This window comes from Phoxinus phoxinus (genome assembly GCF_949152265.1).
Source record: "Phoxinus phoxinus genome assembly, chromosome: 4".
Taxonomy (NCBI): domain Eukaryota; kingdom Metazoa; phylum Chordata; class Actinopteri; order Cypriniformes; family Leuciscidae; genus Phoxinus; species Phoxinus phoxinus.
This window is the reverse complement of record NC_136879.1, coordinates 2,313,970-2,385,687: the sequence shown is the minus strand read 5'-3', so window position 1 is coordinate 2,385,687 and position 71,718 is coordinate 2,313,970. Positions and strand designations below refer to the sequence as shown.

The 71,718-nt window shown below is 43.6% G+C and overlaps 4 protein-coding genes across 5 annotated transcripts in view; 1 reads left to right on the top strand and 3 right to left on the bottom strand.

Moving 5' to 3' along the window:
* Positions 1-2,048, bottom strand: part of LOC306996858 (uncharacterized protein) — a gene marked incomplete at its 5' end in the record, with an annotated part of 2,148 nt that extends 100 nt beyond the window's left edge. The window contains 7 exons of the mRNA XM_079609761.1: positions 1-355; positions 492-710; positions 819-1,030; positions 1,151-1,324; positions 1,424-1,557; positions 1,639-1,746; positions 1,836-2,048. The exon at positions 1-355 is cut by the window's left edge and continues 100 nt beyond it. Of these exons, the coding sequence (XP_079465887.1) occupies positions 859-1,030; positions 1,151-1,324; positions 1,424-1,557; positions 1,639-1,746; positions 1,836-2,048 (801 nt within the window). The 3' untranslated portion in view covers positions 1-355; positions 492-710; positions 819-858. The remainder of the gene's footprint in view (positions 356-491; positions 711-818; positions 1,031-1,150; positions 1,325-1,423; positions 1,558-1,638; positions 1,747-1,835) is intronic.
* Positions 2,049-29,533: 27,485 nt separating this feature from the next.
* On the top strand, positions 29,534-34,554 carry LOC306996659 (uncharacterized protein). 2 transcript variants are annotated; one of them, XM_079609398.1, is made up of 8 exons: positions 29,534-29,698; positions 31,343-31,713; positions 31,816-32,007; positions 32,156-32,201; positions 32,630-32,721; positions 32,930-33,040; positions 33,738-34,014; positions 34,276-34,554. In XM_079609398.1, the coding sequence occupies exons 1-8, from the start codon at positions 29,681-29,683 to the stop codon at positions 34,546-34,548; spliced, it is 1,380 nt and encodes a 459-aa protein (XP_079465524.1). In that variant the 5' UTR covers positions 29,534-29,680; the 3' UTR covers positions 34,549-34,554. The 2 variants fall into 2 exon arrangements, with proteins under 2 accessions (XP_079465524.1, XP_079465523.1); XM_079609397.1 differs by having other exon boundaries at positions 31,343-32,007.
* A 25-nt stretch (positions 34,555-34,579) lies between these two features.
* Positions 34,580-43,720, bottom strand: LOC306996661 (uncharacterized protein). The gene is made up of 8 exons (XM_079609400.1): positions 43,480-43,720; positions 42,843-43,154; positions 42,660-42,757; positions 37,564-37,726; positions 37,296-37,399; positions 37,080-37,224; positions 36,857-36,983; positions 34,580-35,240 (listed from the first exon to the last, which is right to left on the bottom strand). The coding sequence occupies exons 2-8, from the start codon at positions 43,011-43,013 to the stop codon at positions 34,900-34,902; spliced, it is 1,149 nt and encodes a 382-aa protein (XP_079465526.1). The 5' UTR covers positions 43,014-43,154; positions 43,480-43,720; the 3' UTR covers positions 34,580-34,899.
* On the bottom strand, positions 43,105-47,597 carry LOC306996857 (uncharacterized protein; the record flags this gene model as incomplete). The annotated part of the gene is made up of 11 exons (XM_079609760.1): positions 47,565-47,597; positions 46,839-46,914; positions 46,626-46,689; positions 46,219-46,456; positions 44,869-44,944; positions 44,486-44,763; positions 44,247-44,378; positions 44,092-44,165; positions 43,848-43,955; positions 43,705-43,748; positions 43,105-43,154 (listed from the first exon to the last, which is right to left on the bottom strand). The coding sequence occupies exons 2-11, from the start codon at positions 46,855-46,857 to the stop codon at positions 43,105-43,107; spliced, it is 1,083 nt and encodes a 360-aa protein (XP_079465886.1). The 5' UTR covers positions 46,858-46,914; positions 47,565-47,597.
* Positions 47,598-71,718: the final 24,121 nt, after the last annotated feature.

Below are 71,718 nucleotides of genomic sequence, written 5' to 3'. Positions count from 1 at the left end.
ACTCCATAATCATATTTTAGTTGAGACCCCACACTAATGTCCCTGTTAGCCTTGAACAGGATGACATGCTGGTCCTGCCCATGCACGTTAATCTTGGAGTGGAATGGCTTGAGGTTAGGGTTCTTCCTAGAATGGTTTATCAGTCTTCCAAAGGTTTTTGTGTGAGGGTGGCACGAGCAGGTGGAGGTCTGTGCATCTATGCAAAGTTCTTTTCCATCTGCTTTAAAAAAATACACATATCCCGGCTCATTGTGCTGGCTCTCCACATTGGCCCTCCCTTCCGCAGCTGTGACTACCTTGCCATGGTAGTCACACAGGATATCATCTTTGGCAAAATGTCTGGTTGCGACGACCCCTATAATAAAGAGAACATCACATTTTTTATTTAGTGAAAAAACATTACATGTAGTTCATTGTTGTTGAAATGTACATTTTAAATTATTGTTTTGTTTTTTTTCTGCCCTGACAAGATAAATTAAATGTTTTCTTACCTAGACCTTCCGGTGCGCCAAAATCCTTTATGGCCAGCCCCGTCCAGGTCTGCTCGGACACAGACCGAATGACAAAATCGTCAATTTCCAGAACTTTATTTGGGGCTGGTTTCCATAGGCGCACGATGTCCTCTGGCCTCGGACAGTTCACCGTCCAACCCTCCTGGGCAATTAATCGTGCCACCTTTGCTGCGGACGGCTTGCGGAGTTCGTAGTATGCTGAAATACAGAATGAAATAAATTTACTCATGTGATTCACTTGTCACTGTAAATAAATGGCCTAGTTTGTGTTGAGTCAATGCTGTATTGATGGATTCAGAGACTTACACAGCAGATGTTTCTCGCGCTGGGCGTACTGGGTGGCCCTCTACTTGTCGTATAAGATCCGGTCTTCTGGGAAACCGGACTCCATCCTTTTCTTTTTGGATGCCGGCACACCCTCCAGCGTCACCGGAAATCTGTCCACGAACGCCAGAAAGTCTCTCCGCGGTCCTCCAGCTGCGCCACGCGTATCCACTGATGTCTCGTCCGCAGACCTGCTGTGTAAGTGAGGAATACAAGGTTTATAATATGCACAAAATATGAATGAAAACTTGCTAATCTGCTCTGAAAAATATGTGCTGTGATGAGTTATATCTTGTTTGGATGAAGAGACATACCTGGCCAATGATTCCAGAAGCAGAGCTGCGTCCGAGACATCCTGGAGCTGGAAAACACCAGCACTGAGACCCATGTAGTGAAGAAGGGCCCCCTTTTGTTCAGCTGGGAGTTTCTTGGCAGCTGTTTCCACAGCCCTCCTCACACACTGGCTGGTAATGGGGGCCATCTTATACCTGCAGAAAGAAAATGAAAAAGGAAATGTTAATTGTGGTGTGACTGACAAAATGTGGATCCATTAACACACATGCACATGAATCTGTGTATGTACTTACAATTCATGGAGGCGGTTCATGTCCCGTGATACACAGTGAACTGTGTTGCCATCAGAGGAAACAAAAAAACTGTTCGTTGCTTTCTGAGGATGCAGGTTCTCAGGCCTGATCTTTACAAAGTAAAGCTCCAAGAACTACAAAAAAGGACAAACAAGTTATTAATCGTAAAATGATGGTGGTGAGAAATCTACTGTTTGCATCAAATTAAAACTTACAGCTTCCTCCTCTTTGGTCAGAGCTATTCTCACACTTGAGGCTCTATCCCCCCGTACACCCACCACGACCCTGTCTCCCAGCTCTTTTCTGTTTATACACTCTTGGTCCTGAAAACATTGAAAATGTTATAGTTACTAATATGTGCAAATATTACAGTATATCACAACTATATACTCATTAAAATATATGAACTTACTGTCAATGCTTCCACAGCTTGTGGACACTGTATGTGCTTGAAGACCAAGAGGGCTTCACAAAAATACCGGTACAGGGTCTTGTCCGTCCGTGGGCTCTCCTTGTCCGTGTCCAGGTCCCTCTGGATCCTGAGGATGTCAGACTTTGCCAGCGTTAAAATCTTCTGGCAATCTTCAATCCCAGGAGCCAGCTGAACTCTGTTTTGATTAAACATAATAAATGAGACTTTTGAAGAAATAAAACCCAAGTTGTGAAAGATTCTTCAATGTAGAACAATAAATTATATCCTTTATTATAATGTAATAAACATGTAATTAGTACACATATTACTGCACTTACTCTGGAGGATCAGCAGCAGCAGCAGAGGCAGGGCGAGCTTATTCATCTTCAACTTCCTGGGGCTGGTTTTCAACAAAGAAGCCACGGCGAAGAAGCTCCTTTAGCATGGCCATGCGAGAGCGTTGGTCAGGCAAGATCACACAGAGCTGGTTGTAGTCCCAGCGTCTGTTGTGGCGGACCCACTCCCTGTGTGAAACTTTTGCTTTTTTGAGCTCGGCTTCTCTTTGTTCGGGCGTGCTATTTTTCATGCACACCCGGTTCAGGTGAGCAGAAAGGTTGTCCTGCGGCTTGTGGCACAGCAGACAGTACAGCACATGGCGATCAGCAGACCTTTAATGGAAAATGAAACGATATAAAATAAATTATACAAACAAAGATCTGAAAGAATGAGATTTTTTTTTTTTATTATTTAAAATAACCTAACTATGTCAACATGTGTTTGTTGTTTTGCTATATATATCATTTAGAGTAAGAGACTATGTAATTAAGTCTTAAAACACAATCAAAAGTGAGACAAAAACACCCATTCTTATGCAATCACCATTACCTCTGACCTTAAAACTTATTATTTTTGTATAAAATACTTCTCTAAATGAAGGAAACATCTTCTTAAGGAAACACAAAGTAACACAAAGCAACAAAGAAAACACAATCCTTACCTTTTCTGAGCTTGTTCAGCCATTTCAATGTTCAGTGTTCTCTTCCGATGTTGTCTGTGTAAGAAACTGTTGAAAGTGTCCTGAGCAGACAAATGAATAAAGCAATGAAATTAGTAATTTACCAGCACCCCCACAAGCCCCCAAGTCAACTTGACAACCAAGTTTCTGAATCAGATCCTGGCTAGGCTAGGTGTTAATGGCCCATAGTACACTGGCTTAGATTAGTCGAGTTTATGAAGACACAACCATGTTCCTGTAGAGTTCATTGTGTGTATTGAGGATATTAAGGTAGATAAGATTAAGAATCCATTAAGTGAAAACCAATTTTTGAGGTTACAGTGTTCAGTGTGGACTGTATTGTGTTTGGGGCCCCTTTGATGAAGATGAAGGCCACAATTATATATAAATTATTTATTATAAATGTTCATTTATTTAAAAAAAAGATATTCAGTCATCTTCATCCTCAGTTCTTTTTATTTATATACCCTGACATTAGACGAATTTGTCTAATAAAAATATATTATTTGGTTTAAAACAAATGAAAGAAAATAGCCTAGGCTATCTTAAGATTTGAAGAGTGAAAAACCTATCTCGACGAATACTCAACGGATTCTAATGCCACAGGGCTTGTTGGAAGCGTCTATTCCAACTGAAAATAACGATATAAGTTTCAGAATTTTTGGCAGAGAAATCAGCAGAAAACCAACTTCCGCGTTCCATAATGGCGGCCGCGAGCAGAGGCGCCGGTGACGTTACTGTCTCAGCAGATTTGCTCCCCACATATCTCAGTCAGACATCGAATAAATAAAATATGATCCTTTATAGACATAGTTTTAGTACTTATTCAAACACAAGTATATTTGCTTACCCTTGTAAAACGTAGTTCAGATGCTGTGCGGCTCTTGCAGAACTTCGCTTCCGTCAGTCACGATCAGAGGGGGTGGAGCTCTTCATCCACGAGCGCTCACTGTCAGAATACCTGGGACCAGTCAAGGTAACTATCATGTCTTCTTTGTGGCAGTAATCTGGGGGAGTTTTCTATGAAGGTAAATGAGTAGCAAAACTCGAGAGCACGTAGATGTGAATTTGAGAACTTGTACAATAAATATTTGTACTTGTATGCTCAAATTTACACTCACAGCTCTGATGTGAAAACCTGTAAAATAAAAATCTGAAGTTGAATGTTGAAATTTGTACTCGCAGAGAATCGTCACAAACCTGTATTCTGAATTTGAAGCTGCAGACAAGAAGTCACAAACGTGTAAAATGCCATTCACAAAAAAACAATGACTGACACAAACGTGTAATATATATTTGCACTTCTTCTTACATTCATATTCCCAGTACAACCTCAAATAGGCACTTGCAACTCCTCAAATCTGTCACTACAAGTTCAAATTTCGCGCCTTGACTTTTGCTACTCTTTTCGCGATATATGAGGTGCAAAACTGACTTTTGCACTTGCAACTCAGAGGCGCAAGAGAAGGGGCGCGGGCGGGAGCGGGGGTGTTTAAAGGAGCCGTTCTATTGGCTGGCGCCTAGCCAATGAAATGGGTCTTCTATTGTACGTGATGATGTCACGAAACCCGCCTCCTCGTGGAATATCTGAAACGCTAACATGGCTTAACTGTGCGTTCACACCGCCGGCGGCGAGAGCATCAAATTGGCCGGAAGCCATTCATTTTCAATGAGAGCCGGCGGCGAGCTCCGGCGAGGGCGGCGCGTCTTGGACGACGAGAGCGGCGTGAAGAGTTGAAATCAAGTCAACTTTATGGTAATAAGCTATGACGCGGTTCGGCGGCAACCAATCGGAATGTAGAAGTCCTCCGCCTGAGAGGATACCAGAGAACACAATCCTGTAAACTTTGGTTCCGACCACATTAGTTCCTAAGCAAAATGAATGAAAAGTTAATTATTTCTGTTGCGGGTTTCCCGTTACACTGCAAAAAATACTTTCTTAGTTAGTATTTTTGTTTTGTTTCCAGTCCAAATATCTAAAAATTCTTAAACCAAGAAGCGTTTACTAGAGAAGTAAAATGACATAAGAAATTCTATTTTGTTTTAAGATAAAAAGAAAGTAATTTAAGTAATTTTTGCTTAAAACGAGCAAAATTATCTGCCAATGGGGTAAGCAAAAAATTCTTGGTTTCCATTCGAATTAAGATTTTTTTTCTTGTTTTCCATTCGAACTAAGATTTTTTTGCTTACCCCATTGGCAGATAATTTTGCTTGTTTTAAGCAAAAATTACTTAAATTACTTTCTTTTTATCTTAAAACAAAATAGAATTTCTTATGTCATTTTACTTCTCTAGTAAATGCTTCTTGAATTAATAATTTTTAGATATTTGGACTGGAAACAAAACAAAAATACTAAGTAAGAAAAGCATTTTTTGCAGTGTATTGTACGACGTGTCCCTGTTTACATACAGGGACATTAATAAAAAGAACGACGAATGGAAAAAGGTGTCTGAAATGGTTGGTGTTTTGTTACTTTCACATTTAAAAGATTTTAATAGGTTAACTTATACCCTACGTGTAGCCAGTATGCACAAAATAGGATACTGATTTATGTTCAGTTCTTATTTGCTTTGCGGCTCCTTTAAATAAAGTTTTTTTAAAAATCACGCATTCTAAAATCTACGTCAGAGCGCCAGAGAATCCCCGAATCTCACGGCGTCGATGGCAGGGCGGCGAGAGCGAATTTTGCCGCTCTCGCCGGCCGCGGTGTGAACGTACAGTAATGCATTAGACTGATTTTCACAAGCAATTATTTTTGACTTGGTGTTTGGCTTTTAAACATTACTTCTCTCCTCACTCGTTTTTTATTTGGAATAATAAATATATTACACACCAAAGAACAGCTTTATTTTTAAAACATTGGTTTGAGTCTGATATAGCCTACTATTAGTTGGTCAGTTGTTGAATTCTGATGGTGAGTTTTGGGGTATTACTGTCATATTTCTGTTAAAGAATATTTTATTGTAATCAATTCTATTTCTGCCAAAATTTGATCTCTATTCAGAAATCAGGGCTCTTGGTGTAACTTAGTAGGAAGTAAATTCTCCAAACATTTGTTTTTAGATAAACTTGATTTAATTAATGATTAATGCAGTAACCAATCGATTAGATCTCTTTTTGTTAATATTACTTCTCCATCTAAATTAGTTTGGGTTATGTTTCCCTCATTTGAGTGGGAACAACATTGATTTGTTTTTGTTATTATGAAAATTGTATATTCATCAAACTAAATGGAGTAACTCAAAACACAATTTTGCTCTTTTAAAGCAGCCTTTAAAATGTAGTTTGAGACTTTAAGGCCCAATCCCAATTCTACCCCTTTCCCCTTCGTCTACCCCTAACCCTTCGCCTTCCCCTTCCCCTTGACCCTTGAAACAGAGTGGCAAGGCGTAGGGGTGAAAATATTCCCCTAAGAAATGGGACACCACTACTACACCGTTACACGTCATTATACGTCGTCGCCTACGTCACAGGAGATGCACCGATGTTTATCACAAACTTCCAAGATACACAGGATTTGTTTTCTGTGGTGTTGTATTAACACGTTGGAGGTACAGACCTATGTTTGTCCTATTTTGACCTATTTATTTATTTAATGTGTGAAACTGTGTGAAATACGACATTGTGTGGCGTTCATGTGCGTTCAACTCATAAATACGATCTTTACGAGATGACTTGAACGCACCAATAGCTTGTGTGCTTTGTTCGGGGGAGAAGAGATTTTTTTACAAACGTTTCTTTGAAGGAACTGACCGTAAATATGAACACAAGATTGAATGTAACATAAAGCAAATCATTATTTGTCGTTAAAATACTTATTAAAGTCAACAATTCTTACATTTATGGTCTTATTTTTTGCTTGGGCAGCCATTTTGCGTCTGTAGCCGGTGTATGCAGTGACACTTCTCATACCCCTTCGTTTGAAGTGTGGTCCCGAAAAATCTTCGTTTGAAGGGCTATCTGGCCCTTCCCCCTAGCCCTTCCCCTCCAACCAAAAGAGAATCGAGACAGCCCTACCCCTCCACGTGCACGAGCAAAACAGAGGGGAAGGGGTAAGTGAAGGGGTAAGGGGTAGAATTGGGATTGGCCCTAAGAGGCAGTGTAGAGAAAAAAACTCTGATAGCCGAGGCACTCCTTAATTAAAATGTCTTTATTGTACAAATGACATGTCCTAAATGGACAAATTTAAAATGCCCACGCGTGGGCATGGGGCTTTCTTCAGGGTGTAGTTTGAGTCTGTAAAGTTTTTAAAAAATCAAAAAGCCCAGAGATCTGTATCTCTGCTAAATTAATTTAACATAGCCTATGTTTGTGATGCCCTTTATTATTATTATTTTTAAAATATTTGTTTGTTTCTTTTTATTTAAAATATTGTTGTGTTTCAAGTTATACAAAATGTGAAAATGTGTATAAAAAAAGAAAAGAAATGTGACAAGAACTTGATATTGATTTCTGTCATTTTGAAAATTCAATAAAATATATAAATAAATAAAAAATAAGGTGGATAGATATCCCCCATTTAGCAAAAAATAAATAAAAATAAAAAATGCCCTTAGACTGATATTAGGCTAAAAGAAATAAATTATATTATCAAACTCAGTAAACACCATAGCCTAATAATCAACGACACGCGTTTAATTGTACATTACGCATTTTCCTCCCAGAGAAAACCAAGAAAACGCTTAATGAAGCTTAATGGATGTATAAAAATGCTTTGTAAAAATAAAACACACAATTTGTTATTATTAATAAAACAGGCAGCAGGTTTATTTGCACTGAACTCAAATTTGCTTTTTTTATGTCATATTCTGGGCTCGTCTGCTTTATAGTAGGCTATGCTTAATTACTTTGGTGTTTACTGAGTTTGATAATATCATTTATTTATTTAAAATCAGTCTAATGCATTAAGCCATGTTAGCGTTTCAGATATTCCACGAGGAGGCGGGTTTCGTGACATCATCACGTACAATAGAAGACCCATTTCATTGGCTAGGCGCCAGCCAATAGAGCGGCTCCTTTAAACACCCCCGCTCCCGCCCGCGCCCCTTCTCTCGCGCCTCTGAGTTGAAAGTGCACAAGTCAGTTTTGCACCTCATATATTGCGAAAAGAGTAGCAAAAGTCAAGGCGCGAAATTTGAACTTGTAGTGACAGATTTGAGGAGTTGCAAGTGCCTATTTGAGGTTGTACTGGGAATATGAATGTAAGAAGAAGTGCAAATATATATTACACGTTTGTGTCAGTCATTGTTTTTTTGTGAATGGCATTTTACGTTTGTGACTTCTTGTCTGCAGCTTCAAATTCAGAATACAGGTTTGTGACGATTCTCTGCAAGTACAAATTTCAACATTCAACTTCAGATTTTTATTTTACAGGTTTTCACATCAGAGCTGTGAGTGTAAATTTGAGCATACAAGTACAAATATTTATTGTACAAGTTCTCAAATTCCCATCTACGTGCTCTCGAGTTTTGCTCTATTAACTATTATTTGTTATTGGAAAAATAAATATAGACCTAGGCTATATCTAGCTATAGCCTGGGCTATCTTTGAAGAGTGAAAAACCAATCTCGACGAAAACTCAACAGATTCTAATGCCACAGGGCTTGTTGGAAGCGTCTATTCCAACTGAAAATAACGATATACGTTTCAGAATTTTTGGCTGAGTTTTGGCAGAGAAATCAGCAGAAAACCAACTTGCGCGTTACATAATGGCGGCCGCGAGCAGAGGCGCCGGTGACGTCAGCTCAGCAAATTTGTGAAAAACCTATCTCGACGAATACTCAACGGATTCTAATGCCACAGGGCTTGTTGGAAGCGTCTATTCCAACTGAAAATAACGATATACGTTTCAGAATTTTTGGCTGAGTTTTGGCAGAGAAATCAGCAGAAAACCAACTTGCGCGTTACATAATGGCGGCCGCGAGTAGAGGCGCCGGTGACGTCAGCTCAGCAAATTTGTGAAAAACCGCTAAAAACCGCTTAAATCGCTCCTAAAACCTAGAAAAATAAATTTGACAATACATTTGACAATATAAATCTGTTCATGTTCCCCAGGCAGCCTATGGCTCAGACATGTTTTCGCAGATATGCTATAGGCTAATGAACAGTGATGATAAATCTACTGGTTGTGTTAGAAATATATATTTAAAAAAATTAAAAAGACCAAAATGATATATAAAATAATTGTTAGAAATGTTAATTTATAAAAAAAATAACATAAAAAAAAAATCAGTCAGTGATAAGTTGAATAGTCTTTATTTGAACCTTGGGAAAGTTCGAAACGCGTCGCGAGAGTTTGCCTCATTGACACAATACTGTAGAAATGAGTACAGCTGACATCATTTTGTCTCTGGGTGATGTTGAATAGCTTTGGCAAATTTTCTCGTAGCCCATACAGGCGTAGAGTTGGTATAGACGGCCTCCATCATTGTGGTGGGATGATGTTGAAGAGCCATATGAGTTGTTGAGTGTCTGTGAGTTTGCCTGAATGACACAATACTGTAAAATTGAGTACAGCTGCCATCATGATTCTTTTTAAATGAAATAACTTAATTTACACATTCATAGATGGTGATGGAATGCCCCCTGTGCCCCTCAAATGTTGCACATTTAAGGCATCATTTGAGGTCTGCACACAAAATTATAAATCTGGAGGAGCGTCAGATTTTAATACGATGGGCCAGAGGACGGGTCAAATTAAGAAATCTGAGCGGTCCTGTTTGCTCAAAAAACTATGCATTCATTCAACTGCATTTAAGCAAGGGACACCAACATCTAACGGTAATTAGCCTCTCAACTGTTCCTCTATCCAAATAAGCTTGTTTATTGTTTTAAGAAAGATATTAAAAAAGTTGTGTTATGTAAACCTTTCTTTAAACATTTCTTCACTGTGTTGTTACAGCGTGGTTGTTGTTTTTTTACACTTAACTGTTTTTTTAGGCTCCTATGGCTGCCGAAATGGTAAAAGAGATGAAGTGGAAGGTGACCCTGGAGCAGCTAAACAGGCTGAGGGAAACCGACCCCGATATCCCCATGGCCAGCACCCTAGACCTCATGGGAGGGTTAAATACTGCAGCAGAAGAGCCATCTTGCCAGCAGGATGATGCTTTTCTTCAATTGCTAAGTAAGTGACCAATCTGCAATCTAAAATGACTTTATTGTACAGAATGAGACTTTAAAAAATAATAATTTAACAGGTGAATTGCCAGCCCTGCCTGACAACTTTGTCCCAGAAGAAGATGGCTCTCCAGCCAACTTGCAGGATGGGTCTTTTCTGCTGCAGGGTAGGTGTTCATTTGTCATAACATTAGTAATTAGTCTCTATTGTATTATCTGAATGGAATGTTAACAGATGATGGTTTGTTTTTACAGGGACAGATCCGTTACACTCAATACCTGAAGATTTGGCCACTTTGGACTTTGAGAGTTTACTAGAATTATAATAAATGGCTAATATATATCATAATTAGGGCCCGAGCACCGATGGTGCGAGGACACTATTGGAATTGCTCTGTTTATTATTATTATTATTATTATTATTATTTTCCGCATTTGATCACATTTTTGAGGGCCTAAACATGCACGAAAACTCACGAAAATTTGCACACGCGTCAGAACTGGCGAAAATTGACATCTGATATGCGTTTCAGAATTGGGCGGGGTAAAATGGCTCGATAGCGCCACCTATAAAGGTTCAACGGAGTGCGCCTCCCGCTACGTTTCACGTACGTGTACGAAATTCGGTACATACATGTAATGACCCAATACCTACAAAAAAGTCTCTTGGAGCATAGCCTTAAACACAACAGGAAGTCAGCCATTTTGAACTTCCTCTCTGATTTTTGTGCAGTTTTTGGCATTTTCAGGCCTCGTACTTTAACGAACTCCTCCTACAGTTTTAATCTGATCATCTTCAAATTTGGTGAGTGTAATCTTAAGGCCTTTGCGACGTTAAATTGCGAAGATCTAGAGTTTTTGTCGAAGGGCGTGTCCTCGGCGGCCTGACAAATTTTGATGTTTCGCCATGAAACAGGAAGTTGCTGTAACTAAGGCAAACAATGTCCAATCTGCCCCAAACTTCACACGTTTGATAAGCGTTCTGTCCTGAACACATGACCATGCTCAAATTCAGTTACAGTCATAGCGCCACCTGCTGGCAACAGGAAGTGACATGTTTAACACCGTTTTGGACTCCTAATTAACATATACAAAATTGCCAGCAAGTGCTAAACATGTTAACACCATACTAGAAACATGCTAAAACATGCTAGCAAACATTAGCTAAGTGCTAAAGCATGCTATTACTGCAATTAAATAGGAATTTGCTGTAACTCAGGCATTGAATGCCCAATCTGCCCCAAACTTCACACGTTTGATAAGAGTTCTGTCCTGAACACATTTACATGAGAATATTCAGTTATAGTAATAGCGCCACCTATTGGCAACAGGAAGTGACATGTTTAACACTGTGATGCTGTACTAGCAACATATTAAATAAACCATTGAGTTATAAACATGTTAGAAACATGTTAAAACATGCTAGCAATTCTTAGCTAAGTGCTAAAGCATGCTAATGCAATGAAACAGGAAGTTGTTGTTACTCAAGTAGGCAATGTCCAATCTGCCCCAAACTTCACAGGTTTGATAAGAGTCCTGCCCTGAACACATCTACATGAGAATAATCAGTTAGAGTAATAGCGCCACCTGCTGGCAACAGGAAGTGTCATGTTTAACACCATTTTGGACTCCTAATAACATATAAAAAATTGCCAGCAAGTGCTGAACATGTTAACAACACACGGGAACCATGCTAAAACATGCTAACAAACATTAGCTAAGTGCTAAAGCATGCTATTCCTGCAATTAAATAGGAATTTGCTGTCAGGCATTGAATGTTCAATTTGCCCCAATTTCACACGTTTGATAAGAGTTCTGCCCTGAACACATCTACATGACACTTTTCAGTTATAGTAATAGCGCCACCTACTGGCAACAGGAAGTGACATGGTTAACACTGTGATGCAGTACTAGCAACATATTAAATATGCCATTGAGTAATAAACATGTTAGAAACCTGTTAAAACATGCTAGCAATTCTTAGCTAAGTGCTAAAGCATGCTAATGCAATGAAACGGGAAGTTATTGTTACTGAAGAAGACAATGTCCAATCTGCCCCAAACTTCACATGTTTGATAAGAGTCCTGCCCTGAACACATCTACATGACAATTTTAAGTTAAAGTAATAGCGCCACCTACTGTCGACAGGAAGTGACACGTTTTAAACTGTGATGCATTGCTAGCGACATATTTAATATGCCATTGAGTTCTAAACATGCTAGAAACATGCTAAAACATGCTAGCAACACTTATCTGAGTGATAACGCATGCTATTATACCCATGATAAAGGACATTTTTGTAACTGACTTTGACATACTACTCCTATTTTTACCTACTTAAATGCACATTGCCCACCGTGCTCTGTCTTCCTAAAGCCACCGGGTGGCGGTGGCACGGGTGCGAGGGCCCTTTCATCGCTGCTTGCAGCTTTAATTATATATAATAATTATAATATATACATATATATATACTATTATAAATATAATAATTATAACTATTTTAAACATGTCTTATTTTTAGTTTTATATATATATTATTTAGTTTTATATATTTTTCTTATATATTTATATTTATATATTTAAATGTGTGTGTTTTTTTTGTTTATTAGCACTTTGCATTTAATTTTTTTATTCTAATTTTTTGTAAACTTTTGCACCAAATGTTTCTTTCAATTTTAATAAATGGCTTTGATTATAAAATTTGTCTCCTTCTATGTTGTAAGCACACAGAACATCTTGAATGATTATGAAATATGACCCAGTAATATAGCATATTTAGATAGATAAGATAATATAATATGTATTCATTAAAATAATATGCACATATTAAATTAAATAATATGTGCAGCCTATCTGTCCAGGTGGACAATAATGGCCCGTTTCCACTGAGCGGTACGGTACGGTACAGTTCGGTACGGTACGCAATTATTTGCGATTCCACTGTCAAAAGCTGTGAATGGTACCAAAAAGCCGAACCGTACCGTACCACTTTTTAGGTACCCTTCCATTGGGGTACCTAGCACAGTGGAACGGTACTAAAAGGTGGAGCTAGATCACTGCAGGACGTTGATTGGTTGACAGAGAATCGTCACTTGCGCGTGCTACAAGAGGAATGACAACATAAGAAGCGCCATTTTTTTTATATAGTTTGATATAATACTACTGTTACTGTATCACGAAATGTAATTTTAAGAGTTTTTCAGGCGAGAATGTAGTTGTTTAAAGCTCAAATCTGTGGTTTATTTATAAAGATGATTATTTTTTTTCCCGGTTGTGAGATCCATGCGTTCAGCGGGCGCTCGGCGCTCATGTTTCCCGGCTGGATGAGCCTTTCCTCGGCTAGTTCGTCGCTGACTCCGACGGTAGTGGTTAAACGTAAGATATAATTCGTTTTGTGTAGACCTAACGGGCGATCTTTGGTCTCGTGAATATATAATGAGTTCCCTGTCAATCGTTTTGGCTGAGGGCTAAGTTTAGTTTCATATTAACGTTATTTGTGTTTACTTGTAAAGACTAGAGCACTGCATTTGGATATTTGACTGAATTGTTTGCTTTATTTCTTATTGTATAGCTTCTTGTACTTTACTTAAACTTTTATATAGGCTATTATTGATAAAACTGAAATTTTACAAAAAGAAATATGGTTTATTGTCATTTTTTATTACAAGATTATCACTGATGTTTATTGCAACATTTGTACAAATGCATATATTGCCTGGAATATGTTTATTTTATTAATTTTTTTAAACGAAAAGAGGTAACGTTAGGGTTGTGTTTTAAATTTCGTTTTGTTACAAATAGAATAACGTATAACGTGCAGTGAATAATCAATATGCGTTGCGCATGAACCACATTTGTGTCCCTATATGTTTAATTTATTTAAATGAAAACGAAAAGAGGCAGAGTGGTGTTTTATAACATATTTCGTTTTATTGTTGCTTAAAATGTACATACCGAGTGACAGAGATAACCGGAGTAGAAGCGCGAGCTGAGTGACGCTTTTTAGAACGCGCTGTACCATTTGCATGTAGGAGTCGCACATGGCAAGTACAAACTTTGCGTACTTGATATTGAGAAAAACCTAATGTCGGCGCTTGTCTTCTTGTGACAAACATCATACATGTCGAGGAGCAAGAACTAGATCTGCTGTATGTCATCCATTGTAGTTTACTATGTTCTTCTTCGCGCGAAAATGACGTAGATCGAAACACCACGCCTATCAAGTAAGGGTACTGTTGGCAGTGGAAACGCTTGCCAGATCATAGCTAACAGACCCGAACCGTACCGTACTGTCCCGTACCGTACCGTACTGCTCAGTGGAAACGAGGCATAAGTCTGTCGAATAAGTTACAGGCTCTGAACTTTCCAGTCTAAATATCTAAAGTCTTAAATCAAAATGCATTTACTAGATGACTAAAATGACATAAGATATTATGTCTTGTTTTCTGGGGAAATAAATCAAGACATAATATCTTATGGCATTTTACTCATTTAATAAATGTTTTTTGATTTAAGACTTTTTAAATATTTGGACTGGAAACAAGACACACATACTAAATAAAAAAAAAAGTTTCTTTTTTTTGCAATGTACAGTTGTGTCAGATAAGCTTAACTGTCCTTACCACATAAGTTACCTGGGATTTCTGTCAAAGACCTGTATAAGTGACTGATGCATTGAACCAAGAATAATAAAAGGGGGGGAAAAATGACAAGATACATTTTTCACACAGCAAACAATTTTTATTAGAATGAAAAATCACACACAATATATATATATTTTTTAATCAAAATAACAGGTTAATAAAACATATAATATAAAGTATATAAAAAAGAAAGAACATAAAAAAATATTTTAGGAAACATTGCAATTAAATGAAACTGGTCAATCGGGGAGCTGGGAGCTGGGGGCTGGGGAAGGGGGAGGAAAAGGCCTTCACTTTTTCTTCCTGCGCTTTTGTATGGCCCTCTTCACCTTTGCGTTCACCGACTTCTGGAGGGCTATTTTTACAACCTGTTTAACCTTAAGTGATGAAATTTTGCGCTTTCTCAGTTTCATCTTAATTGATGATAAAGGGGTAATTAAAACATAAGGGTTTTTCACGGGGACTGTTGAATCTCTCTTTCCTTCTCCGCTGCTCCCTGGCGCATCAGCTTCTGACCCCCTTGTTTCCTTCCAAAGAAAATACACAGTGAAGGATTGATCATTATTGTGCCAATAAATACATCGTAATCAGTACATTCACAGGATATCTATTTACCTGGCTGGTCTCGGGACTTGTCTCTGGAGTGGTGTCGTCAGATGTTTCTTGACAGACATCTTCCGATGCTCTCGCCCTCTTCCTGGGTTTGTCCATCTCACGGCGATGGCGTACTCGCTTGAGGCCCACTCCAGTATTGTCTTCCCCTTGAAGCGAAGCCTCAAAAAGCTGCCGGTGTTCCAGGGCCTGCTTAGCAGACAAGTTTGTGACGTAAAATTTGTCTGCCGTCTGAGTGTCGTGACACATGAATTTTGAAATTTTGTTTCTGTCCGTTTCAGAATGAGTGAATTTGGCCTAGAAATGGAGAGAAAGAAGTAGAAAACAAAAGCAGTTTTAGGAGACAACACCTAACTGAATGTCTCTGAAATAGGAACCCCCAAAATGAGAGAAAACACTTACATGGCTGGCGATCGATGTTCTTATGTCTGTGAAGTTAGGATTTCCTTCTAGGCACATTGACTTACAAGCGCTGCGGAAATTTGTGACCAGCTTTTTGCAGACATTGGTAGTGGACGTGAAAAAGAAGAATTTTGCTGCACTGCCACCAGGAAGTTTGTGTCTAATTTTAAGGAAGCGTTGCATCCAGTCGTATTCCTCCCTGGTGACAGCAATCTGAGCCGGGCCAAACGTCTGGTTTGTCTTATGTTGCAGGATCTGTTGACACACACAAAAAAAAATATATAAAAAAAAACACAACCCCCAACAGGGCAAATCAGAACAGAGATCAAACAATTTGAGGTCACCTGATGCCTAAAAAAGAAAGTAATACACTCACGTTGATGAGGAATACATTTTCCGTAGAGCATTCCTGGGCCTCCTCAACCTCCCTGATGGTCATGTTTTGGTAGACCCCCCCTCGGTGACCATACAGGGTTGCCAGGTAGGCAGACATATGGCCATAAAACTCCCACTGATGGGCTGTGCTGGCAACATCACTTTCCAGGAGGGCTATAAACAACACAGACCACAATCTCAGTTTTCATGTTGCACATTTCTTATGCATTTTACAATATGTCAGTACAATGAGTTAAATGGGTGAAAAAAACGTACTCAATATTTCGGGGATGGCCTGCTTGGCCTGACACTTCAACATGGTTGCTTTGCTAAGCACCTTCTGTTCTTTAACGGTCTTTACCGCAGTCCGGTGCATGGCAACCTTTCTCTTAAGCGACTTTTTGATGCTCAGCATCTCCCGGCGAAGTCCAACCAGCACCGTCTTTGACAGCCGACAGGAAGGTGGAGGAGTTTCACAAATGTAGTTCATGAACTGAGACATGTTCAGAACATAATATTCAATTGTGGTCTCCGTCTTATGGGCCTTGCGCAGGGAGCCGACCCACCTGCACACACACAAACAAACAAACAACACACGCCCTCTATAAACACTCATTTTTATTATTATATATTTTTTTTAAACATCATTACAAGAGGCACATAATAAGAAAATGACTTGCGCATGAATCCTGCTGGTCTCATTCAGAAAGACCAGTGTGCTCAGTCCTGTCTTACCCTCACTCATGTGTGTCAAAAAATGATTAATTCTAAACATTTTGGCATTGACATTGTCAATATGTTTAGCTGTTGGGTCTGGCCCTAATTGGTTGAGCTGAAACTCATCCATGATGTTATCTGTGCAGAAAGAAAAATGAGGAGATTGTCAGTCAAGCTATGTCAATTTGAGTATAACTTCAAGTAAGCCACTATGCAATTATACAATTAGTTCTCTATAGTATATTTTCAAGTAAGTGATTGGTATTAGATAGTGACTTACTTTAAATTATAGATTCTGATATCTAGTATATTTTCAAGTAAGACACAGAGCAGTGATTGGTATTAGATGGTGACTTACTTTAAATTATACATTCTGATATCTAGTATATTTTCAAGTAAGACACAGAGCAGTGATTGGTATTAGATGGTGACTTACTTTAAATTATAGATTCTGATATCTAGTATATTTTCAAGTAAGACAGAGCAGTGATTGGTATTAGATGGTGACTTACTTTAAATTATACATTCTGATATCTAGTATATTTTCAAGTAAGACAGAGCAGTGATTGGTATTAGATGGTGACTTACTTTAAATTATACATTCTGATATCTAGTATATTTTCAAGTAAGACACAGAGCAGTGATTGGTATTAGATGGTGAATTACTTTAAATTATACATTCTGATATCTAGTATATTTTCAAGTAAGACACAGAGCAGTGATTGGTATTAGATGGTGACTTACTTTAAATCATACATTCTGATATCTAGTATATTTTCAAGTAAGACAGAGCAGTGATTGGTATTAGATGGTGACTTACTTTAAATTATAGATTCTGATATCTAGTATATTTTCAAGTAAGACACAGAGCAGTGATTGGTATTAGATGGTGAATTACTTTAAATTATACATTCTAACGCAGGGGTTGTACTGTACTGCAAAAAAAGCTTTTCTTAGGGACTGTTCGTTATTTATTTAAGGGGCCACCGGAGGAGTTTTGAGATCAATAGTCAAAAAAGACTTGACCCTCCCTTCGCCAGCAATACATTTTTCTATGACCCTCCAAAATGATTGTGAAAAAAGGCATGACCCTCCCCGATCATTTATTGATTATTACTTCTGTGCTGGTTTGCGCTTGGCAAAGATGTTCAGATATCTCTATGCCTCTACACCAAACGTTCATTAAAAGACTCCTGCACACCCGCCTTTTTCAAACTGGCGCAGCGCTGACTCGCGATAGAAACTGCATGATTTGATTTGTTAAACATGAGGATTATCCGTCTGGCATGGCCGCTCACTCTAACGTTAACCTAGATATTTGTTCGCTGTTCTTAGGCGCATAACCAAGTGTGTGTGCGGAGTGTGTAGCGCGCACTGCATGACATGGAGGCGCCGATGCGATCAACAGTGGAAACAACTTAAAATACTCTATTTATGGCCATACAGAAAAGAATAATGCATCAATCGCAATATTTTTATTTTGTGTAAACTCACAATAACAAGAAAACGTTTTGCTTTCGTAAAATAAAATAAAACAATCAGGGTCTTTCATGGTCTCCGTGAACTGTAGCGCGTCAAAAAAAAAAAAAAAAAGCAGAAACATATCGTAGGCTATATAGCATACTAGCCTCAAATATATGAAAAAATATCTATATAAAGCTTGATATGTCCACTTTTAAAAACGAAAAAAAATCAAATCGAAAGCAAATATCATCTGATGTAATCCGTATGAAAGATGCATTTCTCTTAAAGGCGCACTTTACAGCGGAGATGTATGGAGACATGTTTGCAGCGGACACTGATTTAGAAAAAAAGAGTTTATTAATAAACAATTAAAATGCATCGTTATTTTTAAATACATATTTATTATCATTAGCCTGTTTTTGCGTCAAGATTATACATGCGCTTGAGCGCAGAATGCTATATCCCATGCAGTATTTAAGCAGAAATTAACGTGCGACTAGTCAAATATTTAGTATATGGCAACAATACATTTACTATATTTGACATTATTTAATTAGTAAGTATCCAAAAGTATTTTGGAAACTATGATAGGCCTAAATTTTTTCATGATTTTTTGATGAATAAAAAATTCAAAAGAAAAGCATTTATTTAAAAACGAAATATTTTGTAACATTACACATGTTTTAATGTGACCTTTGATAACTTTAATGCATCCTTACTGAAAAAAAATTCTGACTAGCCAAGTAAACCAACATATTTTTGAACGGCAGTGTACATTCAGTAGGTTATTTATTGCAATATAAACACTGTCAGATCAACAAGGTATCTCTTCATTTACCAGTCGAAGACGGAGCAACTTTCTGCTCTTATGTTTACTCCGTGCACTGTCAAGGTCTTCATCGTATTTATCGGTCTTTGCAGCAATTATTTTACCGCAAATACTGCATCGCACGCTGCTGGCATCGAGTCTGGAGAAATGTACCCACACTTTTGATCGACTTTTCCACATCTTTAAGGTAGCCTATTATGTGTGTGTCCTCGCGTCTCATATTAATATGTACGCGGAGAGTTTGTGTGTGTGTGCTCGCGTCTCATATGAATATGTGCGCGGAGAGTTTGTGTGTGTAGGCTCGCGTCTCATATGAATATGTACGCGGAGAGTTTGTGTGTGTGTGCTCGCGTCTCATATGAATATGTGCGCGGAGAGTTTGTGTGTGTGTCCTCGCGTCTCATACAAGTATGCGCGTCGAGTTTGTGCGTGCGCGCGCGTCTCATATGAGTATGTGCGCGGTATCGAAATCTGGAACCGAACAACATGCCATTTTTCGATACTCGATAGTATCGAGGCAATTCGGTCGATACCTAAAAACTATCGAGACTCGGTACCCAGCCCTAGAAAAGACCAGGTATAAATGCCCTCCGAAACGCATTCGAGACGGATTTGAATCCGATCGCTCAAACCACTTCAGGGGAGGTCTGGGCCACATTCCAGACAAAACTGAACAAGTGTAAATGCATCTGGTTGTTGAAACCACATATGTAAATTGTACTCCTCCCAAAAAATGCAATAAAATAAAAATAAACGTGAGAGCGTGTTATAGGCTTTATGTCATGTTATAGCCAGACATGACGACGCTACTGCAACACGCATCACTGCAGATGAGCCAACGTGCAAACTATTTGAAGAATTGAAGATAGGATTTAAATCCGTTTTGCAAAAACGCATTTATGCGACCACACCAGGTGTAAATGGAATCGTTTTGATAAATCAGATAGCTATCCGATCTGAGAAAACGCATAAGTGGCCAGGTGTAAACAGTCCTAATGTAGCACGCGTTATTTGTGTTTGTTTTCAGACATGATAGCCTAACAGTTGTTTTATACTTGTCCTTATGCGATATCACAATTTTTGATCGTGGATAATTTAATATCTCCACGATCTGCTTTTGAAGAAATGTGGTAGTATCGCTATCACACACACTACAGCGCACATTCTATCAGCTGCAGTTCTGGCGCCTCAGTCCCAAACTCGACGTTGGCTACATCGACGTAGGACACACTCACAGGACACTGCTTGTGATTCGCAATCACAAAAGTTTATTATTTGCTCGTGGTAAACATTTCATTGGCGTTCTATTCTGACATGATGCACTTTTATGAGCGCGCACGCACTGTCAAACAGCGCCAAACTGGACTTGATCTTTCGCGTCTGATTTTTGTTGGGTCAGACCCATCTGCTAGCTATGGGGGGACCGAGACTGAGAGAGCTACATGGAAAAATATGCACAAAACAAGCCACTTTGAAAGTTTGTTGTTTTCATGAATACAAAAGTTGGGTGACCCTCCCCCTAGACTAAAAAAAGTTGGATGACCCTCCCCTCAACAAAGAATAAAAAGGCATGACCCTCCCCTATTTTCCTCCGGTGGCCCATTCCATAAATACCGAACGGTCCCTTATAAGTTTTTGCTTAAAAAAATCAAATTAATCTGCTAATGGAACAAGAAAAATAATTTTAATTCAAACAAAAACAAGATTTTTATTATTATTTCCAATTCGCTTTATTTTTAATTTATTTCCCATCTTCATTTAATATTTGGACTGGAAACAAGACACAAATACTAAGTAAGAAAAGCTTTTTCTGCAGTGTGGCAATGACATTTCAGAAAACACCAAGTTAAAACAATGCAAGTGTACTCACTCAGTGTCAACCCATGACCTGTGGGGCTATCAGGCTCCTGAAAGCTGGGTGGCTGCTGGCTGGTGGAGGGCTCCAAATCACTGGATGGCCCGGGCACGGTGGAAGCACCAGTGTGGGCAGAAGGGTCACCTCCAGACCTGAGAGAGGAGATGAGTGTCCTGGTCGCCTTGCTCAGCCTGCCCGCACCCCTGGATGCTGACATCTTCTGCAACCGACGGTACCGCCGGGTAACCTCACGCAGGGCACTGGTCAGCGTGTCAATGTTCTCATTTAAGTTGCTGTTCTCAAGCCGCAACTTTTCCACCCTCTCTTTGCAGCCAGGGTTGCTGCACTCTTCCTCATCCTCGTTCAAGGGCACATCAGCATCTTTAATTTCAGGAAGCAAGTCCAGGGTGCTTACCAGCGGAACCCCTGGGTTAGTGTCCCTAAGTGCTGCAATCTCTGACAAAATCTTCTTCCTCTTACAAATCTGGAGTGCGTTGGCCTTTTGAGCACTGGACAGCTCCACGTGGGACTTAAGGTGCCGGTCAAGCCTGGTTGTTGACTTCCCACATCCAGCAACAGGGCAAACGCAGCTCTTAATATCCACACGTCCAGAATTCAAAGATAGCAGAATCCTCCGCTCTTCTTTATTCTCGACCTTATGAAAACCAACAAGATGCTGGCCCATCCGAGAATACATCCTGAAACAAAGCGGGCATAATGAAGCAGGCATTTTCTTTTGAGATCGAGAGAAAAAATCTTGCAGAGAAGAATAGCAAGGATGTCTGCTTCCAACAATGCTCAACTCAGTACTGAGAGAATGATGGAGTGCCTCTATGTTAACTTGAGTATAACTACAAGTAAGCCACTATGTAATGCATAAACAGAGGAGTGGTCTGTGCATGCATTAGACAGTGACTTACTTTAAATTATACATTCTGATATCTAGTATATTTTCAAGTAAGACACAGAGCAGTGATTGGTATTAGATGGTGACTTACTTTAAATTATACATTCTGATATCTAGTATATTTTCAAGTAAGACACAGAGCAGTGATTGGGATTAGATGGTGACTTACTTTAAATTATACATTCTGATATCTAGTATATTTTCAAGTAAGACACAGAGCAGTGATTGGGATTAGATGGTGACTTACTTTAAATTATACATTCTGATATCTATTTTCAAGTAAGACACAGAGCAGTGATTGGTATTAGATGGTGACTTACTTTAAATTATACATTCTGATATCTAGTATATTTTCAAGTAAGAAAGAGCAGTGATTGGTATTAGATGGTGACTTACTTTAAATTATACATTCTGATATCTAGTATATTTTCAAGTAAGACACAGAGCAGTGATTGGTATTAGATGGTGACTTACTTTAAATTATACATTCTGATATCTATTTTCAAGTAAGACACAGAGCAGTGATTGGTATTAGATGCTGACTTACTTTAAATTATACATTCTGATATCTATAGTATATTTTCAAGTAAGACACTGAGCAGTGAAATATGACCTTTTGATGTACTGGCATCCCACCTGTAACTTAATAAGCTACTCACTGGACTTCACCACATGTGATGAAATCCCCAATTCTTTACAGGGATTCACCCGCTGAAAATTTCTATGTCAAAAACAGCATCCAACCTGTAACTTATTTGACGGTGCCCCTGTGAGCAGTTGGTGGACAGTATGATTTTATGCAAATTATGCATAATTAATGTCTGTAATGTACATCAGTGTGTGTGGCTGTGTCCCCTGAGTGGTGTACAGTAGGTTTTACCTCATAAAATCACTGTAATTATGAAATATGACCTTTTGATGTACTGGCATCCCACCTGTAACTTAATAAGCTACTCACTGGACTTCACCACATGTGATGAAATCCCCAATTCTTTACAGGGATTCACCCGCTGAAAATTTCTAAGTCAAAAACAGCATCCAACCTGTAACCTATTTGACAGGTCCCCTATAGGCTGTCTGTGGACGGTTGAATTTTATGCAAATTATGCATAATTAATGTCTGTAATGTACATCAGTGTGTGTAGCTGTGTCCCCTAAGTGGTGTACAGTAGGTTTTGCCTCATAAAATAACTGTAATTATGAAATATGACCCATTAATGTACTGTCCGGGGGAAGCCTATAGGGGCTCTGTCAAATAAGTTACAGGAGGGCTCCAAACTTTGAACGGCTATAACTCGGGGGCCCGGCCGCCTAGCAACACCAAACTCGGGTCAAAGTAAGGTCCCGAGGGGCCCTCTCCAACGGGCCATGGCCCGTGCTTCAAGCGCCCCCTAAGGCCAAGATACGGGGGCCAACAGGAAAGGGTGCAATTCAGAAGGAAGGGCCTTAGAGGCTCGGGACTCTGGGGTCTGAGAGGGCCCCTAGGGGACCCTCACCACCCCGAAGGACGACCCGCTGGGACTCGTACTTTCCGAGATATCGACCGTTTTGTCCAAAAGTCCCCTATGTATAACCGGGTGTATGTTGGGAGTTAAGCCGAGTTGGAGCTCCAAACTCCGGGCAGGAGGAAGGCCCTTAGGGCCCCTTCAGACCCCACCGTCTCCAGCTCCTGGGCCTTTCCATTTCCGAGATACGGCCACTTCCTGTCCAGCTTTGACCGGGTGTATCTCAAAAACCAAGCCGACTTGGAGGTCCATACTCCGGGGTTAGGTAGGCACCAATGGGTCCCCCATGACCCCAGAGTATGGAGCCCAAAGTCGGCTTGGTTCCTGAGTAATGCCCGGTCAAAGATGGGACTTTGACCGGGTGTATCTCGAAAACCAAGCCGACTTGGAGGTCCAACCTCCGGGGTTAAGTAGGCACCCATGGGCCCCCCATGACCCCAGAGTATGGAGCCCAACGTCGGCTTGGTTTCGGAGATACACCCGGTCAAAAACAGCATCCCACCTGTAACTTATTTGACAGGACCCCTATAGGCTTCCCCCTGGACGGTTGAATTTTATGCAAATTATGCATAATTAATGTCTGTAATGTACATCAGTGTGTGTGGCTGTGTCCCCTGAGTGGTGTACAGTAGGTTTTACCTCATAAAATCACTGTAATTATGAAATATGACCTTTTGATGTACTGGCATCCCACCTGTAACTTAATAAGCTACTCACTGGACTTCACCACATGTGATGAAATCCCCAATTCTTTACAGGGATTCACCCGCTGAAAATTTCTAAGTCAAAAACAGCATCCAACCTGTAACTTATTTGACGGTGCCCCTGTGAGCAGTTGGTGGACAGTATGATTTTATGCAAATTTTGCATAATTAATGGCTGTAATGTACATCAGTGTGTGTAGCTGTGTCCCCTGTGAGGTGTACAGTAGGTTTCACTTCATAAATTACAATTTTCAGAAAATCAGACCAAAGGTTCCGAGGATTCACCCGCTGAAAATTTCTAAGTCAAAAACAGCATCCAACCTGCAACCTATTTGACAGGTCCCCTATAGGCTGTCTGTGGACGGTTGAATTTTATGCAAATTATGCATAATTAATATCTGTAATGTACATCAATGTCTGTGGCTGTGTCCCCTGAGTGGTGTACAGTAGGTTTTACCTCATAAAATAACTGTAATTATGAAATATGACCCTTTGATGTACTGGCATCCCACCTGTAACTTAATAAGCTACTCACTGGACTTCACCACATGTGATGAAATCCCCAATTCTTTACAGGGATTCACCCGCTGAAAATGTCTAAGTCAAAAACAGCATCCAACCTGTAACCTATTTGACAGGTCCCCTATAGGCTGTCTGTGGACGGTTGAATTTTATGCAAATTATGCATAATTAATGGCTGTAATGTACATCAGTGTGTGTAGCTGTGTCCCCTGAGTGGTGTACAGTAGGTTTTGCCTCATAAAATAACTGTAATTATGAAATATGACCCATTAATGTACTGTCCGGGGGAAGCCTATAGGGGCTCTGTCAAATAAGTTACAGGAGGGCTCCAAACTTTGAACGGCTATAACTCGGGGGCCCGGCCACCTAGCAACACCAAACTCGGGTCAAAGTAAGGTCCCGAGGGGCCCTCTCCAACGGGCCATGGCCCGTGCTTCAAGCGCCCCCTAAGGCCGAGATACGGGGGCCAACAGGAAAGGGTGCAATTCAGAAGGAAGGGCCCCAGAAGCTCGGGACTCTGGGGTCTGAGAGGGCCCCTGGGGGACCCTCACCACCCCGAAAGGACGACCCGCTGGGACTCGTACTTTCCGAGATATCGACCGTTTTGTCTAAAAGTCCCCTATGTATAACCGGGTGTATCTTGGGAGTTAAGCCGAGTTGGAGCTCCAAACTCCGGGCAGGAGGAGGGCCCTTAGGGCCCCTTCAGACCCCACCGTCTCCAGCTCCTGGGCCTTTCCGTTTCCGAGATACGGCCACTTCCTGTCCAGCTTTGACCGGGTGTATCTCGGAAACCAAGCCGACTTGGAGGTCCATACTCCGGGGTTAGGTAGGCACCCATGGGCCCCCCATGACCCCAGAGTATGGAGCCCAAAGTCGGCTTGGTTTCGGAGATACACCCGGTCAAAAACAGCATCCCACCTGTAACTTATTTGACAGGACCCCTATAGGCTTCCCCCTGGACGGTTGAATTTTATGCAAATTATGCATAATTAATGTCTGTAATGTACATCAGTGTGTGTGGCTGTGTCCCCTGAGTGGTGTACAGTAGGTTTTACCTCATAAAATCACTGTAATTATGAAATATGACCTTTTGATGTACTAGCATCCCACCTGTAACTTAATAAGCTACTCACTGGACTTCACCACATGTGATGAAATCCCCAATTCTTTACAGGGATTCACCCGCTGAAAATTTCTAAGTCAAAAACAGCATCCAACCTGTAACTTTTTTGACGGTGCCCCTGTGAGCAGTTGGTGGACAGTATGATTTTATGCAAATTTTGCATAATTAATGGCTGTAATGTACATCAGTGTGTGTAGCTGTGTCCCCTGTGAGGTGTACAGTAGGTTTCACTTCATAAATTACAATTTTCAGAAAATCAGACCCAAGGTTTCCGAGGATTCACCCGCTGAAAATTTCTAAGTCAAAAACAGCATCCAACCTGCAACCTATTTGACAGGTCCCCTATAGGCTGTCTGTGGACGGTTGAATTTTATGCAAATTATGCATAATTAATGGCTGTAATGTACATCAGTGTGTGTAGCTGTGTCCCCTGAGTGGTGTACAGTAGGTTTTGCCTCATAAAATAACTGTAATTATGAAATATGACCCATTAATGTACTGTCCGGGGGAAGCCTATAGGGGCTCTGTCAAATAAGTTACAGGAGGGCTCCAAACTTTGAACGGCTATAACTCGGGGGCCCGGCCACCTAGCAACACCAAACTCGGGTCAAAGTAAGGTCCCGAGGGGCCCTCTCCAACGGGCCATGGCCCGTGCTTCAAGCGCCCCCTAAGGCCGAGATACGGGGGCCAACAGGAAAGGGTGCAATTCAGAAGGAAGGGCCCCAGAAGCTCGGGACTCTGGGGTCTGAGAGGGCCCCTGGGGGACCCTCACCACCCCGAAAGGACGACCCGCTGGGACTCGTACTTTCCGAGATATCGACCGTTTTGTCTAAAAGTCCCCTATGTATAACCGGGTGTATCTTGGGAGTTAAGCCGAGTTGGAGCTCCAAACTCCGGGCAGGAGGAGGGCCCTTAGGGCCCCTTCAGACCCCACCGTCTCCAGCTCCTGGGCCTTTCCGTTTCCGAGATACGGCCACTTCCTGTCCAGCTTTGACCGGGTGTATCTCGGAAACCAAGCCGACTTGGAGGTCCATACTCCGGGGTTAGGTAGGCACCCATGGGCCCCCCATGACCCCAGAGTATGGAGCCCAAAGTCGGCTTGGTTTCGGAGATACACCCGGTCAAAAACAGCATCCCACCTGTAACTTATTTGACAGGACCCCTATAGGCTTCCCCCTGGACGGTTGAATTTTATGCAAATTATGCATAATTAATGTCTGTAATGTACATCAGTGTGTGTGGCTGTGTCCCCTGAGTGGTGTACAGTAGGTTTTACCTCATAAAATCACTGTAATTATGAAATATGACCTTTTGATGTACTGGCATCCCACCTGTAACTTAATAAGCTACTCACTGGACTTCACCACATGTGATGAAATCCCCAATTCTTTACAGGGATTCACCCGCTGAAAATTTCTAAGTCAAAAACAGCATCCAACCTGTAACTTATTTGACGGTGCCCCTGTGAGCAGTTGGTGGACAGTATGATTTTATGCAAATTTTGCATAATTAATGGCTGTAATGTACATCAGTGTGTGTAGCTGTGTCCCCTGTGAGGTGTACAGTAGGTTTCACTTCATAAATTACAATTTTCAGAAAATCAGACCCAAGGTTTCCGAGGATTCACCCGCTGAAAATTTCTAAGTCAAAAACAGCATCCAACCTGCAACCTATTTGACAGGTCCCCTATAGGCTGTCTGTGGACGGTTGAATTTTATGCAAATTATGCATAATTAATGGCTGTAATGTACATCAGTGTGTGGGGCTGTGTCCCCTGAGTGGTGTACAGTAGGTTGTGCCTCATAAAATAACTGTAATTATGAAATATGACCCATTAATGTACTGTCCGGGGGAAGCCTATAGGGGCTCTGTCAAATAAGTTACAGGAGGGCTCTAAACTTTGAACGGCTATAACTCGGGGGCCTGGCCGCCTAGCAACACCAAACTCGGGTCAAAGTAAGGTCCCGAGGGGCCCTCTCCAACGGGCCATGGCCCGTGCTTCTAGCGCCCCCTAAGGCCGAGATACGGGGGCCAACAGGAAAGGGTGCAATTCAGAAGGAAGGGTCCCAGAGGCTCGGGACTCTGGGGTCTGAGAGGGCCCCTGGGGGACCCTCACCACCCCGAAGGACGACCCGCTGGGACTCTTCCTTTCCGAGATATCGACCGTTTTGTCCAAAAGTCCCCTATGTATAACCGGGTGTATCTTGGGAGTTAAGCCGAGTTGGAGCTCCAATCTCCGGGCAGGAGGAGGGCCCTTAGGGCCTCTTCAGACCCCACCGTCTCCAGCTCCTGGGCCCTTCCGTTAACGAGATACGGCCACTTCCTGTCCAGCTTTGACCGGGTGTATCTCGAAAACCAAGCCGACTTGGAGGTCCATACTCCGGGGTTAGGTATAGGCACCCATAGGTCCCCCATGACCCCAGAGTATGGAGCCCAAAGTCGGCTTGGTTCCTGAGTAATGCCCGGTCAAAAACAGCATCCCACCTGTAACCTATTTGACAGGGACAGTTACATTTTATGCAAAAAATCTCGAAGACCACCCTTCCAAAAAATTTGAAACTCTGGCCGATTGCAGGTCTCGAGAGGGCCTATCCAATGAGCCCACCCCCGTCCCCGTGGGCGGTCGGGCCAGGGAGTTACGCCCGGTCAAAGGGGCACCTTTTTCGGCTCATAACTCGAGAGCCCCTCGCTCTATATTCTCCAAACTCTAATCGATCGGTGTGCTGGACGAGCCCTTTCTATGGTGTTTATTAAGTCTCAAAACTCGCGCACAGGATACGAGGCCAAAAAACAGATTCCGCGCGCAGAATGCCATCCACGCGCGGGCGCGTTTCTGCACCGCGAGCGCGTTTCTGCACCGCGAGCGCGCAGAATGCCATCCACGCGCGGGCGCGTTTCTGCACCGCGAGCGCGCAGAATGCCATCCGCGCGTTTCTGCACCGCGAGCGCGCAGAATGCCAGCGCTTTTGAAAGTATCCGCGCGCGCGTTTCAAGTTGTCAAGTTGACTTTGGAGGCGGGGACAGTGGCTGACGACGTCTCCGCTCATTTGATTGGTCACTTTCAACACCGGAAATGACAAGAGCTGATTGCAGAGAGAAGAACAATTTTCATGCGCCATCATGACGGACTCGGAACAAGTAAGTCACAAATTTAACAACTTTCAGAGATCGCATTATAATATTATTTGATTATATTGATTTTGTTTCCTGTATGCACTGTAATATTGACAAGTTAGAAAAAACAATAGCAGAACTTTATGTTTTAAGTAAGGGTTAATGCCCGACGAGGTGTCCATTGTCAGGTTTTAATGGACGACGGCGAGGTGTGAACCGGCCGCACGCAGCGGAGGACGGTTGCCTCTGCCGAAGTCCATTAAAACCTGACAATGGTCACCTCGAAGGGCATTAACAGCATCCCACCTGTAACCTATTTGACAGGGACAGTTACATTTTATGCAAAAAATCTCGAAGACCACCCTTCCAAAAAATTTGAAACTCTGGCCGATTGCAGGTCTCGAGAGGGCCTATCCAATGAGCCCACCCCCGTCCCCGTGGGCGGTCGGGCCAGGGAGTTACGCCCGGTCAAAGGGGCACCTTTTTCGGCTCATAACTCGAGAGCCCCTCGCTCTATATTCTCCAAACTCTAATCGATCGGTGTGCTGGACGAGCCCTTTCTATGGTGTTTATTAAGTCTCAAAACTCGCGCACAGGATACGAGGCCAAAAAACAGATTCCGCGCGCAGAATGCCATCCACGCGCGGGCGCGTTTCTGCACCGCGAGCGCGTTTCTGCACCGCGAGCGCGCAGAATGCCATCCACGCGCGGGCGCGTTTCTGCACCGCGAGCGCGCAGAATGCCATCCGCGCGTTTCTGCACCGCGAGCGCGCAGAATGCCAGCGCTTTTGAAAGTATCCGCGCGCGCGTTTCAAGTTGTCAAGTTGACTTTGGAGGCGGGGACAGTGGCTGACGACGTCTCCGCTCATTTGATTGGTCACTTTCAACACCGGAAATGACAAGAGCTGATTGCAGAGAGAAGAACAATTTTCATGCGCCATCATGACGGACTCGGAACAAGTAAGTCACAAATTTAACAACTTTCAGAGATCGCATTATAATATTATTTGATTATATTGATTTTGTTTCCTGTATGCACTGTAATATTGACAAGTTAGAAAAAACAATAGCAGAACTTTATGTTTTAAGTAAGGGTTAATGCCCGACGAGGTGTCCATTGTCAGGTTTTAATGGACGACGGCGAGGTGTGAACCGGCCGCACGCAGCGGAGGACGGTTGCCTCTGCCGAAGTCCATTAAAACCTGACAATGGTCACCTCGAAGGGCATTAACCCGCTTATACCATGGTCACTTGCCAAATAACACATTTTTAAAACATTAGTTTATATTTTAATTAGTTTTACAATCAAAATCTAAAGTTACAAACAATAACTTGGTTTCCTTGGTTACGCCTGACAGTTTATTTAGGTGTCCTCTTATCACTTTTTAACGGACACCCTGCAGCCAATCGGAATCGAGTATTCACCCAGACCATATAAGTTTAATTAATGTTACTGCATTTTGTTAAAGGGGTCATGACATGAGAAACCAAATTTGCCTTGATCTTTTGGTATATAAGAGGTCTTTGTGTCATTAAAACGTCCTGCAAGTTTCATAGCTTAAGACGTCCTCCCCATTATAAACGAATCATTTATTTAATCAAGCTCTAAATACAGCTCGTTCTGGATCCATGGTAAGAAGTGACGTCACGGTACGAAGTGACGTACCAGCGTTTGCATATTACCGCCTCCGTCACAAGACAACTACGCTTAAAACGCAAGACAACTACGCTCATTTCGTATCATTGTCGCGCCCGCGCGCCTCACAAGTGTTCAGTCGACGGACAGCGAGTGGGTCTGTGTACAGGTAGATTACGACGCCGCAGATGTGCTGTTCCTGGCTGTGGACAAACAACATCTGTGAATACGCTGCCGAAAGATCCAGACGTCAGGGGAAAATGGATGCACTTTATTTTTTGCGGACGTCCCAGTCACGGCAGTGTTAGTTTAAGCGTTTGTTCTTTGAAGGATGACTGTTTTGAGAACAAATCCCAAAATGATGCTGGCTTTGCCAGAAAACTGCTGCTCAAAGATAAGTCCATGCCGACTATTCTGGGCTCAACAACGACGACGCAAACTGTAAGTAATGTATTTAAAACTTTAAAGTACTTTTTAAATACGCTGAATCCGCAAATGTTCTGGCTGGGGGCGTTAATAACTGATGCATAGGCACTGACGTTAGCCAATCATAACAGTGGGCGTTAACACTGAACTCTTAAAGGGGAAACACCCCCAAAACAGACTGTTTGATTCAGAGGATGAGAAACAGGGTGGGAAAAGGTCATAAATCAATACATTTTAAAAGTTTTTGGTAAAAAAAACTATAGTAATACTATAATTGCACCTAAGGGAACATAATAATAAAATAAAAAAACCCATGTCATGACCCCTTTAATCTTCCAGTTATTTACATTTAGCAGATTTAGCTAAGGAGTAATTAGCTTTATAAATGCAGTAATTTGTTAATTGGCTAAATTATTAGCGTACAAACCTGTGTATGCTAATTGGAAAAATGCATACATTATTTTCATGATTGACAACTTTTTAACGGTGGTTTGTGAGACCGTGAGACGTTATTAACTATACTTTGTTCTGTCTTGTAACAGCTAAGAAATCACATTCTTCAAAGGCTTTTGCATAAAATCGAACTGGGATTCAACACAACACCACTGAATTTGGATTACTTCGAATTTATTTGTCGTCAGGAGCTGTATCTATTGCAGGCCCTATCCAATCATGTAGAAGTACCTCCTGCTATCACCCAGGCTTTGCAAGAGCTCTTTGACCTTGTGAGGGCACAACTGGAACGTCCAGTCCCATGTTTCACGGTGGAAGTTGCTGGTGGTACCACAGGGCGACCCAAAATTTTGATTGGAGAACAGCGCTTGAAAGAAATGCTCCATACTCAACTTCCTGTGTCTTGCATAGCTAAACTGATGGGTGTTTCAAGAAGCACAATCTTCAGACGAATGGAAGAGTACGAGCTCTCTGTCAGGAACATGTATAGTTCCATCAGTGATGATGAACTTGACAGTTTGGTTAATTCAATCAAGAATAATTTACCAAATGCTGGCTACAGGATGGTCAGAGGGAGACTGGAGTCAATAGGCCATAGGGTTCAGTGGAGAAGAATGGCAGCCTCCATGCATAGGGTTGATTCTGTGGGTATCATCTCAAGGCTGTCAAGTCTTGGCTGTGTTGTACGTAGAGTTTACTCTGTACCAGGACCCTTGTCTCTGGTACATGTGGACACAAATCACAAGTTAATCAGGTTTGTATTAAAGTCAAGTTTATTTGAAGGTAATCCATCTAAATTACTGGATGGATGTCTCATTTTGGATTGGGTAATTTTCATAATACACGTTGACTTTGTTTTCATTTTATTTATGAATGATATTTTATACCCGATTGCTTTCTAGATACAACATTGTGATATTTGGAGGAGTGGATGGTTTCTCCAGAAAGGTAACTGGCTGCTGCTGGTTTTTAACATTTTAGTAATTCCACATGTTGAACACTGGCTACACACGCATATACCTTGTGCCTTTTGGTAAACATTCTTATGAATAAAGACTTTTACATAACTTTTAAATGACACGCATGTAATGTCCAGACCTTAAATTGATTGTTAGCCTATAGACATAAACATAGAGAAGTAGCTCCGGCAACAATCTTCTTCCGCAAGATGCATTGTATGCAGTTTTGTTTATTAACCGCTTGAGTGCCAAAGTTTACATGATGTACCTTCAAGTAAAAGGCACACGACAAACAAATTTCACAATAGAACTTGGTCAGTGTGCTATGCTTGTTGAGCATACTCGTGCTTCCTGAGAAGAAGCCCTATCAGTTTGAACTTTGATGCCTTTTAATTGTTTTAAATGTTTCTTTTGTAGATCATGTACTTGAATGCAGCCACAAATAACTGTGCATCAATGGCATTTCACTTCTTCCATGAGGCAACTCAGCTGCATGGTTTACCTTCAAGGTAGTGTATTTTTGGAAGCTAAAAAGCTAGTGTCATCTATGTAGGTAAATAGGCTGGGAAAATTCTAATTGTTCAATATGAGCTTCATTTTACATGGAAATTTTTAGATTTCATCATCCCATTGTACTCACTCATCGTCCTTGGTTGTGGGTTTATATTGTATTATATTTATATAAATTAATTAGTACCATAATTACTGTGATTTCAGGGTAAGAGCTGACCAGGGAGTGGAGAATGTGGACATTGCCCGGTTTATGTTCACTGTTCGTGGCACTGATCGGGGAAGCTTCATCTCAGGAAAAAGTGTGCACAACCAAAGGTACAATTCAGTTCTTACTTTGCATAGTTTTTTCCTGATATTCATACTCGTCCTAATTTTATTACAGAGTGCCTTTATGGTTAAGTTTGTGAGGTATGTTATTGAAATGACAAACAAAAAGAGTTGAAAGACTTTGTAAGCTGCACTCAATCGCACCAATGGGGGCAGTCGATCAGCGGGGAAGGTTTCTTGCGTGTTCTGTATTTTCTCATGGCAAAGTATTGTGGGTTAAATTGCAATACATTTCTTATATGTAATTACTCGTTATTTCATCTGAATCATAAATATCTATGCATCACTAAAAGTGAGCGAATGTTTGACCATTCCTTTTAAACTGTTAAATGAACAAGGTCAAAATCAGTTTGAATAATCACATATAACAATTTCATATTTCAGATATCATTAATCAATTCCATAATCAATTCAAATATCTAAAAAATGATTATATACTTTAAACTACTATTATAAACGACACATTTCCATAATCTCACAAAGCTCTTTACATGCAGTATATATGGTTTTAACATTTCCAAGATTGTGTGCTAGCCAGGTGTGACATTGCACAAAACAATTACACCATGTGATGCATCAACATAGTTTTTCTAATAGAAATGTAATGTCTGCTTGACTTTGGCACAATGTTGTGTTTTCTTACACTGTATTCAAGTCAAGATAATTTTGTTTCAAACCTCCGTAGGATAGAACGATTATGGCGAGATGTCTGGATCTCAGTATCATCGAAGTACTTCAATCTTCTGCACTCCCTTGAAGAAGATGACCTCTTGGACATTTCATGTACAGATGACATATTCTGTGTGCATTATGCAATTTTTCCAAGACTCAAAAGAGACTTGGAGATATTCACTGAAGCCTGGAACCACCATCCACTCCGTACAGAGGGAAACAGGAGTCCGACACAGATTTGGGAAATTGCACGGATGCTAAACACTACTGTACATTCTGAGAACTTTGCAGTAAGTTTTTCTTTTCTTTTTGCTCAACGGTATGGGTGTTTCTAGATCAATAAATAAAAAATGTAAAGTACTAAATGCACATTTTAAGAAGAAAAGATAAGACTTGGGACCAGATTTACGGGTGACATTGTTATATGTGCACTTGTTTCCCTGCCAGACCACTACATTTATGAGTAAATTAATCATGCAGCATGATTTACTAAGGTTTGTAAAAAGGTAATTACTTTGGAAAAGCTCTGATTTGTCTTGATGCATTCATAGGACCTTCAAGAGCCAGACATTGACTGGGACACCGCTGTTGACTTCGATGGCCCTGACTCAGAAACTGGTGTTATAGTGCCTGAATACGAGTGCCCTCTGACTGAAGAGGAGATGACAGAACTCCAAACTTTGGTTGATCCAGCTGATCCAAACATTACTGACGAACAACTATACATTCTCTGCTATCAACACCTAAAACGGCTGCGGACAGTTAACCTCTCCAGCTCTGATGTTCCAGTCATTGGACTAAGCATTGCAAACACGTTTCCTTAAAGGACAAGTTCAGTTTTGTCATGTATTTGAAATATTGCAAACACTTTTTCTTTTTCTTTTATTGCACAATAATTTTAATATATTTAACATATTGAAATTTGGAATTCATGAATTAAAAAAGCTTCTGAATTTTTAAAAAAAGTGTGCGTGGAAATCATCAAATGTAAGAAACATGCAAGAAAGAAAACTTCTTAACATTAATAAAGTACTACTAAAAAAAGGTTTTGTTTATGAATGCATACACAAAAATGACATGCATTATTTTTATCATCGGTAACCTTCTGTACCTGACAAATGTCTTAAGAATAGACCTGAACAATGAGATGGGGAATTCTCCAACTCACTTCCTTTCTAACAGCGGCCAAATTCATATCCATGGACAATAGCTTGAGAGAGAACACTTTTGAACTCTGCATACGTTGTCAGGTGTGTAACTGGGAATGTCACTGAGCGGGAACAAGAATTGACCACAGGATAGCAGATGCTATGTGTACCATAGCGCACATGACAGTCATGGTCAAATTCCATGACAATTTTGAAATTTTCACGGTCCGCATGAATTAGTGGAACATGAGCCTGTCCTGTCAGCCACTGGCAGAACCTGCCAACATTAATGTTCATGTCATCGATGCATGTTTCTGCCTTAACATCTTCACCCTTCTCTTCAGGCATGTCTCCTCTGTTGTCCTCTTCTGAAAAAGTGATAAAAAAATAATTGTAAACAAAGTTAATTTTAGGTATGATTAAAAGCATCGTAACTTGCCAATGTAAGATAATCAAGTAATAGTTGCTTGTTTGCTATGAAACAGGAGAACATTACTTCTATTACAAAGTAAAATATAGGATAGGCTGAAATCACTCACGTGGTGCGTCTCTGTGTGAGACAGATTTCAACAATTAGATAGATTGCCATACATCTTTTTAATTTATCAGGTTAAGAAACCCATAGTAATGTAATGAATCTAAAATGTTTTCCCCCATTTTTAAAGACTTCGCCTTTCCGGTGAGCGACTGAGCATGAGCATGCCTTAAGTGTGAGAAAATGGGCCTTTTGATTTTGATGTGGAATTACTGCTTATATTTCTACTGTTGGCATTGCTGATATTATTAGTCAAACATTATAATGCTAGTTGTACTGTAGTTCTTGTAGTATTGTTGTATACTTTTGCAACTTTTTAATACATTATGACCTACTCTAAAGTAGGGGTGTAACGGTTCACGAAATTCACGGTTCGGTTCGATACGATACACTTGTGTCACGGTTCGGTACGTTTTCGATACAGCAAAAAGAAAGAAATGCCAGAGAAATTTCCTTGATTACATTTTTCTAATTATATTTTTATTAAAACTAGCATCATAAAGTATATTTTTTTATTTTGAGCAATGATGGAGCTATACTTGACTTTTCTTAGAAGCATATAAAACAAAACAGCTCCTCGGACAAAATGAAATGTAATATTGTAGTAGTTATAAACAAAGGTTTATTTTAGTTGAGATTAACATTTGAGGGCACAGGGCAGCAATTCGCCTTAGGCTAAGCCACGCCCTAGAATGTAGATTGACCAATCGCAGCCAAGAACGAGCTCCCACAGAGGTCCGACACTTTTTCACAGCGCTCCATTGACTTTAACACCGGCGTCTCATATTTTTGGTCTCGGCAGGCTATTACTGTCGTAGTTTTATCAAAAATATGGTTAAACGTTGTGCCTGGGGCATTTGTAACACAGATACGCGTTTCCCAGCGAGGTTGGAGGGGGGTGTCCGTTTTTTCCCCCTTCCCAAACCCGAAGTAAAATACTGACAAGTGTCGTCTTTGGATTAAACTGTGAGGACGTCCTCACAGTCAGCGAAACCCCTCAAGGATCAACAAGCACACTTTTGTGTGCTCTATTTTTGCTTTTAACCTTACTGTGAAGTTATACGTAAGGGTTAATGCCCGACGAGGTGTGCATTGTCAGGTTTTAATGGACGACGGCGAGATGTGAACCGGCCGACGCGCAGCTGGTACACATGCAGTTTCACCAGAACTACTTTACTAGGTGTCCTCTAATCATTTTTTAACGGACACCCTGCAGCCAATCAGAATCGAGTATTCACCCAGACCATGGTATAATAGTTAGACAGTTTTATGCTGTTTAGGTTATGATTTCGGTTCTCTACCCTAACGTTAATTGTTGATACGCTAGCACACGCTGCTATATACTACTATGTAATAGGTAGGTGTCTTCGGAGGTATATCGCTGCTGCGGGGCCTTTAGTGTTCTCTAATTTAATATAGTAACATTGTTAATTTGTACAAATTATTAACCTTCATCCTCCATGTCCTGTACAAAGTCCTGCAGAAAGTTGACCACTTTGGACTCTCTCTGACGCCTCATTGTACCATTTTCACTGAAGATGGGTGAAAGTGACTTTACTAGAAAATCGGCATCCACCTGAAGTTTGCAAAAAAGAAAAAAGTCATCCAGTGTATATAATTGGAAAAAAATATTCAATGCCGATTTTTAATGGACTGTATTTTAATTGCTTGCCTTGCAAAAAGATCCTGGAACAAACAGCTGTCTGCAGATGTCCGCTTCTTGCTGGACCAAGCTGAGGAGCCCATACAGTTTCATTCCAGAGCAGATTTGTTGCAGCATGGGAAGTAACCTAACTGTAGCGTGCAGAACTACAGCGCTGTAACAAAAAGTAAAAAAAATAAAAGGCCAATTCTAGAAATTGAATCAACATTAAAGGAAATGTCCTACCGCACAATGTCTTCCCTTCTTTGTATGGACACTGCCCCTGTGTATCCACATGACAAAATCCTGTCTGTGCACATCATCAGGGTTGCATTGTCAGCTGCTTTAATCTTTAAAACACACAAAACCACACTGAAACTCCCACCTGAAATAAGAGACTTTTAATAAGGTTTACAAGAAAAAGGGTCCACTTTTCATACCGAAAGTATGGAATTAATAATGATAACATGTGAACATTTTCACCAATGCATTTTTTCACATTTTAATAAACTACCTCTTTTATTAGTTCCATGAGTTCAGGGTCTGTAATGTCATTTTCAGTTATCGCTTCCTGATCGATTTCTCCAGTGGATATATAGTTGTAACACCACTGCATAAAAAGATTTGGGGGTGGTCCATCCTGTGCGATGCTGACAGAAAATATTTCTCCAATAGTCCTGCAATCCAACAAAAATATTACTGCACATTGGGTAGTAATATCAGAATGAGTGAGTAGTGAGGTTGCTTTTGAGAGAAAAGTACAATAATCTGAAACATGTCTTGTATGTTCTCCCCCCTCCCCCTATGGACTGTGTTCAGATTAAGTTACTTGGTGAAGACTGAAAAATTTACTGTTTAATGTTATTTTTTAGTATTATTTTTCTTTATTAATTTTCTTTATAATTTCATAATGTATTTTGTGAAGTCAGACTATGTTTGTACATGTGTGCTGAGCAGAGAGCTAGTAGAGTTATGGTAAAGTTATATTTTGCTTAGAGGTATGCAATGTTCACTTAGCGGAGATGTTAAAATGATGATACTTCAAATGTGTACAGTTCGTATGCTCTTTGCAAGAATATGAATGTTTCAACTGATGCAAATGTACCATTTGTATAACACTAATGTATACACCACTAATGTATACACTGAAGAAATAGGTTCATAATGTGGATAGTGGATTGACCATGTGCATTAGGTAGACATTCCATCTTTAAACATAAGCAATATGTTTTTTTCTACCTTACAAGGAAGTTGCAAGTCTCTCTGTGATGTATATAAGCTAGATCGTACTGTACCACCTCAGAGAAGCATTAAGGCATGATGAGGGGGTGAGAGGAAGGAGGAAACATAGAGATTATGGGGTAAGGAAGGAGAAACCCAGGAACCATTTACATCTAGCATGATGGGGTGAGAAGATAGATAATGGGGAATAGAGAAATCTAGAATGAAGACCTCCTCTCATGTAGCCTTATTCTTATATGCCTGTGTTTCTCTCTGTCTGACACATGACACATGTTCAAATAATAAATCTCTTGGCAAAATATCAGGTGTAGCTTCCGTGATTCAACAATTATGGGGGAAGCACGATTTTTAGAATCTACAGTTGGCGTCACGAACAGGATCGCATCTTCAGGCATTTGTCTCAGTCATTCCAGGTAAGACTTTTTCTTTTCTAAAAAGTTTAAGTCTGCCTGATGATTTGAGACATTGACTGAGACTGCTTAAAAGAACTGTGTTATTTAAAGTACCAGATGTATTGCCAAAGAATATATGTGTCAGACATAAATTAAAACAATTAAAATTAAGGAAAAATTAAGTTAAATTAAGTATTTCAATTTAATTTGACTTATTAAAGTTTCTCTGAAAAGTAAACCTCTAACAATATTTGATATGCTGGGATGGAGATGGATCTTTTTTAGAAAAAAGGCCATTTAGTCATTTGGGAGAATTAGCTATAAGACGGTTAAGCTAGAAAAGTTGCTTGATTACGACTGTTCATGTGGTTGGGCTGTGGCGGGACTGTTTAAAACGATGGCAGATCCCTAAAACATATCCAACACACTTGAAGATTCGATCTCAGAAGGAGACGAGGAAAGTGTGACAAGCGATACTTGATTGACAGAAGCGGTTAAGTGTGGCGATACTGTAAAATGATGGCAGATCTAAAACATTGTAACACGCTGAAGTAATACAAGTATTAAAGGCGCCCTTTGTAACTAGCTAGGATCGCGGGCATTCTTGATTTTGACCGTAAAGCTGTTCAAATATTTGAGGTTACTGATCTGAGTTAAACTTAAAGAAAAAGAAAAATCAAACAAATTAATCTGAGATAAAATTAAAAAAGAAAGAAGAAAAATTATCTGATTTGAGTTAAACTGAAAAGGAAGGAAAAAGATAACTGAGTGAGAAGGGAGTAGCAGCCCCTTCCTTTGGAATCTATACCCTCCTTTGCACACAGACACACAGAGATATAAATAGAAAGCCTGTTGCTTCTCTGGTATACACAGGGAGTGGTAAAATGACCGAAAGTAATTGTATAGCAAAACATTATCTTCGGGGTATTTGAAGAGAAGAACAGAAACAAGCTAAGCTTTTGAACAGAAATTTCTGGTGTTAATGTGGGTTTAAAAGTAAATAATTGTTTAACGTTATGTTTTTGTCTAAAAAGAACAAGAGATAAAAACAAGATCATAAGATTGAAGTTTAGGAATTAATTTGAGGAAAGATCTATGATAATAGTTGTATAGTTAATTGACAAGTAGAAGTTGATGAAAAATTATAGATAATGACTCCAAAAGAATGTGAGTTGGAAAATATATAAGAAAAATTAAAAAATATAATGAAGATGTTTATTTGGAAAAACATGTAATTTCTGACTAAGTCAGAGTAAAAAGTGAATAGAATGAAATTATAAAAGTTATGAAAATGCAGAATTACTCTCAGAGTCTTTCTCTCAGAGTCTTTCTCTCAGAGTCTTTCTCTCATTCAAAGTCAGTTAGATTCTGATATTTGAGCCTGTGGCATAAGTAACAAGCTATTCAAAGTACAGCACAGTGTCTCAGTTGGAAATTATAGACAGAGATTTTAAAAGAAATGATACATTTAATTGGGAGTTAAATGTTTTAAGAATGATAATCTACCTTGAATGATAGAGGTGAGAGTTTTTATTTGTTTATCCCATGACCAGTAACTTCTTTGTCTCATCTTTGTCTTCACCATGTACAGGACGGATGGTACCGGTTATTGATGTAACAGAACATTACACTTAATGGACGGTTGTAATAACTAGATTCACTGAGTATAAACTCAGCATTGATATGTTGATGTTTGAAGATGTCTAATGGATTTTGGTGATTAAATACTGTCATTAATTTGTCTCCATATGTTTACACTACTAGGCATTCCAAATGGCTCTGATGGCTCTTGAATGAACTTTCCTGAGCTCCAGAACATACCTGTTAAAATTTCCTAATGGTAAAGAGCGGTTACAGTGAGCATGAGGTGATTTCTCAAAGACGGGCAAGATTCTCTAATGGCCAACGGAGGACTTCCTAGGCAGGGTGTCACCGCCACTGGGCACCTACCCTGAAGGGGGGTGTTTATGTGAGATGGGTATGGTTGAGCAGATGTTTGTTAGGCCAACAGCATCATTGAGGGTTACAGCAGTCTGCCCAAAAATGTGAGCTCTCCAATGCCTGATCACCAGAAACCGCATTCCTTGGATGTGACAAGTGTCAAGGAGATTATTTATAAAAGAGCTGATGGGAAAGAGTTTTCAAGAACTAGCTGAGACCATGAGGGTGATTGTCTTTAATTCTGTGGAGACTAAAACAAACATTGTTCATTTATTTTAGAAATATAATGTTAGTTGCCTAATGGACAACATCTAAAGTATTAGATCCTGAATCATCTGTGAATTATTATGTCTACCATAGTTTTCACTTTTGCAGATCATTAGACATGGCATTTGGACAATTATAAGACATGGTGTTGTTAAGGATGAAGATTGTTTTTGCTAACTCAAGAGAGGTCTGGATAACAGGGGATAAATAAATTCATTATTTAAATTAAAGATAACTTTAGAAATGTTCCTTTGATGAACAAATGGATAAAACCGAGAATGGGACATAAGGAGTGAAATAGGAGATTTTACATATGCTACATTACTTACAAAACACAACCTCACAAACAATGAACACCCGCTTACTGATTTACAACCCTAAGGGATAGGATCCTTTAACATGGTTTTATTTTGGTTGTTGTTTTAGCCGGGAACTTGAGGAGTACTTAACGAGTCAAGGCACCGGCAGAAGATTTATTAGTTTTTTCTTTTCTTAGATGATTGGGGTACATTTTAAATGCTTACACATAGACGTTAAATGACACGTAGTATGTGGGGACATAACATGGGTTGGGGTTCTTTGTTATTTGTTTTGTTTTCTTTTCCGTTCCCATTCTTCTGTCCTTTTATGTCTATGTCTTGGTCTGTTATTTCTCCTCCTCACTATCACTTCAATAGGTTGGCCACCTGGGAATGAAGGTGTGGAACTGACGGCCGTAGTTCCAGTGGAGGGAATGAAGACTGAAAAATTTACTGTTTAATGTTATTTTTTAGTATTATTTTTCTTTATTAATTTTCTTTATAATTTCATAATGTATTTTGTGAAGTCAGACTATGTTTGTACATCTGTGCTGAGCAGAGAGCTAGTAGAGTTATGGTAAAGTTATATTTTGCTTAGAGGTATGCAATGTTCACTTAGCGGAGATGTTAAAATGATGATACTTCAAATGTGTACAGTTCGTATGCTCTTTGCAAGAATATGAATGTTTCAACTGATGCAAATGTACCATTTGTATAACACTAATGTATACACCACTAATGTATACACTGAAGAAATAGGTTCATAATGTGGATAGTGGATTGACCATGTGCATTAGGTAGACATTCCATCTTTAAACATAAGCAATATGTTTTTTTCTACCTTACAAGGAAGTTGCAAGTCTCTCTGTGATGTATATAAGCTAGATCGTACTGTACCACCTCAGAGAAGCATTAAGGCATGATGAGGGGGTGAGAGGAAGGAGGAAACATAGAGATTATGGGGTAAGGAAGGAGAAACCCAGGAACCATTTACATCTAGCATGATGGGGTGAGAAGATAGATAATGGGGAATAGAGAAATCTAGAATGAAGACCTCCTCTCATGTAGCCTTATTCTTATATGCCTGTGTTTCTCTCTGTCTGACACATGACACATGTTCAAATAATAAATCTCTTGGCAAAATATCAGGTGTAGCTTCCGTGATTCAACAATTATGGGGGAAGCACGATTTTTAGAATCTACACTTGGGTATCGCAATAATATCATATCGGGAGTTCAGTATTGATATGTATCGAATCGTGACATGAGGGTATAGTTACACCACTACTTGTATGTAAAACTCATTACATATAGTCCATCTAATGTTAATCTTTTTGAAACAACTCACTTGTTGTAATGCAAGTATCTGTGTGCATGTGAATGGTCAGTGTGAAATGCTTGGCTAACATGGATTCGGTATATAGTAAAGTGTTACCATGTAATTTCTATTTAAATTTTTTATAACCTACTTGAAGTTGTATTTGTCCATGTCCGTCATTGAATACTTGGGGGTTTTGCCGTTATCCCCACCCTCAAAGAACCGCTTCTCTATTCCTGCCATCATTTCTTTTCAGAATATAGAAATAGAGAAACATAAAAATAAAATGTATAATTTGTTCAGCTCTTGGTAGATAAACAAAAAAAGCCATATCGGTTAAAAATTCCTTCCTCAGAGCCCCATTGTCAATGCCAGCTTCTCCAATAAAAGAAACTCTAAGGGGATTTTTTGGTGAAGATTTTTTCTGTCGCTGCCACTGTTTTAAACCTCTTTCAAGCATCTGATCCCTTGTAACACAAATGCTGAAGATGCTGGTTTCATCCATCCTTTTTATTCTGTCCTCAGTGTGTGTGACTGTACACAAATCGACAGATAGCTAACAGGCTTCAAGAGAAAGTCAGAGGCTGGAGTAAAGTTCAAGGCTCTTTACTGTTGTCGTAATTCTCATGAAGGAATCTTTGTAAAACTGAAATGATACAGAAACATAGCACCAATCACTGAATGCTATTCAAACACGTCATACATTAACAGACATAAAATAATATATCTTTAAGCTACAAAGATATAACATACAGTATATGTACTACACTCAGCTGGAATACTTATAGCTGTAAATAACTTGTAAATATAGTATGTGCAGCTCAACAGCTAAACTAACAAACTATTGGAGACCTCTTCGCTGAAAGGCTATAACAGTTTCACATGTTAGCAAATATTCAAGTAACATCACAAACTTCTTACATGACATATGTGTATCAATGTAATTAACTATAAATTCAAATACAACTTACAAGCGATGCTTTCCCAAGGCACAAACAGAAATGAAGACAGGATAAAGTGACTAGAGATGCAAGCTGACCGCATGGAATATAACTACTGTGTTTCCTGATCAGACTGCATCATGTGATAAAATCAACCAATGAAAGCAATGTAAGAATTATATATGAACACAATGAATTACTCCCAGATGACCACTAGGGGGAGAAAGTAACAAACTAAATGCAAAGTATTCTTACAGAACATGACACTTTTAGTAAGGATTTTGATGACATCAGCAATGCTTAATAATGGGGAAGAAAAAAATAGGAGTTAGGGAAATTTCATATCATTAATGTAAAATTAACTAAACTTTCTGAAGAAAGTGTTGTTTTGAAAGTACCTTTTAATCTCTTGATGTGCCTTAAATCGTTTTTGAGGCCATTTCTCTGTTCTGTCTGTTCCATCGGTTTCTTTATCTAAGTTGATGGTCTCCGTTTCATCATAAGATCTGTTGGAATACATGCTTTAGTCATACTAAAAGTTTGAGATACAGTCTATATTTCAGCATAACAGGATAAAACAACTGTTTGATACTTGAAATTATGCTTCAGAAAATTATAGTGCATGAGACAACTGAGAAATACCTTTCACCACAGATGCTTGCATGGATTTCCACAAAGTCACTGGGGTAAAATCGCTCACAAATTGGACAGGTCGTCTAAAATGTAGCCCAATATTATTAAATATTATTAAAAAACATGTCAGACTTTATATTTGAGTTTCTAACAGACAGACTTACTGTCACAGACAAGTCCATATTGGGAGTGTCATCCAGAGAGTTGTCAATGGATAATGTCAATGGCACAATGTCAATGGCAAGACTGGTTGATGGCAGGTCCTCATTATCTGGTGACCCCGGGAAATGTTCAGTCTGTAAGAAAACAAACAAATAAACAAACATATTAGCCAAAGGACCAAGGACATTAATCTGATTAATTCATTTATTTAGAGCAATTATTATGGGCAAAATATTCCTGCCTGTTCATCGGAGTCAGTTGAGACCTTCACTGTCTCACAAGATACCACATGTGCGGCTAATAACTGGACTGGCATGTTTTCTAAACAGGAATGGCATGTTGCTTTTGGCATTTTTTCAAACTCCTTTGAAGAGTACGGAAGAGGTGTCAAATCAAGTGTTCCTTGCACTGGTACTATGAACAGCGTTGACTTCCCACGTGCAACTGAATTTAGGTAAACACCTGAATAACCTTCTGCCCCAGGGGGCACAATACACAATTTCCTTTGTCCACATCCCCCTACAAAAAAAAAAAAAAAAAAAAGAAGTAACATTGTACAACTGTAAGTAAAGTAAATTTGCTAATAGACAATGTACATAAATATAAGAAGAGTCATCATCTTACCAACAGCCTTGTACAACATCCATGCCCCTTTCAAATCAGCCATTTTAGTGTATGTCTCCTCAAGTTTTGTGGACAGCTGTGTATAATTCATATATTTTTTTTGTTAAAGAAAAAACTATGATTAATGTGTCCACCCACCACACCACAGATAACACAAAATTATGTGGGAAACACTGGATTCCGGACATCAAATTCTTGGAAATAGATTACATTACATTTTAAAATACTTGTAATCAGACTACAGTTACTGTTTTGATTACAGGATTACATATAATTCACAAAATGGCAATATATTAATAATAATTTATTGAATCACCCTAATTTTTATTTTTCATCTTTTTAAATTTTAAAAATAAGTCACACTTTAGATTAGGGTACAATTCTCACTATTTACTAACCATTAACTACGACTTTTGCCTCAAACTCCTAATTACTGCTTAATTAATAGTTAGTAAGGTAGATGTTAAGTTTAGGTATTACCATCCCCCATCTTCAAGAAACCTTTTTTTTTTTGTCAACACTTGACTCATTAATACTAACACTTACTACTCTCTCTGTCTATTTAAAAAAATAAATAAAAAATCTTTGCTACGTGTACTGTGCTGGACTAACTGTGACTGGTCACGACTCACGGCATTTGCATATTTCTGCCCTATTGCTGGTTTGATTGCTTCTATTCTCATTTGTAAGTCGCTTTGGATAAAAGCGTCTGCTAAATTATGAAATGTTAAAGGGTTAGTTCACCCAAAAATGAAAATAATGTCATTAATGACTCACCCTCATGTCGTTCTAAGCCCGTAAGACCTCCGTTCATCTTCGGAACACAGTTTAAGATATTTTAGATTTAGTCCGAGAGCTTTCTGTCCCTCCATTGAAAATGTATATACAGTATACTGTCCATGTCCATAAAGGTAATAAAGACATCATCAAAGTAGTCCATGTGACAATAGTGGGTTAGTTAGAAGTTTTTGAAGCATCGAAAATACTTTTTGGTCCAAAAATAAACCCGGGAGAGAATACAATGCTGAATAAAGTCTTATTTTGTGTTATTTTTGGACCAAAAAGTATTTTCGATGCTTCAAAAACTTCTAACTAACCCACTGATGTCACATGGACTACTTTGATGATGTTTTTATTACCTTCATGGACATGGACAGTATACTGTATATACAGTTTCAATGGACGGACAGAAAGCTCTCGGACTAAATCTAAAATATCTTAAACTGTATTCCGAAGATGAACGGAGGTCTTACGGGCTTAGAACGACATGAGGGTGAGTCATTAATGACATTTTTTTCATTTTTGGGTGAACTAACCCTTTAAATGTAGATAGTGTTAGAAAAAACCTACCCATGAATGGTCAGCATCTTCCATTACAGAAATTGTTCTCCGGCCCATCCCTGCCTGAAGAAGGTTTAATTCTTCTATGTTTGTGGGTGTCTTCTCCACATATTTGTTTACTAAATAGAACTGAATCGGGAAGCATTTAATGGTACTGAGCCTTTTTACGTTAAGAACAGAATTTGTTCCCTTTTCGCCCAGTGATTTTCTTTTGGTAAATCTCTTCCCAAACAGTCCTGGGAAGGATCTATAGAAGAGTAAAATAAGAAATGAGACAGGGTAAGATGCATTAAAGAGACAAACCATGTTAAGCACGACATACAACATTTTTATTTTGAAATAATGGAAAATTAATTTAAAAAAAACAAAAAAAACAGCACTGTACTGTCCAGCTCTATTGCCTGAATATGACCAACCTTGTCATGTTCTGCTCAATGTCATTAGCAGTGTGCCTCTGGTTTGCAGAATCTGCAGAAACTCCTGATGAGAAACCAGCAAAACCACAAATTTGCCATTCAAACAAAGACTACTATTTGAATAACCAAGTATATTAAATATTGGCCATCATGAGTATATATAAAAAAAATGCTTGTAAACAATATTAAGGTGACAATAACAACAATCCTCACTTTCTCTGGGTGCTGGCATAGACAGGGCATTCTGCAGCAGGGACACCACCCGCCGTGCAGCGTCTTGTAACTCTTCCTATTATATACACATAACATTATTTTATAAATTAACCTAACATAGGCTGATCATTTTGTGGAATAGGTAAAGGAAAAATAAATTCTGTTTTCTATATAATACCTAATCTGTACATACACACATTCGTCTTAATTATTCGTAAAAATGCATAAAAATACTGATAAACTGTATAATTTAAGTTTTTAAACCAAGTATAAGAAAGTAAAAGACTAAGGCTGATAGTTTACTGATATGTCAGACTCAGATATCACATATGACTTCACCGACGTCACATTCTGGGCAGTAACCCGGATGCGCGGCCATTATGGAGGCACTCGGATGTAAACAACTGCATGGATTGCACTGTTTATGTACAACTAAACACGTTGTTACACTAATAAACCATGGGAAAAAAACGTGGTAGGTGCGAAATCATATAGAGAAGGACTTAGTAGGCAAGAGAGAGCGCAAAATTTTGACAAACTAAAGTTAATATGTGATTATGTAATATGTTAAGATCCGAACGAGCTAACGTTAGCTTCTCTAGCCCTTCCATCCTTCCTTCTATTTCTTATCCCGACATACGTTCAGATTGTCAGTCCAAAAAAGCACATGATATCCGTTTCAACCTACATCCATATTTGGTTTGAAATCCTATTCAAATCACATACCAGGACATCAGCTGCTTCAGTCTGAATGATCGGATTTCGCGTGGTATGTGACTCTCACGCCACGTTCAGACGTTGTTATAGGGAGCATGCTAAAAGTCGCTGCCGAAAATATTCTGGATCAACATCGTGTCTATGTTGATATTACGTCAGTTTGCAATCTGGTTATGCATTGGGTCTATTTTTTTATATAAATTTTAAACTATACAGATTATTCCTCATTTTACCTCTTTTTTTCTCAGACATCTTGGCTGATTCCTTCCCTCAAAAACGGCGGGTAAAAGAGAGAGGCGGGAAGACTCAAGGTGACTATGTTGAAAGTGACCAATCAAATGAGCGGAGACGTCGTCAGCCACTGTCCTCGCCTCCAAAGTCAACTTGACAACTTGAAACGCGCGCGCGGATACTTTCAGAGCGCTCGCGCGAGGATGGCATTCTGCGCGCTCGCGGTGCAGAAACGCGCCCACGCGTGGATGGCATTCTGCGCGCTCGCGGTGCAGAAACGCGCCCGCGCGTGGATGGCATTCTGCGCACGGATACTATTTTTTGGCCTCGTATCCTGTGCGCGAGTTTTGAGACTTAATAAACGCCATACCTTTCGAAAGAGCCCAGCCAGGAGGTCCAACTCGCCGGGGCCCCCGAGTTACGGCCGTTCAAAGTCCCGGTTCCCAGCGAGCGGCGGCCCTGTATGGGGCGTCCTCGAGGCCCGCCACTCTCGCGTTCGGGCAAGGGTCCCCGCGGGACCTCCTCACCCGATTTTGAGCTCTCTGGGTTTTCGCGTTCCCGAGATATGAGCGATTTTCTTCTGAGCTCGTGACGTCACCGGCGGCCGCCATTTTGACGCGCGCCCGGTGGTTTTCGGCTAATATCTCCGCGAAAACAGCACCAAAAATCATGAAACTGGTATCTTTATTTTCAGTTCAACTAGACGGTTCCAAAGAGCTCAGTGCTCGTCGGATACGTTGAGTTTCCGCCGAGATATTTGCGTTTTTCGCATTCGTTTGGCTGTATCTCGGGCCCCTGGGGGGCCCCGAGGTCATGGGCTCGTTGGAAAGGTCTCGTCCCGTTCTAAACTCGATACAAATTTGGCGTTGATTGGACGTGATCTCGCCGAGTTATTGGCATTTAAATCAGTTTTCATTGGGTTACCGTCCTTCTAACTGCATGTGCTCGTAGATGGGTAAGCCCGCGGGCGGGCCGTCCTACTTTAAACCCGGCTTGGATTCCCCGGCCCCGCAGTTCTCACTTGGGCCTGTGGCTTGACTCTGGGGCTAAGTTCACTCCAAAGCCCTAAGTCCAAAACATTGCGGTACACTTGGGGATCCAGGCAGTCGGGACTCCTCGGTCAGCCCCGTGGAAGGTGGCCCTTTGTGGGTCAAAGACAGATTTAACTGCCACCCCTGGAAGTCCACCTGGAGCTAAGACGGTCCTAAAACGGCCCTCCGGGGTTATATAGAGGTACTGTGGTAGAGGGGGCACCCTGACACAGACCATTTCGAGTCCCACTCAGAGTCACTCTGGCTGGGGATAAATCCTGGAGGGAGAGGGCCTCCAGGAGCAAACTAAGCCCAGCCTGGGGCCTCTCTGGCTGGGGATAAATCCTGGAGGGAGAGGGCCTCCAGGAGCAAACCAAGCCCAGCCTGGGGGCACTCTGGCTGGGGATAAATCCTGGAGGGAGAGGGCCTCCAGGAGCAAACCAAGCCCAGCCTGGGGGCACTCTGGCTGGGGATAAATCCTGGAGGGTGAGGGCCTCCAGGAGCAAACCAAGCCCAGCCTGGGGGCACTCTGGCTGGGGATAAATCCTTCCAAAACCTAAGTCCAGTTGTGCAGTACCCGTGGGGCTCCATACACTCGTGACTTCACGGCCTGCCCCGGGAAGGGTGGACTTTCCTGGGTCAAAGGCAGATTTAACCGCCACCCCTGGAGCTCCACCTGGAGCTAAGACGGTCCTAAAACGGGCCTTCGGGTTTGTATTGGAGAAGGTGAGTGTGGTTGAGGGACACGGCACCCTCCCACAGACCATTGTGATACCCACTCAGAGTCAATCTGCCTGGGGATAAAATTTCAATTGGGCCATGCCATGGAGCTCTGGAAGTCCTGGAGGGAGAGGGCCTCCAGGAGCAAACCAAGCCCAGCCTGGGAGCACTCTGGCTGGGGATAAATCCTGGAGGGTGAGGGCCTCCAGGAGCAAACCAAGCCCAGCCTGGGGGCACTCTGGCTGGGGATAAATCCTTCCAAAACCTAAGTCCAGTTGTGTAGTACCCGTTATCCTTCCAAAACCTAAGTCCAGTTGTCGGACCCTAGCCAGAGAGGTTGCACTCTGACTGGGGAATAACTGGAAAACCATGAAACCTCCAGGAAAAGACAGGCTGATTTTCTAAAATCTGAATCCCAGGCAAGGTGCAGCTCTCCTGGGCAATAATAATGCTCAAATGCCCATGGAGGAATTTTCCTCTGGAGCCAAAGTAGCTCCAAAACCTAAGTCCAATGTGCGTTACCCGTGGGGCTCCATTCCCTCGTGACTCCTCGGCCTGCCCCGGGAAGGGTGGCCTTTCCTGGGTCAAAGGCAGATTTAACACCTGGAGCTCCACCTGGAGCTAAGACGGTCCTAAAACGGGCCTTCGGGGTTGTATGGGAGAAGGTGAGTGTGGTTGAGGGACAAGGCACCCTCCCACAGACCATTGTGACACCCACTCAGAGTCAATATGGCTGGGGATACAATCTAAATCGGGCCATGCCATGGAGCCCTGGAAGTCCTGGAGGTAGAGGGCATCCAGGAGCAATCCAAGCCCAGCCAGTGGGCACTCTGAGTCGGGCAGAGGGTGAACCAAGGTGGGGGTCCCAGCCCGGAGCGCTGGTTCTACAAGTCGGTCAGAGGGTGGACTAAGGTGGGGGTCCCAGCCTGGAGCTCTGGGTCTCCAAGTCGGGCAGAGGGTGGACCAAGCTGGGGCTCCCAGCCTGAAGCTCTGGTTCTCCAAGTCGGGCAGAGGGTGTACCAAGGTGGGGGTCCCAGCCCGGAGCTCTGGTTCTCCAAGTCGGGCAGAGGGTTGACCAAGTTGGGGGTCCCAGCCCGGAGCTCTGGTTCTCCAAGTCGGGCAGAGGGTGGACCAAGGTGGGGGGTCCCAGCCCGGAGCTCTGGTTCTCCAAGTCGGGCAGAGGATGGACCAAGGTGGAGGTCCCAGCCCGGAGCTCTGGTTCTCCAAGTCGGGTAGAGGGTGGACCAAGGTGGGGGTCCCTGCCCGGAGCCCTGGATCCCCGAGTCGGGCTGAGGCTGGAGATCCCTGGCCGCAGGGAACCAGCGAACCGGGCCAACCGCCAAAACCTAAGTTAATTTTGGGTTACCAGTGGCCTGGTTCTCTGGTGGCGCGGGGTGGCTGGGACAGTAATGCCCGGGCTTAAGTGTGGGACCCCCGGGTTCGGCCGGTGCGTGGGTGAGGGTGGAGGCCGGGGCTGTGGGGTAGCTCTGGTTCTCAGAGTCGGGCAGAGGGTGGACCACGGTGGGGGTCCCTGTCTGGAGCTCTGGTTCTCTGAGTCGGGCAAAGTAGCTCCAAAACCCAAGTCCAATGTGCATTACCTGTGGGGCTCCATACACTCGTGACTCCTCGGCCTGCCCCGGGAAGGGTGGCCTTTCCTGGGTCAAAGGCAGATTTAACCGCCACCCCTGGAGCTCGACCTGGAGCTAAGACGGCCCTAAAACGGGCCTTCGGGGTTGTATGGGAGAAGGTGAGTGTGGTTGAGGGACACGTCACCCTCCCACAGACCATTGTGACACCCACTCAGAGTCAATATGGCTGGGGATACAATCTGAATCGGGCCATTCCATGGAGCCCTGGAAGTCCTGGAGGGAGAGGGCCTCCAGGAGCAATCCAAGCCCAGCCAGTGGGCACTCTGAGCCGGGCAGAAGGTGAACCAAGGTGGGGGTCCCAGCCCGGAGCGCTGGTTCTCCAAGTCGGTCAGACGGTGGACTAAGGTGGGGGTCCCTGCCTGGAGCTCTGGGTCTCCAAGTCGGGCAGAGGGTGGCCCAAGGTGGGGGTCCCAGCCTGGAGCTCTGGTTCTCAAAGTCGGTCAGAGGGTGGACCAAGCTGGGGCTCCCAGCCCGGAGCTCTGGTTCTTCAAGTCTGGGCAGATGGTGGACATAGTTGGGGGTCCCTGCCCAGAGCCCTGGATCTGTGAGTCGGCCTGAGGCCGAAGAACTCCAGATCCAGGGCTCTGGGCAGATGGTGGACATAGTTGGGGGTCCCTGCCCAGAGCCCTGGATCTGTGAGTCGGCCTGAGGCCGAAGAACTCCGGCCGTGCGGAGCCATAGAACCGGGCTAGCTGCCAAAACCTAAGTTAATTTTGGGTTACCAGTGGCCTGGTTCTCTGGTGGCGCGGGGTGGCTGGGACAGTAATGCCCGGGCTTAAGTGTGGGACCCCCGGGTTCGGCCGGTGCGCAGGTGAGGGTGCAGTGGGGTAGCTCTGGTTCTCTGAGTCGGGCAGAGGGTGGACCACGGTGGGGGTCCCTGCCCAGAGCCCTGGATCCCTGAGTCAGCCTGAGGCCGAAGAACCCCGGCCGTACGGAACCAGGGAACCAGGCCGGCCGCCAAAACCTAAATTAATTTTGGGTTACCAGTGGCCCGGTTCTCTGGTGGCGCGGGGTGGCTGGGACACTAATGCCCGGGCTTAAGTGTGGGACCCCCGGGTTCGGCCGGTGCACAGGTGATGGTGGAGGCCCAAGTTGTGCAGGAGCTCTGGATCTCCGAGTCGGGCAGAGGGTTGTCCAAGGTGGGGGTCCCAGGCCGGAGCTCTGGTTCTCCAAGTCGGGCAGAGGGTTGTCCAAGGTGGGGGTCCCAGCCCGGAGCTCTGGTTCTCCAAGTCGGGCAGAGGGTGGCCCAAGGTGGGGGTCCCAGCCCGGAGCTCTGGTTCTCCAAATCGGGTAGAGGGGTGTCCACGAACAGCCTAAAGTGCCACCTAAGTGCCTATTCTCCATCACTATGTCCACGAACAGCCTAAAGTGCCACCTAAGTGCCTATTCTTCATCACGGTGTCCACGAACAGCCTAAAGTGCCACCTAAGTGCCTATTCTTCATCACGGTGTCCACGAACAGCCTAAAGTGCCACCTCACAGCCTATTCTTCATCGCGGTGTCCACGAACAGCCTAAAGTGCCACCTCGCAGCCTATTCTTCATCAGTATGTCCACGAACAGCCTAAAGTGCCACCTAAGTGCCTATTCTCCATCACTATATCTACGAACAGCCTAAAGTGCCACCTCACAGCTTATTCTTCATCAGTATGTCCACGAACAGCCTAAAGTGCCACCTAAGTGCCTATTCTCCATCACTATATCCACGAACAGCCTAAAGTGCCACCTCACAGCCTATTCTTCATCAGTATGTCCACGAACAGCCTAAAGTGCCACCTAAGTGCCTATTTTCCATCACTATGTCCACGAACAGCCTAAAGTGCCACCTCACAGCCTATTCTTCATCAGTATGTCCACGAACAGCCTAAAGTGCCACCTCACAGCTTATTCTTCATCAGTATGTCCACGAACAGCCTAAAGTGCCACCTCACAGCCTATTCTTCATCACTGTGTCCACGAACAGCCTAAAGTGCCACCTAAGTGCCTATTCTCCATCACTATGTCCACGAACAGCCTAAAGTGCCACCTCACAGCCTATTCTTCATCACTATGTCCACGAACAGCCTAAAGTGCCACCTCACAGCCTATTCTTCATCAGTATGTCCACGAACAGCCTAAAGTGCCACCTAAGTGCCTATTCTCCATCACAGTGTCCACGAACAGCCTAAAGTGCCACCTCACAGCCTATTCTTCATCCCAGTGTCCACGAACAGCCTAAAGTGCCACCTAAGTGCCTATTCTCCATCACTATATCCACGAACAGCCTAAAGTGCCACCTAAGTGCCTATTCTTCATCACGGTGTCCACGAACAGCCTAAAGTGCCACCTCACAGCCTATTCTTCATCGCGGTGTCCACGAACAGCCTAAAGTGCCACCTCGCAGCCTATTCTTCATCAGTATGTCCACGAACAGCCTAAAGTGCCACCTAAGTGCCTATTCTCCATCACTATGTCCACGAACAGCCTAAAGTGCCACCTCACAGCCTATTCTTCATCACTATGTCCACGAACAGCCTAAAGTGCCACCTCACAGCCTATTCTTCATCAGTATGTCCACGAACAGCCTAAAGTGCCACCTAAGTGCCTATTCTCCATCACAGTGTCCACGAACAGCCTAAAGTGCCACCTCACAGCCTATTCTTCATCCCAGTGTCCACGAACAGCCTAAAGTGCCACCTAAGTGCCTATTCTCCATCACTATATCCACGAACAGCCTAAAGTGCCACCTAAGTGCCTATTCTCCATCACTATGTAAATGTAAATGAGGAATCTCCAAACGTGATGAATGTGATCGAACACAGACTGAATAAGCCAGTAGCTAACACTGATGCTAACTTGCGCTCAAGGTCGAGCAGACAGCGGCACAGAGCTCAGAGCCTAGCCGAGCACACGACTCTGATAGTGGGTGATTCAATTATCCGACACACTAGTAGCAGGGATACAACTACGTGCTGCCTTCCGCAAGCAACAACTTCTGATGTAAACAGGGAACTTGAGAACATTCTGATGAAACATAAGACTGCAAATCGACTCATCATTCATGTGGGGAAAAATGATATTCATAAAGAGCAGTCAGAACTCCTTAAGAAGGATTTCAATGAACTTCTTGAAACACTTAAAAGACTGAAAGTACAAACATTCATCAGTGGACCACTCCCAGCAAGAGGAACAAACAGGTTTTCACGGTTGCTTGGGCTTAATACATGGCTCCAAAAAACCTGCAATATAAAAGGAGTGAACTTCATTGACAACTTCAATCTTTTCTGGAGTCAGAGGCAACTGTTCCAACAGGACGGACACCACCCAAACAAACTTGGTTCAAGAGTGCTAAAGGACAATATCTACTTCTCCCTCAATCATCCTTCTGCAGTGTGTGCCAATCCACTCAACCTGAATGGCACACACACACCTGGACACAGTATGAATGACCACAGGACTTCACTCCAGCACCTGAATGGACATGCGGTTGACACGTCACACAAGGACAATGATAACACCACTCAGCCACAACAACTTCTGCTCACGGACACAATCTCAGCTGAGCCCTGCCCACAGACAGACTGTGACATACTAGAACTGCTCCAAGATTCAACACCCAAGGACGACTTCCTGGAAAACAGCCAGGGAAACCAGGACAGCATATTACAGCCTCCGATCACACCAGAACAACAACAGCCCCTCTCACCAGACACGCTATCTCTATCTCCAGCATCTCCACTTCTGTGCTTCTCAGAGAGAATGGAAAAACTGGTCTTTGCTGGAACCAAACTATCCCATTCTTTTGCTAGCCCCCAGATATCAACCAAAAAACGGCAGGCCCCAAAACCACCAAAGCCAGCGGGCCCCGCTCGCCCTCCCCCTCCTCCTGCAAGAGTTCTTCGGGCTCTGCCACAACGACAGGGCTCACACCCTCCTCCTTCTGCTCGAGGTGAACTAAAAACAACTGATACCAGCTCTCATTGATATGTGTCGGGTCCCCGCTATGATAACAGTAACTTTCTCAAATGTTTACAGAACAAGCGGGAACCCTGTGTGCCTGTATCTTTCTCTATTGCTGTTCGATTACATGATAGAAAGTCTAAGGCCTTCAAAAGCCGTACAGCAAACCCATCTAATCTGGTGCCTATTACACGCCAAACTAAGACTGCTGTGCGGACAAAAAGTAAGACTGTTAAGTTAGCACTCTTAAACATCTGCTCACTTAAAAATAAATCACTTCTAGTCAATGACTTAATAACCACATACAACCTGGATTTTATGTTTCTAAATGAAACTTGGCTAGAAGACAACTGCAGTGCAACTGTCCTCAATGAAACATCACCTCCTAACTTCACTTTTATGAGTGTCTGCAGAGCGGGTAGGAGAGGTGGGGGAGTAGCTGCTCTTTTTAAAGATGTCTATCCATGTAAGCAAATATCATTTGGTAATTACCCGTCTTTTGAATATCTGGGTATTGTGTTAAAAGGTGCTCCACGCATTTTACTAATCATTGTTTACAGGCCTCCAAAATACTCTTCAGCCTTTGCTGAGGATTTTACAGAACTGTTATCAACCATTTCCTCAGAGTTTGACTGTTTTGCTATTGCCGGAGATTTCAACATCCACATAGACAATGCAGAAAACAATATGGCAAAAGAAATCAAAACTGTTTTAAAAACTTTTGATCTGACTCAGCATGTACATGGACCGACACACAATCGTGGACACACTCTAGATTTACTTATCAGTAAGGGTCTAAACATTTCATCGATTGTTATTAAGGATGTAGCACTGTCTGATCATTTCTGTATTTTCTTTGATATATTGATCTCTCCTGCCATTGAAGCTCGATCTGTGCCTGTCAAAAAGAGATGCTTAAATGAGAACACTAGTGTACTATTTATGAAGGCTATATCTTTAACACCAAGCATATCTGCTGACTCTGTTGATTTTCTCCTTGATTCTTTTAACTCAAAAGTTAAAAGTGTAATTGATGATATTGCTCCTGTGAAGGTCAGGAAGAGTGGTAGACAAAAGGCACCCTGGAGAAACTCAACAGCAGTGCAAAATATGAAAAGACAATGCAGAAAAGCAGAGCGCATGTGGCGGAAGACAAAACTTGTAGTCCACTATAACATCTACAAAGACACCATCCATGCTTTCAATATGGAATTAGGCAAAGCTAGACAGACTTTCTTCTCAAATATTATTAACAGCAACTTAAACAACACACGCACTCTTTTTGCTACTGTAGAAAGATTAACGAACCCCCCGAGCCAGATTCCCAGTGAAATGCTCTCAGACAGCAAGTGCAGTGAGTTTGCTTCTTTCTTCTCTGAGAAAATCAATAATATCAGAAAGGTGATCAGCACATCCTTGAGTTGCACTGGGGTCAGACAGATCAGACCACAACCTGAGAAAGTTACTATGTCTGATTTCAAAGAAATTGATGGCAAAATTTTGGAAGAAACCGTACAGCACCTTAAAACATCAACCTGCGCCCTTGACGCTCTTCCCACATCTTTCTTCAAAAGTGTGTTAAACAGCTTAGAAGCAGATCTCCTAGAAGTGGTAAATGCCTCACTTCTCTCTGGAAGTTTTCCAAACTCCCTGAAAACTGCAGTTGTCAAACCCCTCCTAAAAAAGAGTAATCTTGATAAGACTATATTAAGCAATTATAGACCGATCTCAAATCTTCCTTTCATTGGCAAGATCATTGAAAAAGTTGTTTTCAATCAGCTGAACAAATTCTTAAGCTCGAATGGATACTTTGACAATTTTCAATCTGGTTTCCGATCGCATCACAGCACAGAGACAGCGCTCATAAAGATAATTAACGATATTCGCTTAAATACTGATACAGGCAAATTATCAGTGCTGGTACTACTCGACCTCAGTGCTGCATTTGACACTGTTGATCACAACATACTTCTTGACAGGCTGGAAAACTGGGTGGGTCTTTCTGGGATAGTCCTAAAATGGTTCAGGTCATACTTAGAAGCGAGAGGTTATTATGTGAGTATAGGAGACCATAAGTCTGAGTGGACATCCATGACATGCGGAGTTCCTCAAGGCTCAATTCTTGCGCCACTCCTATTCAACCTGTACATGCTTCCAATGAGCCAAATAATGAGAAAGAACCAAATCTCTTACCACAGCTATGCAGACGACACACAGATCTACTTAGCCCTATCGCCTAACGATTACAGCCCCATTGACTCCCTGTTCCAATGCATTGATGAAGTCAACAGCTGGATGTGCCAAAACTTTCTTCAGTTAAACAAAGACAAAACTGAAGTCATTGCGTTTGGAAACAAAGATGAAGTTCTCAAGGTGAATGCATACCTCCACTCTAGAGGTCAAACAACTAAAAATCAAGTCAGGAATCTTGGTGTGTCTCTAGAGTCAGACCTTAGCTTCAGTAGTCATGTCAAAGCAATAACTAAATCAGCATACTATCATCTGAAAAATATTGCAAGAATTAGATGCTTTGTTTCCAGTCAAGACTTAGAGAAAATTGTGCATGCTTTCATCACCAGCAGGGTGGATTATTGTAATGGACTCCTCACTGGCCTTCCCAAAAAGACCATAAGACAGTTGCAGCTCGTACAGAACGCTGCCGCCAGGATCCTGAGCAGAACCAGAAAATATGAACATATCACACCAGTCCTCAGGTCTTTACACTGGCTCCCAGTCACATTTAGGATTGATTTTAAAGTATTATTACTGGTATATAAATCATTTAATGGCCTAGGACCTCAATACATTACAGATATGCTCACTGAATATAAACCCAACAGATCACTGAGATCATTAGGATCACATCAACTAGAAATACCAAGGGTTCACTCAAAGCAAGGAGAGTCCGCTTTTAGCTATTATGCCAGCCGTAGCTGGAACCAGCTTCCAGAAGAGATCAGGTGTGCTCCTACAGTAGCCACATTCAAATCCAGACTCAAAACACTTCTGTTTAACATTGCATTTACTGAATGAGCACTGTGCCACTGTTCGTCCGACTGTTTGCACTGTATTTTATTTTATTTTTATTTTTTACTCTAAACTGTTTTAATTATTCTTATTTCTTTTGATTATTTTAATTTCTTCTATGTAAAGCACTTTGAATTACCATTGTGTATGAAATGTGCTATATAAATAAACTTGCCTTGCCTTGCCTTGCCTTGCCTATGTCCACGAACAGCCTAAAGTGCCACCTAAGTGCCTATTCTCCATCACTATGTCCACAAACAGCCTAAAGTGCCACCTCACAGCCTATTCTTCATCACAGTGTCCACGAACAGCCTAAAGTGCCACCTAAGTGGCTATTCTCCATCACTATGTCCACGAACAGCCTAAAGTGCCACCTCACAGCCTATTCTTCATCACAGTGTCCACGAACAGCCTAAAGTGCCACCTAAGTGCCTATTCTTCATCACGGTGTCCACGAACAGCCTAAAGTGCCACCTCACAGCCTATTCTTCATCACTATGTCCACGAACAGCCTAAAGTGCCACCTAAGTGCCTATTCTCCATCACTATGTCCATGAACAGCCTAAAGTGCCACCTAAGTGCCTATTCTCCATCACTATGTCCACGAACAGCCTAAAGTGCCACCTAAGTGCCTATTCTCCATCACTATGTCCACGAACAGCCTAAAGTGCCACCTAAGTGCCTATTCTCCATCACTGTGTCCACGAACAGCCTAAAGTGCCACCTAAGTGCCTATTCTCCATCACTATGTCCACGAACAGCCTAAAGTGCCACCTAACAGCCTATTCTTCATCACTGTGTCCACGAACAGCCTAAAGTGCCAGCTCCTGGGCACTTCCGGTTCCGAGATACGGCCACTTCCTGTCCAGCTTTGACCGGGTGTATCTCGAAAACCAAGCCGACTTGGAGGTCCATACTCCGGGGTTGTGACATGTGATGAACCACATGTGATGACCACATGTGATGAAATCCCCAACTCTTTACAGGGATTCACCCGCTGAAAATTTCTAAGTCAAAAACAGCATCCAACCTGTAACCTATTTGACAGGTCCCCTATAGGCTGTCTGTGGACGGTTGAATTTTATGCAAATTATGCATAATTAATGGCTGTAATGTACATCAGTGTGTGGAGCTGTGTCCCCTGAGTGGTGTACAGTAGGTTGTGCCTCATAAAATAACTGTAATTATGAAATATGACCCATTAATGTACTGTCCGGGGGAAGCCTATAGGGGCTCTGTCAAATAAGTTACAGGTGGGCTCCAATGCTCGGGCTTAAGTGTGGGACCCCCGGGTCCGGCCGGTGCGCAGGTGAGGGTGCGGTGGGGTAGCTCTGGTTCTCTGAGTCGGGCAGAGGGTAGACCACGGTGGGGGTCCCTGCCTGGAGCTCTGGTTCTCCGAGTCGGGCAGAGGGTGGACCTTGGTGGGGGTCCCTGCCTGGAGCTCTGGTTCTCTGAGTCGGGCAGAGGGTGGACCACGGTGGGGGTCCCTGCCTGGAGCTCTGGTTCTCCGAGTCGGGCAGTGGGTGGACCTTGGTGGGGGTCCCTGCCCGGAGCTCTGGTTCTCCGAGTCGGGCAGAGGGTGGACCTTGGTGGGGGTCCCTGCCCGGAGCTGTGGTCCTCCGAGTCAGGCAGAGGTTGGACCTTGGTGGGGGTCCCTACCCGGAGCTGTGGTTCTCTGAGTTAGGCAAAGGGTGGACCATGGTGGGGGTCCCTGCCTGGAGCTCTGGTTCTCTGAGTCGGGTTAGAGGGTGGACCACGGTGGGGGTCCACTGCCGGGCCCCTGGTTCCCCGAGGCGGATAGGAGAGCTGATCGGGTCCCTCCTCCACCCTGGAACTCTCCTGAAGCCGCCATAGCCTAAGTCGATTTCGGGTTACCAGTGGCCCGGTTCTCTGGTGGCGCGGGGTGGCTGGGACAGTAATGCCCGGGCTTAAGTGTGGGACCCCCGGGTTCGGCCGGTGCGTGGGTTCGGGTGGAGGCCGGGCTGTGCAGGAGCTCTGGTTCTCAGAGTCGGGTTAGAGGGTGGACCACGGTGGGGGTCCCTGCCTGGAGCTCTGGTTCTCTGAGTCGGGCAGAGGGTAGACCACGGTGGGGGTCCCTGCCCGGAGCTGTGGTCCTCCGAGTCGGGCAGAGGGTGGTGGACCTGGGTGGGGGTCCCTGCCTGGAGCTCCAAGTCGGGTGGCGGTCCCCTGGTCCCCTTACGCGGTAGGAGGGTGGGCCGTGGTGCTCCCCCATGCCCAAAGTCGCGGTTCTCTGAAGCGGGTAAACGGCGGGAGTAACCTGGAGGTAGGGTGAACCAGAGTCTATGTGTGAGTTTGAACCTGTGTATCTCAGTCATGAAGCCGAGTTGGGGCTCCATACTCTGGGCATGAGGGGGTCTCCTAGTGCCCCCCCCCCCCCATGCCCCCAGTATGGAGCCCCAACTCGGCTTATTTTTTTGGATACACGCGGTCAAAGTTCAAATTTCAAGCTGGCATATCTCTGGAACCAAGCCGAGTTGGGGCTCCATACTCTGGGCACAAGGGGGTCTCCTTGTGGTCCCCACACGCCCCGAGTATGGAGCCCCAACTCGGCTAATTTTTGTGGATACACCCGGTCAAAGTTCAAATTTCAAGCTGGCCTATCTCTGGAACCAAGCCGAGTTGGGGCTCCATACTCTGGCCACAAGGGGGTCTCCTAGTGGTCCCCACACGCCCCGAGTATGGAGCCCCAACTCGCCTTGATCAATGAGATACACCATTTCAAACGTACACTTAGACTCTGGTTCAACCTACCGGTTGTGACGCACCGCCTGTGTATGTCAGATATCGTCGCATGGTACGATACCCGGGGGCGCGACTTTCCGAGTTTGTAAGGAAGCTCGTCTTCCATACTACGCATCCGGAGATGCAGCATCCGGAGATGCTCGACTATATCTAATAGCCTGAAAGTCCGAACCGAGGGATACTTACGTCACCGTCTAGCCGCGCACGAATGAGTTATGCCAAGCTGTTCGTCTTTTGGAACCTCTCAGGGCCCATTCCAAGTGGCGGCATGTGGATTATATCAGTACGAGATCGAGCCCACCGTCCCACTTCCAACGTAACGCCCTCCGGCCTCCTTGTCACCTAATTACACCTGCCCCGGTCCTGGTCCGCATCTGTAACGAGAAAGCAAAACAGCAGAAAATTTGAACCCTGAAAAGATGACCCCGTTGGCACTTACCTTCTCCGGTCTGAACTTATCTCATGGGGGGTAACTCTCACGTTTCTCACCATCCGGTAGCAATATTAAGGGGAGGGACCTGCCCTGCCCCGGCATTTACCCAACCCCTGTCCCTCACGCGTCTGGTATCAAGAGAGAAGTCACTAACGAGAGGTCTTCTGTCCTTCTTTCGGGATGCAGTTCGGTGAGGAACTTCCCGCCACCACCGTTACCCCATCCCTGGCGACAGGTCAGACCCTCGCAGGGAGAGGGCCCAGCTGATGGCCGTCAGTCCCCCCTCTTACCGCATCCCGTTTCCAGAAAGCTCCACAGCTGGTTTCAGAAGACCCCCCTTTCGGGTTTTAGGGGGCATCAATCTCAGACCAATCCATACCGTCACCTGAGGCTGTGGGGGGCCCCACGTGCCGGCGGTTAGAGTCTCAGATCCCGCCGTCCTAATCGTTCTGGGATTTCCGCTCTGATCTACTAACTAGTGATTCTTCTTTCGACCCCTTGTCCGCTCAGTCAACCAACAACAACAAGTCCGAACCTTCTGTTCCCGTTCAACGAGGCAAAGCTCCAAAGTACCTCTGAATTTGGGGGGGGGCGACTCCCTTACTCAACAGCCTCCCAGGGTGCCAAGCCTCGTCTTCGGGGCCCAACCAGACCCTCTGCCAGGGGTCCACCATGCGGAGGAATGGATCACCATTTCTGTGAAGCCACATCAAGGCGGGCCTGAACATTGGGAAACGGAATCGGTTTTGAGCCGGGGAGGTTTGGAGTAACCCCCACACGGTTCTCCGACTGCGCCTGGTTGGCTGGCTTTAATAGAATGATGGCAAGAGATTATTGGTCCCGTCTTGACCGGCCTTGTCCGCTCCATCATTCAATTGGTAATGGTGATGGGACGCCACAAACCCACCATATTACCCATGAGTCGATACCAGCTGCCCTCCAGTTCTCCGCTTCATTCGATTGATCCTTCTCCTGGTCCGCCACTTTCCTCAACTGCCTCCAAGTTGATCCTTCAGGACCAGTCCTCTTCCTTCACAATCGAACTCACCTCATCTGTTCTGACCGTCAACTGTTTCAAGTCATGCATCCCCACTCTTGGTCTTTTAAGGCTCACAGGGACAATTGAAAAGTCCGTAGCAGGTCCAATGTGTAGAGGAGGGTCCTCCGACACATCAGTCTACTGAAGGACTTGACTCTTGCCCTGTTGAGTCCAATAGCCGTCAAAATCCTGAAGTTGCCGGTATGCCACAGGCCTCGAGCTCCCAAAGGAAACCCAAACACCTGTACATCCCTTACTCCCAACTCTCGCACCATCACCTCGTTATGGGGACCGTAGTAAGCGAGTTTCTCCTGAGCAGCTCTGGAGAGAGAGTCAGGAGCGAACTGGTAACGCACCGTTAAGTCGAGGACCAAGGCCGAGGAACCCCGGATGAGCACCAGGTCAAGTCGCCTCAGTTCCCCCTGGAGGGTTCTGAACTCCCATTCCCGGCGGACATCCCACCCGTGGACCTCAGCCTCGGCCCCAAGGAGACGGTACAGTTTCATGTGCCGGGCAATCCTGGCTCTCTGCATAGCCGGGCATTGCCCAAGGATGTGTGAGCATGACTCCAATCTGTATGCGCAGTGCCTGCAGGCAGCACCAGCCTTGCCCCTGCCCCTATGCTGGAATTCCAGGGTGGGGTAAACGCTCGCACGCAACTGGAGGGCTGCTATGTAGTGTCGCACCTTGAATCCCACCGGGTTGCCCAACCATGCGTTGCTCGCGGACGAGCCGTGAAAGCCGAGTATCCCCACCCCCTGAGTCGGTAGGCCTGCCCATCTCAGAAATTCGTCATTCCTCCAGTCACTCGGGACCGGACACACCCGGTGGTGGCCAGTCAACGAGCCGGTGGTGTCTCCTTCTTCGTTCAATACCTCCCTGCCTAGGATCGGTAGGTCGCCCATTTGTCCACCGGCTCTCCGCCACATCCCCTTAAACTTGGCTCTTGTCCATCACCATCCGTACCAGCGTATCCGAGGAGTGAGAGAGACTGAAGAGTCTTCTCACTTGAACTGATGGGATTTGCCGAGAGAGCTTGCAGATCCCCAGGCCGCCATCCCGGTTCCTTGCATACAGTAGCCCGTCACAGGTAGAATGTGGAAGGTGCAGCCACTTCCTCACATATCTCCTGATCGTCCCATCAAGGCATCGGAGTATACGGTCGTTGACCTCGCACAGGTCTGCTTGGTAAAACAACCGGGGTATAGCGTACTGATTCAGGAGGGCAACCTTTTGGAATGGCTTAAGGAGAGACGTCCCAATTTTATGGCACCACCTGTCAAGAACCACTTCCAGGTCAGGCTTGTCAACCCCTCCCCAGGGGTTGAACTTGACTCCCAAGTATTTCACCGTGTCTTCAATACTCGTCTGATGCAGGGCCTTGCTCCCCAGAACCCATGGGGCGCAGTTGTTTACCGTGAAAGCACCGCTGCAGGGCCTGACCATGAAGCTGTGACACTTCTTCGGGTTGACACGTAACCCAGTGGACTGACAGAACTTCTCCAGCAGGAGTAAATTGTGAGCCATATCTCTCCAAGACTCTCCGATCAGTATCAGGTCATCGGCGAAAGCGAGAGTCATTACCGAATGACCACGAACCGTATACCCTTTGCCGTAGCGTTCGAGACCATGGATAAGGGGGTCCATGGCCAGGTTGAAAAGCAGTGGAGACAACGGGTCTCCCTGCTTGACACCCACCCTCACATTAATATCAGGGGTGGTCCCACCCCTGACCTCGACGTGGGTCGTATTGTCCGTATAGATCGTTCATCTGCCCAAGAGCTGACAGGATATGCTCATGGGAGACGGTGTCGAAAGCCTGTGCAAAGTCGATAAATACTACTGCAAGTTGGCTGCGCTCTTCTTTGCAGTGGCGGATTAGGCCTTGCAGAACATCGATGTTCTCCGCACACCCGGGGCTGGGACGGAACCTCCTTTATCTAGGGTGAATCGGACACGTTTCCTGCATTCGCTTGTTAATCACCCTAGTAAAGAGCCTTAAGACCATTGACCCGATGGTGATCGGCCTCCAGTTGCCGATCTCCATCACCGCTCCTGGGTCAGAGGTCTTGGGTACCGTTCGACTTTTCTTCAGGCTTGTTGGTACGACACCTGTAAGCCACCACATGTTGAACAGACGTGTGAGGGTCTTGCACCTAGGATCCCACTTGAGAATGTCCTGCTTCCCAATCCCGTCTGGGCCTGGTGCGGAGTCGTTCGAGACAAGTTGGAGGCTATTTTGGATCTCGCCACGAGAGATAGACCCCATGAGATGGGTGTTGTCAGCACCCACCTCTTTTTCGCAAGTCGGGCCCAATCCTTCGTGTAAAGGAATTGACAGTCAAAGAATGCGCGACGTCTGGCGAGATATTTATGTCGGCGCGACCTGCCATTCCTGGGCGCTTTCACCGCCCTTCGAATCCTTTGCCGGGGGTTACCTCTCACTCCAGGTCTACAGCCCTAGAGCATCCTTTGCATTGCCGCCTCAACCAGTGCAGGTAACTGGTCGCTGCCTTCCAACCATGCCGTAAGGATGTGGATGTATTCAGTGCCATCGCCCCCCGCCTCGCTCACCATTTTACGGGCTTTCTCCTGGAACAGCCTCCGGAGACCTCCCTCTGGCAAGTTGGGTCTGTTTGGGGGGACCGACGAACTCGCAACAGGCTCTGACGGTACTCTACATTTCCTTACAAGTCTTATCCTTTTGGGAGGAGCTTCCCCGTCCGGGGTCACATTTCCCACGACCATCGGGGCGGATTGAGTCCCTGCCTCCTCATCCGTCTGCTGTTCGGCAGAACCACCCCTCCGTTTCCAAGCTATCCTTTTCCTGTTGCGGATTTCAGGGTGGACGTGCAGCTCATGAATACTCCGCGCCCTCACCGTGGCAAAGGTTGCCGCACATCCCTCGCATCTCACCTGGCCATCTGGTTCCACCACTCTCGGTCCTTTACATTTAGGGAGGTGACAAGCAATCGCCTGCCCTAGGTGCGAGGTTTTTCCGCATATGCCACAACTATACCTAACAGACACATTCCCGTGACGGGTTGCAAAATGTTTCTGCACCCACGTCCATGTGTCTGCCGGTACGCCACAAAGAGTGCAGATGAAGTCTCGGAGTGGCAAAGCAATCACCACCCCTGAGGACCCCTCCTGCGGCTCATCCGCTGGGGGGACCTGACGGGGGTCCTCCCGAGGGGCAGCGACAGGTTGCCCCGTGCTCGGAGGGTCTCCGGCAGGACTCGTACTGCCGAGATGATCAATTCCGGGGGTTGTCCGCATCATGTTAATTGACTGCCCCGGCCTGAGGAGAGTCAAAACCACCGAGCATTCTCGTATTCCAAATTCCGTAGCAAGGGTCTGATAACCGGGTGAGCCACTGCCGCCTTCACGATCCCTGGCTCGGGAATCGCAAGGGGATCTAACCATACTGCAGTCAGCCAATCCCGAGCCTTCTGCAGGGCACCTTGTTTGACCGGGCGACGTGCCAACCGGGATGGGGTTTCTGTTATTGGACATTATCATGGTTCTTTTGTGGAGGGATAACCCCCCTCCAGGGTGTACCGAGGCAACATGTTGAAACCAATATCAAGCCATAGTGATCCGAGTCCGAGTCCTGGCAACCGAGTAATCTGTCTGTGGAGGTGCTGTTCTTCCTCCTCACGCTACCCTTGGTGTAATCGCAACAGTCTCTAGGGACAATCGAGACGAGTAATTGGATAAGAAAGGAGGCGCAGACCGGACAACACCATGGCCCCTAGCGTAACGCCCAGCAACCACAGTATTTAACCAGTCCACCGTCAGCTTTCGGGCCGGTGGCCTTGTTCAATCAAGGACAAGGAGCCATACAATCCCTCTACAAACAATTTGGCCCTCCGGCGACCCCCATCGGTATACCGCATTGAAGTAGATAAGGTCATACGAAACCCGTCCCCAAGAGTTAGGCCCACCTTTCCCCTGGGCGCCGGCTTCGGTTGTTGGGCTCAAGATGGTGGGTTTGGCAAGACCCTAGAATATGCCCGTGTTCCGAGATCCTGATCCGACTGGCTGACACTCAATACTTTCCACCAATACTTTGGCAGCAGGTTGACTAATCATCACCCAGCATCCAGTTCTTATAATGCTGTGTACCCATGGTGATTTGCACTGTCCCCACCATCTCCGGCGTAGATTCATGGGAGGGAACCAGCTACTAGATGGTTCGATTAGTCTTTCGCCCCTATACCCAGGTCGGACGACCGATTTGCACGTCAGGACCGCTGCGGGCCTCCACCAGAGTTTCCTCTGGCTTCGCCCTGCCCAGGCATAGTTAACCATCTTTCGGGTACCATCGCGCGCTCTCTCGCTCCACCTCCCCGGCGGACCGGGTGAGACGGGCCGGTGGTGCGCCCCCCTCCGGGGAGAGGGGATCCCTTAAGGTAGGGTGGACCAGAGTGAAGCGGCATATCTCTGTAACCGAGCCGAGTTGGAACTCCATACTTTGGGGTCACCTAGTGGTCCCCGAGTAACGTAAGTTCAAAGTCGGGGCCCTTTTTCTGGTCTGAAAATTCCTCCGAGTCCAAAACCCGCAGTGGTTCGGGACTTCCAGGGCCCCCGGAGGCTCTGGTGGCGTTCCCAGGAAGGCTCTCCGTTATCTGGCGCGGTCGGATCGGCCCCCGGGGTCCTGGAAGTGTAAACGCGCGACTAACCTTGACTCTCTTAAGGTAGGTACTGGCCAGAGGACTGAATGAATGGGGAATTGGTTTTTCGCAAATTAATCTAGAAAATGACCGGGCCAACTCTACTCAACTGCGGGTCTCGAGGGGACCTGAGAGTCCACCCACGAGGCGCACCTTTTTCGGCTCATAACTCGTGAGCCCCTCGCTCAGTCTTCTCCAAACTCTAATCGATCGGTGGGCTGGACGAGGCCTTTCGAAAGAGCTCACCCACGAGGTCCAACTCGCCGGGGTCCCCGAGTTACGGCCGTTCAAAGTCCCTGGTCCCGGCGAGCGGCGGCGCTGTAGGGGGCGTCCTCGAGGCCCGCCTTACTCTCGCAAGGGTCCCCGCGGGACCTCCTCACCCGAATTTGAGCTCTCTGGGTTTTCGCGTTCCCGAGATACGAGCGATTTTCTTCTGAGCCCGTGACGTCACCGGCGGCCGCCATTTTGACGCGCTCCCGGTGGTTTTTGGCTAATATCTCCACGAAAACAGCACCAAAAATCATGAAACTCGTATCGTTCTTTTCAGTTCGACTAGACGGTTCCAAAGAGTTGAGTTTGAGATATTTGCGTTTTTCGCATTCGGCGGGCTGTATCTCGAGCCCCCGGGGGCTCCCGAGGAAAGGTCTCGTCCCGTTCTAAACTCGATAAAAATTTGGCGTCGATAGGACCCTCCTCGGCAGAGTTACGGACGTTTAAAGAAGTGTGCAGCGGGTCACCGTCTACCAAACTGCATGCGCTCGTAGGTGGCCTTCCCGGCCGAGCGTGGTGCCTCATTCCCGGCTTGGAGCGCCTAGCCCCGCGGTCCTGGAGGACCTGTCGGAGCACAGGGTGTCCTGCAACAGGCTATTTGGTTTTTGGGAGAAGGTGAGTCCCCCAGAGCTTACCTCCAGCACGCACAAATTTTTCTGAATTTAGAAGGGCATTGATCAGCAAAATGCGTCTTTACGACATGTGTCTGCCAGAAGTCACACAGCTGATGTCACAAATTTTAACTGAATCTGAATTCAACAGTTTTGAATCTGCTGTTACTTCTGAACTGATACATGCCAGTAAAGGTGATTTGAGAGAAGGTGTCTTGAAAATTCTAAAGAATATCCTGGGACCCAAAATAGATTGGTCTAGAATTACTAGCTGTGTACAAAAGAAAGCAGAAACTGTGAGTGAATATACTGAGAGGTTTTGTCAATCATATGTAACTTACAGTGGAATCGTTGATGACCGTGAAAGTGTGCTAGATGATAAAGGACCCCTAGTTCGCATTTGGGCAGATGGCCTGGTAGCTGAGTACAGAAGAGCTTTGCCATTCCTAGATCTAACTTGGTCTAACAGAACTCTCAGAAGTAACTTAGAAAGGTTGGCTACATGGGAACGAGATGCTGTTGTTAAAGACAAAGTGAGAGTAGCCGCAGCTACATTTAGCACTGCAAACCAAGAAAACAGGTGGTCTAAAAAAGAAGGCAAATGCCACTACTGTGGAAAATTAGGACATTGGGAAAAAGAGTGTAGGAAGAAGTTGCAAGATACAAAAAGAAATGCGATGCATAATTCTGCTCCTTCTCAGCCTGCTTACAACCCTGAAGCAGTTCCGCAAGTATCCACTGAAGCTTTAGGACAGCTCGTTCAGGCTCTTCTAAGAGCACAACAAGACCAGGAAAAAAACTAATTGTTGGGGCTGTGAGTTGCTACCTTTCCCCTGTAATCCATCACAATGACAAAAGACTTTTTGTGAAAGGTAGCATAAAAGAGAAAGAGATTGACTTTTTGCTTGATACAGGTGCAGAAATTACAGTAATTCCTACAAAATTGGCTAAAGGTTTCAACATCCCGTACCAGAAAACCAAACTTTGTTTAACTGGCGTAATAGGTGAAGATTCTGTTTTGTATGAAACCCTGCCCATAGAGGTACAATTTGGCCCGAAAACTCTGACTACAAAATTGCTATGTGCTCCATTGAATACAGGTGCCATTTTAGGCATGGATCTCCTGAGACAAGTACATCTAACTTTAGACATGTCCTCAGAATCTGCTAGCATTAAAATTTCCTCAGCACAAGTTTCTACCAATAATGTAATCCCTCCAGAGTATGCTTTCTTACAGAATCATCCAATATGGTCTAAAGACAAAGATGATTGTGGTTTGTTGACAGGTGTAGAACCAGTTAAATTGACAGGGACTCAACCTCCTGTCACCAAACAATATCCAATCAATAAGGAAGCTATGCAGGGAATCAAACCTATTGTAGAAAAGTTGCTGACACAAGGAGTGCTAGTTAAAACCAACAGTCCATGCAATTCACCCATATGGCCCATCAAGAAGTCCAATGCAACATGGAGACTTACAATAGACTATAGAGTAGCCAATACACATATTGATAAAATCACCCCTCTAGTGGCAGATCCATCTACAATTTGTAATGGCTTGCCATTAGATTGTAAGATTTTTTCAGTAATTGATATGTCTAATGGATTCTTTTCTGTACCGTTGCACTCTGACAGCCAGCCATGGTTAGCTTTCACAGTTGACTATGAACAATACCAGTGGACACGATTGCCACAGGGATTTCAAAACTCCCCAAGCATATACCATCAGGCTGTCAGACGTGATTTGTGTGACCCAGAATGTCCGGTAAAACAGTCCACTATGATCCAATATGTCGATGATATTTTGATTGCCTCAACAGATCACGAGGTACATCAAACTGAATTGGCAGCATTGTTGGACTATTTGCATAAAAGAGGACACAAATGCAGCTTTCACAAAGCTCAAATTGCTAAAAAGCAAGTCACATTTCTGGGTCAAACAATTGGTGCAGGAAATAGATCCATTACACAGGATCGAGCGCTTTCAGTCAAAACCATACCTCCGCCTACTACCATTAAAACACTCCGCTCATTTCTAGGAACAGCAGGTTACTGTAGACCGTGGATTGAAGAATATGCCTCGATTGCTCAGCCTCTCTATGACTTGTTGAAAGGCCATGGTAAAGGTTCAGATTCTGTTTGTTTAGAAGATCTTCACCTCAAAGCATGCAATGATTTGAAGAGAGCACTATGTCAAGCACCAGCATTAGGAATTGCCCAATCTGATAGGCCCTTAGTGCTTTATGTCCATGAACACTTAGGTTTCATGACTGCATGTCTAATGCAAGATCACGGGGGCAGTTTACGCCCAATTCATTACTATTCTGGTAAACTTGACATAGTCGCTCAAGGTATGGGCCCATGCCTCAGAGCAGTACAGGCAGTTCATTTAGCGCTTCAGGCTTCATCAGGAATGGTGTTAGGACAGACTGTAAACGTAAGATGCCCTCACACAGTGTCCGCACTAATGAATCAAGCAAAAGTCACTTCTGTCACTTCCTCTCGTTGGGGAAATTGGTTAACGACCCTCACAGCCCCGAATATTGTTTTACAGCGTGCACCAGTTACGAACCCATCCTCATGTATGATGTCTGCAATGACTGAAGTTGTGTTAGAGGATGAAGGTGAAATGACTCATGATTGTGTTACGCTTACTTACGCAGCGACAAGTGAAATAGCAGAAACTCCCATAGAGAACTCAGATTTGGAGTTGTTTGTTGATGGTTCCGCTCAAGTTATTGAAGGTAACAGAAGAGCAGGATATGCAGTAACTTCCACCACTGAAGTAGTTGTTTTAGGTCGTCTTCCAGATCATTTTTCAGCACAAGGTGCAGAACTAGTAGCCTTAACAAGAGCATGCACGCTAGCTTCAGGATCAATTGCAAATATCTACACAGATTCCAGGTATGCTTTTGGGGTAATTCATGATTTTGGTGTCATTTGGCAAACCAGACAGTTTCTAACTTCTGCTGGATCCCCCATTAAGCATGCTGGATTAGTGAAAGATCTAATGTTTGCCATGAAACTTCCAAAGAAATGAGCAGTGATCAAAGTGAAAGCACATCTCACAACTAACACTGTGGAAGCTAAAGGTAATAATCTTGCAGATGTAGCAGCTAAACAGGCTTGTTCCTATGAGACTGTGCAAGTGTGCTCAGGTAGTGCAGCACAGAAGACAATTCTGCCTCCTGAATCAATCATTGATCTGTACAAAGACGCTCCTTTATATGAAGCATGGACATGGTTAGACAAAGGAGCCACAGTGGATTCATCTGGTTGCTGGACCAAGGGGGGGGAAGTATGTCGCTCCCGAATCACTGTTGCCATATTTGGCTCAACAAATACACAATTTGGGTCACAGTGGTCCAGCAACGATGAATCACAGGTTCTCAAATCAATGGTGAATTTCCAAAATTCAGAAATGTAGCCACCGAAACAGCCAAGAGGTGTATTACATGTCAGAAAAATAATATTGTACCAGCAGCCACTACACCAGCAGCACATACCCCAGCTCACCAGGACCATTTCGTCACCTGCAAGTTGATTACATATCGTTGCCTCGTTGTAAGGGAAAAACTGACGTTTTGGTAGTAATAGACAAGTTCTCAAGATGGGTAGAAGCTTATCCAACATGGCGTGCTACAGCTACACATACTGCTAAATGTCTTGTCACTGATTTAATTCCCAGATGGGGATTACCAGATAGCATTGACTCAGATCAAGGTACACACTTCACAGGACAGGTAGTCAAGGAAGTGTCTAGAATGTTGAAGAT

Bases quoted from the DNA above. Each gene is read 5' to 3' on its own strand.
- LOC306996659 (XM_079609397.1), top strand. The intron at 32,202-32,629 runs GTAACTGGCTGC...TTTCTTTTGTAG, and splicing joins TGGATGGTTTCTCCAGAAAG to ATCATGTACTTGAATGCAGC. The intron at 32,722-32,929 runs GTAGTGTATTTT...CTGTGATTTCAG, and splicing joins CTGCATGGTTTACCTTCAAG to GGTAAGAGCTGACCAGGGAG.
- LOC306996661 (XM_079609400.1), bottom strand. From the start codon at position 43,013: ATGGATGAAACCAGCATCTTCAGCATTTGTGTTACAAGGGATCAGATG. The intron at 37,727-42,659 runs GTAGGTTATAAA...GTTGGATTGCAG, and splicing joins ATGGACAAATACAACTTCAA to GACTATTGGAGAAATATTTT. The intron at 37,400-37,563 runs GTAGTTTATTAA...TGTGTTTTAAAG, and splicing joins TCATGGAACTAATAAAAGAG to ATTAAAGCAGCTGACAATGC.